The sequence below is a fragment of the Platalea leucorodia genome, assembly GCF_965183815.1.
Source record: "Platalea leucorodia genome assembly, chromosome: 4".
Classification (NCBI taxonomy): Eukaryota; Metazoa; Chordata; class Aves; order Pelecaniformes; family Threskiornithidae; genus Platalea; species Platalea leucorodia.
The window spans coordinates 80,906,342-80,978,430 of NC_138826.1; the positions used below are offsets into that span (position 1 = coordinate 80,906,342).

At 37.7% G+C, this 72,089-nt stretch overlaps 1 protein-coding gene across 1 annotated transcript; it reads left to right on the forward strand.

Moving 5' to 3' along the window:
- Window positions 1–17,304: 17,304 nt before the first annotated feature.
- Window positions 17,305–43,923, forward strand: RASSF9 (Ras association domain family member 9; the record flags this gene model as incomplete). Its single annotated transcript, XM_082309741.1, has 2 exons — window positions 17,305–17,366; window positions 42,648–43,923. Exons 1-2 carry the CDS (start codon window positions 17,320–17,322, stop codon window positions 43,921–43,923), a joined length of 1,323 nt encoding a protein of 440 aa, XP_082165867.1. The 5' UTR covers window positions 17,305–17,319.
- Window positions 43,924–72,089: the final 28,166 nt, after the last annotated feature.

The window sequence follows — 72,089 nt, forward strand, 5'->3', positions numbered from 1 at the left end:
AGGGCAAAAAACAAGGAGAGAACCGCACACCGGTGACCGGCAGGGGTGTGACACCGGGCAGGGAGAGGGGTGTTAAACCGGGGATGGGCAGGGGTGTGTGACATCGGGCATGGGCAGGGGTATAACCCTGAGCATGGGTGTTACATCGGGCACGGGTAGCGGAGGGGGGGGGGGAAGAGAAGTCTGTGTGAGAGAGAGCGCGATGGAGAAAGATAACGGGAAAGTCACTTGATAAAGATTTTTCATAGATGCGCAAAAAATTCTAATACCCGACACGGCGAGACTTCCTATTACTTCTGAAGAGTGCATGCCATAAGCTACGGTTTCACAAGAGAGTAAGCGCTCCTAAGAGACATTTCTCGTAAGATGTACTTTTCCCGGTTGATTTTTACAATAGATATCTTTCCTCAACGACCAGCAAAGAACAGGCTCCGTGAACAGCATCCAGAGCTCAAGACCCAGTGAAACACGCCGGGCACCCGAGGCGGGAGGCAGCGCGGCGGCGGTGGGGGCGCGGAGCGGGCGCGCTGTGCCCCGGGAGGGGCGCGGTGGCAGCGGGGGGCGCGGGGACCCCGTCTCCTCATCGCACGCCCTGCCCTCCCTGCGGGCAGGGGAGCCGGTGCCCGTCCCGGGCTCTTCTGCCTTCTAGATCTCAGCTCCTGAGACGTAAAACCCACGGAAATTACCCGAAGTGGAGGTAGGGCAGGGTAATCTTTAACGTATGAGTATATAGATGTAAAGCTGAAGACTCGCAGCAGCCTCCATCGCGCTGCTGCTTTTACTGTGATTTTTTCTCAGATACAGACAAATGCTTCATCTGTTGAATGCAGATACTACAATGAGGAACATTTTGATCTCTGTGAATACATTTAAGGACAGATACACATGCCACATATAGCAGGAACGCACTCCGTGAATGGTAGGTTCTGCCAGCGTGGATGTTCTCTTCACTGCAGAAAGTTTCCTTTAAAATGCAAAGAGCAGTGACGGGTGCTGCTTTTCTCCCGTACCCTCTGTGCCTATCTTTGCGACTGAATAGATGCTGCAGAAACAGAAAACACGAATTTTCAAAATCCTGCCACAGGGAACACCTGGTGAGAAAAGTTTAATTAACTGAATTCCTTCTTCCCTGAATCAACTTTTGCAGCACAACAAAATTTAAATTTGAATGTTGTTTTGGTTTATGGTAAAACAAATAGACACAGAAATAAAGTTGAGTGCATTCCGGTGGTATTAGATGTTTCAAGAACATGGGTTTTTGCATACAGTTGGAAACACATCTTTCTGTCCTACTAAGAGAGAATTTAAAAACAAACACTCAAACAAACAAAACCCTCAAAACACGTTTATTGCATTGTATGGGCTGTGCTAGTCTGCCAGAAATTTTCAGCTATGGCTCATCTGCCCTAGCACAGAGGTTAGATTAGATAGCCACTCACACTCCCCTCTAGTCCTATTTTCTATTATTTCCATGATGTAGAAAGACCAATCTGCTGCCGATTTTGCTCTGTGGGTGTTCTGCAGTTCAGAAAGCTCTATGAATGAGAATCATATTTCATAGATATTTTCTAGTGCCTACTCTCTGTCACAGATTTCTTCAATAGTGTAATTGCCCATATTCTTATGTAACTGGAATTTATAAGAATGAAGTTTTATTTTTTCCTCAGGAAGAGAGTAATTGCCATTTTTCCTGCCATTAAAATCTGTGATCACCTGATTGTTGCCTCTTTTTTTTAATGCTGACATACTAATTATTAGTGATTTCAAGAGGATGCTATGTATGGTATGTTATGGGCCATAATCCTTTTTGTCATTGCTCTGTTTTCACCTTTTTTTTTCTGGAAAATAACAAGGCAGAAACTTCAGTGTTGAATATTTTCTTTGCTTTCTTATCACGTTGAATGTTCTTGACATACTGTCTTCAAGTCCCCTGGATCAGGCACAACTGAGCTTGGACAATTATATTTTTTCTCAGTAGAACTGAACTGTCCTCTGTTTCTCAGATGCTCCTTTACTTACTTTTTCTACCTCTTTTCTACATTTGTATCTTCTACTGCTCCATTAAGAATTGCATACTAGGAATTTTAACCCTTTCAATAATTAATTCCCTAAATCACCTTGACTTCCTCAAGTCATCTTCATACCACATTTCTCTTAACGAGAAATGTGCTCCAGAGAAGCTTTTATAAGAAAAAAAAAAAAAAAAAAACAAACACCTCTTTGCAGATCAGTTTCTCTCTTTCTCCTCCTCTTTCTTTTTAAATGTTCCTCAGCTAAAGAAAACATTTATAACTATTCATTACTGTCAGTCAGCTTGGGAAACTCAGTTTATCTTTACTTGCCCTCAACATGTGATTTAAACAGCCTGTCCAGGCCTATAAATCAGCTCCATTCACAACTGTGAGCCATCTGAAGGTAATGAAACAATCAGGCAAATGGCAGATTCATGAAAGAACAGATACATGAACCTCTATTTACTTTGTCACTGGAACATAAAACTACCATCATAATATATGGACGACACCAAACACAAAAGATGTAATCACCAAACAGAAAGAGAAAACCATTCTGCTAATGATCCTGCAGTAGAAGGTACTGGAGACTGCAACAAGGAACAGTCGATGTTCCAGTTAGTTAGCAGTCTTATGCCTTGGGAACAGAAATAAACACAGTGAGAATGAATGGAAGGCAATTCAAGCTGATCAATCTTGTCATTAAATATATTAATGTCTGAGAATTGTTTTGTGGATTTTTTTATTTTTTTATGTTTTTTAGCCAAACCTTGTGGTAGTTATAGGAGTAATGGACACTAGAAGAGGAATCATTCTGGAGGTGGTCAGCAAGACAAAATTTCATACAGCAAACTGGCTCAAGATATTCACTCACAATCTCAAATTTGAATTTAGTTGTGGCAATTAAGCTGCTTTGCCCCTACAACAGTTTGGCTATCAGCAGTTTAGGTTAACATGCTGGGTAGAAAACTGGTGACTCAAATTAATTTCTATCAAGTCAGCTCATGGGACAATAAGCTCAAGCAAAGCAGCAGGACAGACAAGGAAGGGTATTCAAAGCACATTTAAAGCACAGTCAGACACTGCAACTGAATTTCGCAGGCATTGTGAGTTCTCAGCATCTCTTTCTCTGAGCTTAAAATACGTCTAGGTTTTTTATTCTGTTTGGTAAGGACAGCGATGCTCAAAAAATGATGGTGTATTCAACTGCTGAAAATCCTGGAGATCACCTGTGCTGCAGAGGATATCAGAAAAAAATTCAAAAGCGAAAAAGAGATGATGCTTAACACAGTGGATCATTCCTAAGTAAGTAAAACATTAAGCAACCCCTCTGCTTCAAATCTAGTCTCCTTTAGCCATCCTATGACTCAGTTTTTTAGATTTGTGAAGTTGTGCACTTTACAGAAACCTTGAGGAGTCAACTGAATAATATTCAAGAACTTACTGCTGTAGAAAAAAACACATAAGCAACCACATTATTATCTGAATCAGAATTTTTTCTTAATATGCAGCAAATCTATGCCACATTTTGTAAGGAGCTGCAAATCAGCAGAAACTGCTTGGACATCTAATGAGCTATTTCTTTATGCTTTCAAGTTCCAGAGTCAGAAACTGTGAAAGTGGCATTCTGTGTAGCCTCTACACATGAGGTCTACATGCATGGCAGAGCTTTTTTCCTTGATGCTTTGACGTCTCAAACAGCAACAACATCTCAGTACCCCAGGGGATCACAATTCTCAAATCCCAGAAAATTTTAAAGTATCATCTCAACAGAATGATCTAAAGTGTCATTTCTTCTTTTGAATTCAATTTTTTTTCTCCATTAAAGCACAGCCATTACATTTTCAGGACTTTGAGATTCTCTAACCCATCTCATGAAAAAACAGATTCTATATTTTCATTACTATAAAGCAAATACAGCATGTATGCATCTACACATCTACAGTTAAAAGTACTAAAAATGTGAACCTTTTGGTCATATATATATGTAACTGTTTGGAAATTGTTTAAGAAAAGTCATTTTGGATAAAAAAGGCTGTAAGAAAACAATCTTCCCTCCTACTCCTAATTTCAATTTCCTTTTTTTTGCTTTTACTGGAATCCTCCTATCTGAGAAAGCAAATAGTGCAGTTAGAAGTGCCACCACAGTGTGTCATGGGAGTTATGCTTTGGGCACCTCCTCCTTACTTTCACCTCTCAGCAATGCATTCCCAGGCCAGACTGCATCTTTCTCATTTCTCTGATTACACATTTTCTCCGAATACCTAAGTTAATAAATTTTTCATTTCTCTCCAGTGAGCTATGAATATTTTAATTCAAGTTTCAGGATATAATATATACAATGGACATGGGTGAAAAGCTTGATACAACTTTGTTGAAGTCTGCATATTCATGTAATCCCCTGTTCATCAGAGTGATCATGCTTTGAAAGTCTGTGTTAAACAGATGAAATAGTTACAAGGTGCAAATTTATTGTTTTAATAGTGTTACAGTTGGACTGATCAGATAACAATGATTATCCACAATTCCTGAAAGAGCAAAATGAAATTGATCTGAATTCAGAGGGGTGACTCTCTTTTTCCCATGACACTCAGTTTTTGTCTGCAATAATTCTTCAGTTTTCCCTGGAACATGGTAACTGAAGACATACAGTATGCACGGTTATATTACACTGGTTTAGTTATGTCACATAAGTAGGAACTGGACTCCACACTGTGAAACTCTTGAAATCATTCTATTTTGTCTTTCCTGCCACCTTCACAAATTTCTTAAGTAATCATGCTGTTTCCTTGTACCCAAGAGACAATTTCACTTTAACTAGTCACTTAGAATCACACAGCCATGAAAAGATTTTGAGTTAAAAATACTGAGGAATATTTCCTCTGTGCACAGTAGAGAGGCAACATGTTAATATTACTGTAAATCAGTGAGATTATGCTGAGACCTTCATCTTGGCCAGATACGCGTTCTTCGCCAGGAGTCCTTAAGAGGCTTCCTGACAACCAGTAACCTCTTCTTTTTTGTTTTTTGTTTTTTTGTTTTTTGTTTTTTTTTTTTTTTTTTTTTGTTTTGTTTTTTTGTTTTTTGTTTTTTTTTTCCATAAAAGGGAGCCTCAAGAGTCATGGACAGTCTTCCACAGTTCTTCTACTGCAACGTAAGAGAAGACTAAGAATCACTGCCTCATTTCATAGAGTGTTTCCCTCATTCAAGTTGTTAGTTATTTTTCCTTCTTCAGAAAATTTCATTAATCAGGGCAGAAGCACTAGTTTTAAATTTATTCTTCAAATACAAAGTGCTTGGTTTGACCATTTATGAGTAGACCATTTAAAAATCATTGCTAAATCTGATTGTTTTTGATTTAGAAGTAATCCTCAGAAGCAAAATATGAATTCAAAGAGCTGTGGTTTCAGTGCTGTGCCAGCATGCACATTCCAAGTATACACCCCTTCTGCAGCTTCCAGCCTTTTTACCTATGAGGGATGGAAAGCATCTATGTAATTTGCACATCTGTGAACTGAAATTTGCATGCATAGCATTTAAGAAATTCCTCGGAGACTGAAAAGCAGACATCCCAATAAAGACAGACAAAGTGGTAATAAGAATACATGTTATAACAGCAAACACAGGCAACCAATCGTTTACAACATAAGCAAAAACATAACTGACAAAGAAAGAAAGCACCCTTTCTGAAAAATAAAATAAGGCTTTGCATCTGAAGAATATTTTGCATTTGCATAGCACCTTTCAATTTCAGTGCTTTACAAACATTAATTAACTATAGCCATGTCTAAACTAGAATACAGCTTATAAATATACACTGCTCTGGAAAAAAAAATGTTTGTCATCTGAGGCAGCCTATACCAGCCTTGTTTTTACTGGTAAGGCTTATCACAGGGAATGCTGAAGAGCTGCAATCTTTCTCTCTATCCCTTATCAAAACCATCCAGAGCAGTTCTTTCTCCTGGACAGGTGTCATGACAGTAATTCCACATCTGTGATCGCCATCCATATCATAATGGCATCAAGCCTTGGTTTACTCACTCCTCTCTCTCTCCCCCTTCTTCCTCCCAACAGAAATATGTTAGACTGGCAAGAGAACAGTTGTGCTGTTATAACTGCAGGTAAGCTAGGGGATTCAGCAAGCACAGAGCGCTCACACCCCAGATTAACACGGTGATGTCAGCCGTGCCTTGTGCTGTAGACATGATCTCAGCTTCAAACCTCCCCCCTGGTACATTGATTTGTGCTGCTGGAGCCATATTTAATTGAGACCCAGAGGGGACTGTTTTCTAATCACTTGATGATGTAGCCCCAATCCTGCAAACACCTCCATACATGCCTAATTTTAAGAAGATGAGTAGCATGACTCAAATGCTAAAACTTAAGCTTGTCTGTATCTGTAAATTTCATGTACCCACACTGAGGAACATGAATTGTTGATTTAAACAGTGAGGCCTGGATTGCAACTCTTGATTTTAGTGAGATACCTATGGAATACTTTGGGCATCAACTGAAAAGATGTCAGCAGTCAAAGATTACAAGTAGGTTTGAAGAGCATTACATATACCTGGTGGTGCCCTGTAACATTTCACATTGTTGATTTAGGTAAAACTGAAACTTTTGAAAATCAGGAATAAATATTTAGGGCAAAGAGACAAACTTCAGTTTTTTCCTCCTTTGCTCCTCATTGTCCCCAGTCTCTCCTGGATGAACAAATGCTCCAGCTGTATTCACTGGTAACTGGTGAGACAGCTTGATATTCACTGTTGGGGCTAACAAGTAAAGGATAGATGTATTGCATAGATGCATAGATTGCATAGATAAATTGCATAGATGTAGCTGCAATGGTCTCACTCCATATCTTTATGAGCAAGGTAAAGCATCAGAAGTGAACCTCTCTGACCCTATTTCAATTAACATCACCAATAGGAAAAGGTTTGTTTACACAGACGAGGTCCCTCTGCTGTGCAAACAGCCAGCTGAGGTCTTAATGGAGAAAGAATAATGTTAGATAGCATCCCTATAGAGCTAAGGGGTGTTAGAAGGTGTGAAGGGGTTCAAAAACTTAGCAGGTTTGACATGTTATCTATTGCAGGCTTACACAGGTACAGCAAGTATAGGTAGCTCCTACACCTTCCTAAAGCCACAGAAGAAGGATGTGCATCACAGACCAATGCCTCAGTTAAAGTGGCAGATGCATTTGATTAACCCTTTTTATGGGTTTTCAGATATTCGTCTTACTGACCTTAGTAGAGAACACAGGACAACACCGACCAACTTTACCACTCTCCAAAGTTTCTCAGAAACATAAATATTAGAGGTAGGGAGTTGGCTATTATTTACACACTTGTTTATAACAGGTAGTTCAGATATAATGCTGACCTCATCAGATAGCCTGTGCTGGGTGATCCTGTACATTTTCTTTTCGCGGAACAGGGCTTGCACTTGTGTTTTGAAATGCTTACAGTGTGCAGACACCAGCACCATCATAACATAGCCTACAGCCCTTGTACCAGGGTCAGATTCAATATGTGTTTCTAACAGTAATTTTTACTATGGAGGAGAGAAGAGGACACTTTTCTGCCATGTATAACAACCATTCCATCTCCCCCCCGCCACCACACACTGCTGCTAGATGTCATTCATATTTGCAGTACCGAACCTGTGCTTTTGCATATATAATTCAATGGCAGCAGTTTCTTGCCAGATCATACCCTTTGTGGTTACGTAGCTAATTGTATACCAGTCTTGGTCATAGATTTATGCACCCTATCAACTAGATCTTTTTTGAGCAAGGCCTTCAAGCCATCACAGAGGCCTGCACAGTCAGTCATAGTCACAGTCAGGGACTGACCGTCTTCCCCCAAATGCTACATCTTCTAGCACAAGGTAGCTAGGCTTAAATAGTAAAAGTATCCGTACATATTAAAATCAGTGGGAGTTAATTATCTAAACAACTTTGTGGATTTGGACTGAGGCAATGCTAAGTCAAAAGCCTCTATACCTTTTTATTAGATAACTATATTTCCTTTATACTGCTTCAGGAATTAGGATACTAGCAGCCAGCGGGATGGGGAAGAAACCAGTGGAGTACATTCCTTTTATCCTCTAGAGTTTAAGTGCCTGGGCCTCCGGCAATTTTCTTGCTGACATAATAATTAACAAATTAGCTGGGAAAAAATATATACTTGACCAAGAGGCACAAAAGAGTTTCACAGGAGCAATCGTTTACAAGAAGGCAAGTCTCCTCCATTGTGAGGAATTATACCCCAGTTCAATACATGATGACATCTTCAGGAGAAGATGTGCGTCTTGGCATACGTATCTCTGCTATGTAAACTGTCTCATCCTGCTGCTTCTTTTTTGTCTGTCATATGCAAGCATGTATCCCACATGGCTTTCCGCCCTTTGAATACCTTCCTGATATTAGCTGGTCTGGAATGCCGTCTCTGGCATCTCTGTCAGAAACATTCAGGCATGTAAAATCCTCCTAAACCTTTTGCTAGAGACCCGTATTCCTTATTGGAACTAATGCTAAATCTGTGAAAGAGCAAATGTGTCTTAGATTTCTGAAGGACTCAGATAGTTTTGATTGTATTATTATATTTGAAATAGACAAAGAAACTAGAAAATACAATATAAAATATTCTGCCCCATATGGAGAGTAAGCTCAATACAGCTTTATCTTTTTTTTTTTTTATTATTATTATTTTTGTGTCTTAAATTGGTCTTATTTGAATTGCTATATTCTGAAGTTAACACCAGGTTTATTCTTAAGCTAATGTTCTGTGCAATAAATCTGCTTTCCAGCTAGGATGAAAGTAAATTCTTTTGGATATGAATTACCGAACAATCTCAAGAGGTTTTCTTTTTTTCTTCTAAAGGAGACAAAACACTTGTGATTCACTGTCCCAGAGATCAGTCTTTCCTAACAAATTTGCAGTTGTTCATTTGTGTGAGAAGCCCTTGATCAAACAAAACTCCCACTGGCTTCAATGCAAAAGCTTCAAAAAAGCACACAGAAATGTGAATTTAATTGTCTCCAGGTATTACATCATATGCAGATTCCTACCCTGCTGATATTTTTTTTAATAAGAAATGGAGTGAGAGAAAGATTTAGAAACTGCTTCAGCCTAGAATTTTCATATGTTGTGTGTTAGAAGATTTCTTATTCTTCATGATGCCCTAATTTCCTTTAAAAGTAATTCATGAACTGGCAGTGTGCCAGTATAAGATTATGCAACAGCAGCTTTCTGCCACTGTGGAATTATCTGTGATACTCTCCGTGTTCCCCTAGATGAGATGACATGGGGGTAGGGGAGGTGTAAACATTTGTTACTGTCCTTCACGAAAATAGGCTGCAGGGATGGAGTTATTCTGCTGTTTAGGTAGGGTTTGAGTATTTTCCATGCATGGCTGGAATCTAACAAGGGGAGGGGGCTTGTATCTTAATGTGTGTCTGGCCCACATGTGAGCTGACATCTGGAGAAGATATCACTCTCTCTGTGCAGGAAGACGAGAACAGGCATGCTGGAAGCATACATCAGGAAAACAGTATCAAGGATTTTAATGTAAAGTTGAAAAGTGATAGGCTTAATGGGTGCAGGTACTGACAGGATCTCAGGGACTGGCATTAAAGAAGAACATGAGAATTCCCTCTGTAATGACTGGAGTAGTGCACACCTCCAGCGGGCATTTGTTTCAGATGTTTGTCTCTAAAAGATGTTCTCATTCAGCAGACAAGAGCACACTCAGAGGCTTGCTTCTTTCTGAAAATGATTTTCACTTGCAAAGGTCAGTTCTTCTAAATAATGTAAAATCTACTTAAATCACCTAAAAATTAGTTCCTCTTTTGAAATATGAAATAATGACCCAAAGTTAAATAATGTACCAATTGATCCAGCTCAGTTGAGCAAGAGGCTTCTGAAATACAGCCACAAGAAAAATAAAATATTACCGCTGTATATGTGTGTATTTGAGGAATCAAACCTGGCCATGAGCATGTCAACAGTTTATCTTTAATTCCAGTGAAAATGCATCACTTTGTTAAGAAGCAATTTTAAATACAACATTCAAAAAAAGAGGTGAACTTTGTACATAGGGCATGAAGACTCCGTACCTCGGAGGCTGTCTGGTGGATGCATGGTTCTTGTCCTTCTTAAAGCTTACATGATTAAAATTTGGGTAGGAAGAGGAGGAACAATAATATTATTCTCCAGTTTGTGGTTTGAAACCATTTAGTCTCCTACTGTGTCAACCAAGATCTTGGGAGAGTCCTAACTAAATGTAAACCTCATAAAACCATGAAATATGAAATGAATGGGACATTATCATTGCAGACCAAGGCATACAATTAATATTCCCTTTTTTAATCACATAGTGGAGGGCAAAGCATATCATCATTAATGGAGGTTTAAAGTCAGGGGGACTGTTCTGAGAATATTTCCATAGATTTTTCCTGTATTCCTTTACTTTCTGTGTGTTTAAAAGTCTTCAAATCATTGAAAATAATACTGTCAATTGCTTATCTACAAATTCTATGCTCATCTTTTCTCATTTAGTGCTGCAAGAACTGTCACTGCTTATCCTTGGATGTAGGCAGTAGAAGCAGCTTTTTTCAGAGCATGGGAGTAGGTTTTAGTACATCATGCAAATTTAGCATATGTCTTTTGAAAGAAAAAATTGCTATATTGAAAAAGTTTCATTAAAGATATTTAGAACCCTGTATTATATTTATATCAAGAAAGTATTTTTGTCATATTTTTAAATAAGGAAAATTATTTTCTTTGTGTCTCTTCTCTCCAACTTCTAAACCCCTCCAGTAATAGGAAGTTTCTTTGGTGTACCTGGTGTGTTTCCAATGTGCCTTTCGTAATGGATGCAGTTTGAGCTAGGGCTCCTGGAGGTGCACTCAGATCAGTTTTAGGTTTTGCGATAAATCCTCTACACAAATTATTGGTGACCCAGGCATGGCAGCTTGGGACAAAGAGGTTCATCTAAACTGCTCTCTTTGACTTAGATGCCACAATAGTCACAGCTGCTACTAAGTCAGGCACTTACACCAAAGAATATAACCACAAAATACTATTGCAGCACACTGCAAAAAACTGTTATGAAAAGTGATTATATTATATGTTTCATAAGATGATTAACAAAAAAAAAGTAAAAGAGGGTATTAGATAGATCATTTAACCCTGTCTGTCGTTTCCATGATTACTGTTCAAATCTGTAGGAGCTGAGAATTTAGTTCATGTCCCTTAACACATTTTAATCAAAATTGCAGAGTGAAGAAAAAGGATCTGCTAGGGAGCTGGAGAAAAGACACAAGGAGAGGAGCAATTGTCATGATACATGCAATCATTAACAGAAGAGCGGCTCTACTAGATCGCACTAAATGCCTTGCTGGCATCATGTCCTGTCTCTGATAGTAGGCACTAGCAGATGTTTAGGGAAGAGTATCAAAGCAAGGCAAATATGAGGTAGTCTTTTACTCCCAGCATCAGGAAATCAGCAATTCAAGGATTTTCAGAGCTGAAAGCTTATTTGCACCATTATATTTAATAGTCCCTGCAACAGACAGAAGGATGTTCTTTCATATACCTTGATGCTCACTTAATTTGCTTCAGCCTCTTTATTGCAGAGTCTTCAAGTACCTAACTGACAAACATTCACACCATTACAGAAAGAGTGGGAACACATAAAGGAGGAGAGTGTTATAAATGGAGAAAATGGTAAATTCAGTCACAGGACATCATCTCAGTACCTAAAGAAAGCAAGGAGAGAAAGATTTGGGGCTGGATGAAGAATGTGCTGACAGGGACAGTCATGCACAGACAAAGAATTTGACTCCACATCTGAGGAGTTGCTCCCTGCCTTGAGATATATGCTTAGGAGTACTCAGGGCTTGTAAAATATAAAAAATAGTTCTGTATCTGCAATATTGAATAAAAATCTGCTTACAGGGGGACAAGCTGCCTGTTTTGTTTACTGCTGTATTAAAACATAGGAAAATCCTTAAATGGAAGTCCTCTACAGAGATCACAGGAGCTGAGGTGATGCTACATCTGGACCCAATCTGCAAGTCAAAAGTAACCTGTGAGGTTTATTGTACTTAGGGCTATGCCAGTAGCTAGTGAGCTGTAGGGGAAGGAAGGAAAAAGAAAAAAAGGACTGGGAAACATCTGGACTGAGGCGATAAAGACCCAAGAATCCAGTGATTTTTGTGACCTCTATTGGCCATATGGTCCATGGTTTTGCCTAATCTCTTTTTTGACTCATACTTTTGTTCTCTCTGACATTTGCAGTCAGAAGGCAGTTCTGTCATTTACTTGTAATATATTTTTTGTGTTTAACTTTGCTGTCTGATTATTTCTTTCAGCGGGCCTTTGTACTTTTACTGTGAGAAATAACTGTTTCCTATTTATTTTCTCCATGATATAGATTATTACAGTCCTCTTTTCTAATAATCAGATATTCACCTTTCTTCAGTTTCAAGAGTCTTATCTCTCTACTTAATTTCTCCTCATATATTAACCTATTCTGTATATTAAAACTCTCTTGCTGCCATTTGCTGCCCTCCCCCTCCATCCTTTTTCAGATGGGGTACTTGGGGTATTCAAAATGTAGGTTCAGAATGAATGTTTACAGTGGCATACTGAGCTTTTCCACATCATTCTGTATTCCTTTCTCATTAATCGTTAACTCTCTTTTTTTGTTTGGTTGGTTTTGGTTTTACCAGTATAGAACATTGATCTAAGGCTTTGAGTGAACTGCCCCAAATAAATTATGTTTCTGAGATATGGCAGTTCATTCAAAGGTTTGTTTAGATTTTCTTCTCAGTATATTACTCTGCACTCATCAACATGACCTTCACCTGCCAGTTTATCATCAGCCACCAGTCATCTGAATCCCTTTTGCATATCATCTCAAGTGAATAAGTTGAGCAGCACAAATCCACAGCCTCTCTGAAGATGGATCACCCAGTTTCCTGCCTTTTAACCAGTTAGTTATAATCCCAGCACTGACCTTTCCCTCTTACTCTATTGGACCATTTACTCTAGTGTCTTGTATTCATATACCTAGTTGCACTTAAAGCAGACATAAATATTTATGATGGTTTAAAATTAGGGAGCCAAGGTATCAGAAGCAGCCTATGCACAGTAATCTAGAGCAAGGAATGGGCAATTTATCCTGTTCCTAAGGCAGCTTTTGCTGCCTCCATTGAGCTGCTCGTTGCTGCAGCCAGAATGAAGTTACACAATGTGGCTCAGCCAATCCAGCTGCTCGGGGCTGCTCAGACACGACGTCTTCCTCCCACATCTCTGTGCCCACACTCTTGGCCACATGGTCCTGTTTCTGTCCTCACATGCCAGTCCTGCCAATTTTCTGACACCTCAATAAGCCAATTTAACTAGTCACCGCAACAAAAAGCTGCTTATTCACTTTCCTGTGTCAAGTCAGGTTCCCATCCATTTGAAAAGTTGAATGGTATGACCACAAGCCTGTTGACAACCAGACCTGTCACAAGGAAAGGATCTGGAATCTGTGGCCAGTGGGAGAGGAATGAGACCTCCCCACTTTTAAGGACAGCAAGCCATTAGATTAGATGAAGTTATTTCATGTAAACCCACTCTTAGAATAGGTTTCATTGAGCTGCCAAGCTGCCCTACCACACAGCCAAAGGAGGAGTTCTTGCTCCCTCCCCCTATTTCCAAGTCCTCCTTTCACTTTGCTTCCTCTCTTTCGTTCTCTTAGTCCTGCTTATAGTTCAACTCCTCCCTTGCATCAGCTCTGGAAATCACACTGTCTGACTGATCTTGTCTGGTCCTGAGGTCAGCCAACTCACCAATCAGTCCAAAACAGAAGGAACAAACTTTTGTTGCTGGTTTGGAATTTGAATGAGTTACATCAGCTTACCAGGAGATCAGATGAGATCCCAGAGACTGTGTAAGACAGACACTGGAACCAAGTGGTGGGTAAGAGAGGTAAGAAAGGGAAGGAGAGAGCAATAGCACACCCGCTCCTTGTTGCATGTAGGAAGTTCATTTGAAACTATACCCATAGACTGATACAGTTAAAGCTGGGGTTTAAAGCTGGGTTAAAGCTGGGGTTTAAAGCATTGCTATGTTGCAGTATTTTTGCCAAAGAAATATTTACAACGCTCAGTATGAGCTGCTTTGGAAGATGGCAAATTAAACATTTCAGTTTATTAACCTTAAGCTTTCTGATCAAGCACCCAAGATTTGCATCCAGATTTCAGTAAGCTTACCCAGGTGGCAAGTGATACTCTAGTGTTTACAATTCCCTTCTCCTTTAAATATTAGAGTGAATTGTTGACACGTCTTTCTGATGATCTCAAGCTCAGTACATACATATTTTATGGAGTGTTTTCAAAAAATGAATCCTGCAAACTGAACTATCTGCTATTCATTCATTACTTCTCCTAGGGGGAAGATACTATGTCAGAGAACAATTTGGCTGATCTTAACAGCTCACGGGTGAAAAATGGGATGTTACCAGCTATTTGCCTTTTAGATTTTTGCATGAAGAAAGCATGACTAGAAGGTGATCATGCTCAAGACTTGCGAGGTGGTTGCTTTTCACGTGCACGTGGCATGCTGGGAAGTGCCAGGGCCCTGGTCTGGAATGTTGGCCCAATATTCCTGGAAGATCAGAGCTGGAGTTTAAAGAAAACTAAAGACATGTACATACAAATACAAATAGTTTGAGGCACTTTGGAAGTTTGAGGGCAAGCTAACTGAACTGTTGTGTCAACACTGCCTATGAAATTAACCTGTCCCTCTGAAATGTTTTGCTCCTATTTCTACTCTATTCAGAGACCAGTTTATGTGCTGAGGAACGGAAATTCATGTCCCTTCTGTTACTAAGAGAAATATGCATGTATTTTTATGTATTTTTATGTTTTTGTGTATGTATTTGTATAAACTCAGTAAGTCTTTTTGCCCCCTATGATACTTTCATTTGGGCTCTACAGATGAATTGAATACTGAGTGAAACAGCATGTGTTCACTGCTTTATGGTATACTAAATGGCCTTTTGTCTGGCTTTTAGTAAAGAGCAATGTTCCTCGTTCTTAGGATTCTCTCTTTTATTACTTCATAAGACTTTATCATACACCCACTTACTTTCTTCCTGCTTTTGGTTAGCCTAATTGTGAAAGTGCACAGACTGAAAGCCTTCTCTTCTCCCTCAGCTGTGGGGAAAATGTCTGCTTATTATGCTGGAGTCTTTCCTACAATTCTTTGCATAGCTACATGAATGTAACAAACATTTTGATCTACTTGCATAGAGGGACCTAGTTCCCACATTACATATCTTTGGTTGAAGATTATTTTGCATTTGCTAGTATATACATGGTATTTTAATATTTGAATAAATTCAAATTGTGAGATGACTATTCAGAAGTAATAAAACCAGCTACAAATATCATCAAGTTCCCGTTTATTTTCATAATGAAGAGAAAAGTGAATATTATTCTGTAGATAAAGCTATTTCATTTTACCTCTGCCAATAAAAATAATTATTTGAATATTAATTATTCTCTAGGAAATTCTACACTGATTTGATTTTTATGCCAAATACGCCTTGAACATCTCTTAGGGACTGAAAAATTTTCCCGGTCCTTTAGCTATAAGAAAATACCCTCTTCGTGGCATATACAATCTGATTCAAAGCAAAAGGAAAGTCTTCTACGGATTTAATGTGTTTGGGCTTATGTTTGTAATGCCAAAATCAGACTACGTAAAATCTACCGTGGCAGCAGGATAAGAAATCTGAAAATTGTTTTGCTTCAGCTTCCCTATTTTTGTGTTATTTGGATGATTACCCAAATAAGGCTTTTAAGAGGCTCTGGTCCCTCTCTTTGTAGTTACAGCTCAGAGAATTTGGAGGCGTGGGACTGAACTGAAAATATGTGGGGTATTCCCAGAGCTGCCAGTAATAGGTAACCCATGTAATGGGCCATTGCTTTGTTTTTTTCAGGCTGCTGTGACTATCTTGACTAAGGGAGGAAAGGGGAATTTTAGAAAAAGAGAAAGCCTTTTTTCAGATAAGCCCTTATTCTGGTAGGTTCCTATTTAATCATCCCCGCTGGTTAATAAAACAATTCCCTATTGTGCTGCACCTCTGGGCAGCCACATAAAGAATTTGCCTTGTAATATGTGAAAAACAAGGGGGAAAAAAAGAAAAAAAAGGAGTGATTTACATCTAATATATACCTGTTAAATTAACTGCAGAAAGCAGAGGGCTAGCGTGGGCTAGGGCTGTGCTGGGGACTTCCCACCTGCTATCCAGGCCTGGGACCTTCACCCACCAGCATCAGGCTTTGGGGTGCAATCAGTCCACTTTTCCTTGCTCTGGAGGAGGGGTGAGGGAAAAAAAAAAAAAAAAAAAAAGTTTTTCTCCTTTTGAAGCTTTAAAAAGTTTTCCCTTCTGAAGCTTTACTCCCGATCTCTCGTTCCCAGGGGACTGCAGCGAACAGGAACTGTAGTGTGCGTTCATTTCCCTTCTGGCGAAGCCAGCTTAAAATAATAACAAAAAGGTCCTGCGACATCGCAGTACGAACTGAGCCTTTCGTGTTCCTGCCTCACTTGTTCTCTGCTAGGCCACGCTTAAGAGGTTTTCCGAGGTGCTATTAGTCTGCGAAGGCTTTCATGCAAATAGCTCGTTCATTTAAAAATCCAGGGAGAGCAGAGGGGCCACAGCGGTCTGACTTTTTCCCTTCATCTTCCCATTACTTGTCCAACACTTTGTAAAGAGGTATTGAAAAGGCAGGTTGTTATGCACTGAGAACTGGTGTGGCAACTGTTGCTTCTCCTTCATTAACGCTAGTGTTTAGCTGAACGACTTGACCTGAAGTGGCTGGAGCCTCCCGGGGAAAGTTTTCCGTCCTTTTGTTGTGTGTTTTTACAGAGTTCCCCACCGGAGCAAAAGCCCTTCTTTCCCATTTGTTGGCTGGTGCCCTGAGGCTGACGAGGCTGAAAGTTTAGCAAGTTCTGTGCATAACTTCACATCACAAGAGCAAGTGCGTGTTTCCCTCCCTCCTTTCTTTTTCCTGCTCCTAAACGCCTCCTTCAAGTTTGCAGCTGGGCAGGACTCCAAAGGTGCAGCAGCAACAGCAGCAACAAGCCGGAGTTCAAAGTTAGCAGTAAATTGCACAACTTCCAGCTCATCGCTACGCTCGGTGACTATTAACAAGCTGGAAGGCGCTCAGGGAAAAAATAGGGGAGAAGGGAACACCCTCGAATTGTTTGGGGATCGCTGATGTTATGCTTCTGCCGCTGGGATCATGGCTCCCTTTGGAAGGAATTTATTAAAAACCCGGCATAAAAACAGGTAAAGTGCGTGGGTACGTGGAGGAAAAGGGAGGGCGATACGGGATGGATTTCTTTTATGCTTTTTTTTTGGTTCTGGGGGAAGGATGTGTTGCTCCGGACCCATGCCGCTCCCGGGAGCTGTAACTTCGGGGCTCACCTGCGAGTGGGAGTGGGGCCGGAGGGAGCGGGTCGGCGTGTGCGGAGGGAAGGGGCGCTCCCCCGCCCCATCCCCCGCTCTGGACCTGTCTCTCCCCTCTTCGCTCTGGCTCTTTTGACTCCGGGGCAATATTTTCAGCGAGGGGAAGATAGCTCTTCCTGACTTTGAACCTCCCCCGTCTAAACCAAGGCGAAGCTTGGAAGTCCCCCGTGTTAACGAGGTGAGACTCGGCCGGGGTTGGGAGGGGGGGCTGGCGGCCCCGCCGTGCGGGTCCTGCCTGCTGGGAAAAACCTCCCCGAGTTTCTCAGGGAAGGGCTGCGGCGGCGGGACGAGGGTCGGGCTCCGGGCCCCTCGCCGTCCGCTTTCTCCCCGTTTCCCTGGGAGGGAGAGCCGCAGCCTGCAACCCCTTAGCATCAACTCCGTCCCTTAACTCGTCTGCTGGCTCTAAGCCTGGGAGGTGGGAGAGCATCGATCGTCCAGCGTGGGCAGGGGGGATACTTTTTTTGGTTAGCCTTTAGTCTGAGCTGGACTTGACTGCCTGTTTTTTTGCCTAGAAAAATGTTGAGGGTGGCAGCTATGGTCCCTGGGTTGGCTCCTGCGAAGTTTCTTTATGGGGACTTTGCCCCTCACGTTGTGCGTGCTTCCACATGCCACGCACACCAACTGTAAAAAGAAGAAAAAGAGTTATGTAATAATTTTAAGTGCTAGGATGGCACTCGATTTTTTAAGAGTAAATGTGCTTGGAGTGGAGTAAATTTGCTTGGACCCTATGGAATTTACAGTGGCCGAACCCATCTAGCTAAGACTGAACAGAAACAGATCACTGAAATTTTGGCTTAGCAAGAAACTCGAAAATCACTTAGAATCTCTTCCTCACTTTGACTGGTGCTCACACTGAAACTTAGTTCATATTTAAGAGTATGCAAGGGAAAATCTTCTCCAGAAGGAATATAATTGGACCCTAAAAAGTCCTGAAAAAATGTCCTGATTTTTTTCCAGGTTTGGCTTTCGGTTTTCCCATTGATGCACTGAACGTTATTCTGAGGGGGTTGTATTTGTTGGGAGCTTAGCATATAGTATGGAATATAAATCAGAAAGACTGTGGCAGTCAAGGTTTAAACAATAGGATCCTATTTTAGAATTATTAATACTGTAGGTTACTGATTAAACAGTATATTTTGCTAATGTGTCTGGAAACGGAAAAACTTTGATGCACTTCTCATGTGGCCATTTTGTGTTCAGAAGATCTGGAAAGGTGGACATGAACTTTTACATTAAATTGCTTTTACATAGAGCTGTATATTTATTACTATTAAAATAGAAGTTTTGCTACTGCCATCAATTACCTGAGTAATTGTGTTAAATCACAAAGAACAGTTCCACTCCATTCAACGGTGAAACTGTTTCTCTTTTGGACATTTAAAATACCTTCATTGCACTAATTGCATCAATTTCACTGTGTTTGCTGATGTGACATTTTATTCCTCAGGAAAAGAAAGTCATAATCCAGAGCTTTAAATAGCCAATAAAAATTAAAATACCAAAGGAACCATTAGTGTGAACATCTAGCACTTTCTTCTCATTTCACCCATCCCATCCTCCCCTCCCAAAAAAAGAAATTAATGCCCGTAATGGTAGAGAAGTGTTGTGGCAATAAGAAGGGGCTGAAAGTTTTGTGACTACAGAGATGGGGGGGGCGGGTGTCAAGAACAAAGCAAACTGCATAATTCTTAAGACATGTTATTACCTATTCAAATATTTACATTTCTGTATATTTAACATCAGCTTTTGATACTGAATTTTGAGAACTAAACTTTGCTTATGCAGTTAGTAAAAGGGACTTGTAGTACGATTGAAGAGCTATGTAATAATTCCTTTTTTCATTATAATTATATCTTTGTGAACTGATTCGAAACCTTGAAAAGGAAGTCAAGTGAGCTTAAAGACCTTGACTGTGTTTAGAGCAGTAGCTGGGGAGTCAGAACTTGCGGTTCATTACCTTGTCTTAGTTTGCCTACCTGTAAAGAAGGACCAAAAAGGGACATACATGTATGTCTATATTTAATCTGCTGCTTTGTTTATTAGGTCTAGTGCTTCTCTTTGAGAAACTCAGTTTTTGTAAAAGAAAAATTGTTGAGGAAAGGTGGAGTACAGGAGGAGCAACAACTCTCCTTCCTTCTCTTCCCATTTTGCGTTTCCACTGAAAGTATTTAATGACCATTAACTACATGCAAATATAACTCTTGAGAGTTATAAGATAAGCAAATGAGGAATAAAATCTGTGTTTACAGGAGGAGGACATAAAGCTAAGTCAAGGCAACAAAGGTAGTTGGAAGAAGAGCCAGAAGGAAAATGAAGGCGTTATAGTCATTTGCTCAGATAAGAAGATGACACCTCTGTAATTAGTGCTTGTCTGGCAGCATTGCCCAGAGATCCCAGATCAGGGCCCTGTTTCATAGTAGACTCTTCACATCCAGATCATAAAATGCCAGTCTCTACCCCTAAGACCTCAGAGTTTAAACAAAGAGGTTACTCTAACTGTATCTGTGTGTATGAGGTATTTGAGCAAGAGGTGGGGGATATTGGCTGTGATGCCATGAGCCTTCAGAGAAAGAAACTGAGATTAGACCTCAGGAAGACAAAACCTGTGCTGAACTGTTTCTAGTATTTGAAAGATTTTCAGTCGGTATTACTCTCTTGGGCTGTTGAAGTTTCACTCATGCAGAGAAACAGCACAAGGCCTAGGTAACCATTAGATCACTGTAAGCCCTGATTTGATGTCAGAGGAGCAGCCGCTAGAAATGTGGCCCCAACATATTTTTCTTGGCCAGGAAGAGAATGAGTGATACCTTGATAGCTTTTCCAGGAGTTATGAGGAGTTTTTCTACTATTCTTTGATGTCCTGTGACATCCAAAAATAATCATAGTCCCCAGAGCGTGTATGTGCTTGTCAACATGTCCCTTGGAGAACAATACATTCAAAAGGTAGCAAGGCCATGCCCCACCTACCTACAAATCCAAATGTGCTCAGCAGGCACAGGCTGTACCCTCTAAGGCAGCAAAGAAATAGGGACAGTTTCCTGCAGGACTAAGCCTCCGTAACATGAATAAACTCAAGGAGGGTTATTTTTGTGCAAATCTCTGAAAGATGCTATTCTCTAGGAGTGTGAGGAATGCTCAGCTGACATCACACTTTGGAAGTGTGGTGATGTGAGGAAATGCTCAGCCCAAGATGGAGTAAAAGAAAGAGCATTGAGTTCTTTGCAGATAAGGTCTAGTATTGATCTAACACATTGAACTGCACAGAGACAAAAGAGCTCCCTATCCAAATATGAGCAACAAATACAAAGCATATATACTCGCAGTGTTTATGTATCAGGGTTTCACGTTGTATATGATTTCCTGGTTGCTAAGTAGAACAGGAATCTATGCCCCATTGATTTTCTGTAAGATTAGGACTTCTCTGCTCTGGGATGCTAGATTTGGTCACTTCTGAGAATGGGTCTTGAGGTTTATTTAAATACTTCAGGCATTACCCACCATCTCAAGGATATCTGGATCTATCATTGTCTTAGCTGCCTAGTGATCTCACACCAAGAAAGCTGTCTCCATTGCTATTTCTCTTTTATTGAGGCCACATCCTTGAGTGTTTCACATAAACCTTACCCAAACTTGAAGCTCTACTGTTCCATGCAAGTTGTAGCCAGGGAAGTAGCAGTCTGAAAGGGAGAGGGTACAGAGAATCCGTCTTCTTCATAGAATGTGAAGACATCCTTGACACTGCTTGATGCTTGTCCTTGATGCTGTAGGGATGTCCTGTTAGGCACAAATAGCTTGAGAAATATTTTTTGCCAGTGTAGTTCAGACTGGTCCTAAGTTTACCACAACCATTTGTATGCTCTGTTGACATACAACACATCTGAACCCATGTTTCTCTTTGATGATGAAACAGCTGTGTTAAAAATCTGTTATTATATAAATGTATTTATTTCTTTTCCTTTTCCTTCCTTTTACTGTCCATGTCTCAGTGCCACAGCAGTTAGTATAGTGTTTCTGTATAGGAGGCAAAGATCTACTTTGCGTACTCTTTATGTCTGCCTCTCTTTAGTCAATTCATCTCTGGTTCACAGGTAGAAAGAAAGACCATATATATATCAATTAATTTGTGTGGATATAGAGGGAGTTCTTCCTGTCCTGACAGTCAGAGGCCCCTCCCCAGTGAGAGAAACATTCAATTATTCTCTCAGGTTTTATATTACAAGCACAGGTTAATGAATTAGATTAGAGACTTCATCTATCTGATACTGACCTAGCATTACCATGTTCCCTCCCTTCTTCCCTCCCTCCAGTAGTTTCTCATCATACCTAGTTAGCACAGTGATTTGAGTGTTACTCTGAACATCTCTACTGCTCTACGATTGAGTACACTGCTGTGCATTTTAAGCCTTGGTGAAGCAAAACTGAAAATACTCAGCATTTAGGTTTGGGCTGGAAAAGCTCTTGGAGATCAGCTGCTTATCTGAATGAACTGTGTATGACCCACACTGTTAAGTCTCATGGGATCATGTGAGAGGTCTAATACTTCTCCTCTTGGATGAGCATACTTGGAGAACAGTCTATGTGAAGCTATAAAGGTGCTTTTTGATTCAAGACTACCAGGCAGTTGGTACGTATGTTGGAGGGGATGGATAAAAGGTTATTTAGAATCAGTGGTACTAAATCTGTGTTAAATTTTTAGATTGAAAAGATGGTGCTTGTTTGGTAATGGAGGGACACATTCTTCTTATTTTTACTTCTCCTTGAACATGAGATGTATTAGTGAATTATCAAAGAAGAAGTTCCTTTTTGAGCCCGTGTTCATACATTATAATTTATTTTCTGGTCTGGCTTGTCAGCTTTGTCTCAGGGGTCAAAATGGTTGCATACATTTTCTAATAATCTTTGTACATATTTGTTCACTTCACTTTCAGGAAGAGCTTTTCGTCTAGCAAAACACTAACCTTATTTCTAAAGAGTTAATTATCTACTATTCCAGGAGGGCAGACAGCAATTTCATTCCAAAGGAGTAAATAAAATGAGTAATAGATGTGTGTAATACTACACCATCTAAGGAAAGAGCATTACTTAGGTTAAGTTGAAGCTAATCTGAAACACTAGTATAATGTAGAGTCAGGCTGAGAAGATACACTTCAGACAACGAAACATATTTTTAGTAATACAGAAGAAAAATCTTGCTGGTCAGTGTTGATTCCTATTTTACTGATGAAAAATTGGCATTTTACGTGCAGAGGAAAGACTCAGACATGTTGCTAAATGTGTAATGATTTCAGTAGAGAGAAGTAAGTTTTCAGAGATTTTTTTTTAATTCAAATAACTTTAATGAAAATTAGTGATAATCACAGAGTAGTACCTCTTGATTGACCTGCATTTACGCTTAGAAAAATCTTATTTTTTTGTTTTGTTTGTTTTATATGATGAATAATAACAACTTAAAATTATGATCTTAAACATTATTATTTGCAAGCATTAACATCACACATGCTGTACAAGCCTTAATTAGCTCGTCTAATTTCTGTATTTAGTATGTAGGTAAATCCTTATTAATGGTGACAGAAAGGATGATGCAACATAAAGTTTTTGTTTAAGACCACACACTAAGTGAAGCCTAGAACTGAATATTGGACATGTTGGTACCCAGTTGTGTCCATAGGTAACTGAGCTATTATTGTCACTTCTGTTGTTTCTCTTACGTGTTATGATACTCTCTCTCCTGTCTTATTCTGCAGTGTTACTGTGCTAGCAATTCCCCAAGTATCATACAAGATACAACAGATAAGAGTTAAATGGTTTCAGGATGAACAGAAAGAAAGAGTGACCAACCAAATGGAATTAGAGGGGAAAATAGATGACCAAATTTGGTAGCGTAACAAACGCCAGAACCTTCCTCTACAGAATGTAGGTACTAAACAAATACAGTTCAGTGTAATCTTCAGGTAGGTAAGATACTATATTACAGACAAATGTCATGCAGAGTTCTCTGAAAATTTCTATCAGATCAGTTTGTGTCTGGTCTTCTTTAATCAACTATTTCATGCCTATGTTTCCCATTAGAAAAAATTACTAAGAACTGCTGAGTGCAGTGTAGTTTTCATGCAAATTCTGGTGATGGCATTTTATCTTCCAGGGCTGTAAACTTTCCATGGACCTGCAAAATTCTTGCAATACAAAATGAGATTTTTTCATAGATCATTTCTCATGCATATGTGTTATGCATAAATATAAAAGCCAAGAGCTAATTAGTGATTTTGGAAGTTGCATTTTCGGGAGAGCCTTTCTCCAAAAGAAAAATTTTGAGCACCTTTCTGGAACTTCCCTCAAATGGGCACCCACTAGTCGCTTTTTCCTGTCTTGACCTATCCAGAAATGCATTTAAGGTGCACGTGTTGTAGTAGTGATAACGATACCAACATGTTCGTGACCTCAGACAACTGATAAGCGTACTTAGTTTTCCTTAGTTGTAATTTGGGTGATAATATTTACATGCCTCAGGAACATAAGTAGGACATGACTAGACAGTGTAAAATCTGTAGAAGTACAGAGTGTGAAAGCCAGTTAGGGAGAGAGGCATGAATAAAATCTGGGAGTTCCTTGTTTCTAATTCTTGTACGGTTCACTAGAGCTGGCTGCCACCAGGAGTAATGAGAATACGCTGCAGATTGTTTAGATTTGATGTCACATGATTCACTGAGGAATTTTCAACGATCTAAAATTTTTCATAATGTTAAAAATGGCTTGTGAGGAGGGTTGTAGCATCACAGAAAGGAAATAAATAAAAAAATGCCATGTGTATCTTAACTGATTTTGAGGTGGTTTTGTGAGGTGAACACGAGGAAAGAAAGTTAACTTTTGAAACCAAAAATCAGAAAGGAAGGTTTTCACTGGCAATGATAATAAAGTTCTCATGTAATTATATTTTTAATGCTATGAAACCTAAGTCCTGATATCATGTGGACTGGAATAAAAGACCCTAAACTTGAAAGAAATTTTTCCAGTGCAAGTTTGGTACACCTCTCAAATGCACTTTATTTAAAGATATGTTTCCCTTTCACCAGCTTTTTCCTATTTCACTGTCACTCCTGTCTGCCTGACTACATGTTTGCCTCTGTCAATTTGAACCATTTCATTTGTAGTTTAGATGGTTGCTAGACATACATTTTTTGAGCATTAGTATTAGAAGAAGCCAGGCTACCAACTTATTTCTTATGTTGTAATCTTGGAGGTTATGTAAACCTCTGTTTTCCTGGCTTGGGGTTGGTTTTTTGGTTGGTTTTTGTTGTTTTTTTTTTTTTTTCCACATCCATTAGTCAGCTGCAGAGTAATGATAGGAGGAAAATATATTTATACAGAGGGTAGGTATTTGCTGTGAATGAAATACATAAATATAATTTGTCTATTTTGAGGGTCAAAACCATCAATCTGATTAATTTGTTTTCTTTATTGTCCATCCCTATCTGTTCTCATTCATTAATGTAAAGAATTCTGAGTTATGAATTTCCCATCATAATGGAAAATATAATCAGCTCTCTCGATAAGCACAAGATATTTATTTTCTCCTCCATTTAATAATACAAAACTAACAAAGCATAAAATAAACAAACAAAAGCATACAATTCTCATGTTTGGGGACAAAATCAGGTTTATAAAAATGTAATAATCTATTAGACCAAGTTTTGTTTTGGTCAGGTATAAATATGTTTACCTTACTTTAACTTCTAAGGATGCATGACCTCAGTGGAATAATGTAGTTGAGTGAAGACTACTAATTTTTAGGAGAGCCTGCCCTTGGGTCTTGAACCTGCAATTTGCTCTGTGTTAATAGATTCCTTCATCCATGTGGAACACCTTACTTTGCTTTTCCCAACTTCCTCCAAATTCAAAAGGATTATTTCTACAGAGGGTAGTTTCCACTGTGAAAGCACTTTTAAACTACAAAAATTTTCAGAGCAACAGTTGGGGCACTGTTTTGATTACATAAAGTATGCCTCATTTGTCATAGGAAGTTATCAGATTCTGCTCACTAATCAAAGAGTGGCTTAATGATATTTATAAATGCGGGATCATACGCCGATTTTCAGCTGCTCTTGTTTCTGTTGGCTTCATAATTGGTAAATTGATGTTCTGAAATGTTGTTTCACTTGGACATTACCTGTTGACAGAGTTCCTCTGTACTGATTGCTAAGGCACTAAGTGTACTTGTTGAACTTGATTATTGCCTGTATCTCTTGGGGCCACTTTGGTTTTAGTATCCTGTTTTACAGAAAAGCTCTGTACAAATCCAGTTTTCTGACAAAAATTTAGGATTGGTATTGACTTTACTGCACTTTCCCAGACTTCTCGTACGTTAAGGTCTAGGTAGATAACTGATCATGTTTGTTTACCCATGAAGGCCGCTACGGGTGTCAGACAAAGATCTGAGTTATTTTTGGAACTGCAGTTGTGGATGGTCACAGTACTTACTTTTACTGGCAGTCATACTGTTCATAAGATTCAGGTACATGGTAAAACACAAAAGTCGAGCTTCATCTTACTCAACTTGAGCCATTGAAAATTTAGGTATCTAGTCATCTAGGTACTCTTTGTAGTTAATGGATACATCTAAACACTTCCAGAGGGCAATTCATTCAGCTTTAGACAGGCTTTCAGTATGGGATTAGTCACCCTTTTGGAGGTGCCTATCTTATGCCACTGATTACAGAGTAAGGTCAGAAAATTATCTTTGACTACACATCTACATTTTAAATACCTGAAGGTACATGACATGAGCTCCACCCCAATCACTTTCAAAGGGAAGGTCTTCATGGAGCATGCTCAGACTTTGTAGAGCACCTAATTAACCATCTTTCGTACTATTCATTTTAGAAATTAAAAGGGAATATTGAATGGAGAGGGGAATTACAGGTGGATAATGTATGATTTAAGGGAGAACCATCCTAATAGTATGGATGCCTTCCCTGTCCCTGCCACAAAATTTCTACGTGGTGTTGGGCAAGTCACATAAACCACAGTTTACAAAAGTGGTTACTCACTGCATGTTCCTCATTTGCTAATTCAGTGTACTGTAATCTGTTTTGCACAAGGGCTGAGCAAAGAAAGTTTATGGATGTCCTGCTTTGGACATCTCTATAGATATCAATTCAGTTAACCGGAGTGGGAACTTAAACAAGTGGATAGCTTTGGCCTAAATCTTTTTGAGCTTTGTTTTGTAAAAGGGAGTTCTCTCCCTACTAGAGTATGTGGAGGTAAATTCAGTAATGTGTCAGCTTGTGAAACAATTGAATATCTGGTGATAAAAGGCATATAGCAAAAAATTAAATTAAAAAATGTGTCTTCTATAAAGGGTAGTACCATACATAGGAGAGAAGATATAAATGAACACATACTGTACAAATGTAAGTAATAAGGGCTAGATTTATGAAGGAGACTTTGTTACCTAAATGTCATTGTAGTCACCCAAGACAGGCTTTAAGAACTTCCGATGTTCACAAAATTATGATTAAATCCTGAGGTACTAACATTTTGACTGGTAGCACTCCCCAACCACCTATACTCCCATCATGTCTTACACCAGTTCTCAAAACCCTGCGGTTATGTGCCTCCCTCACACCTTACCAAAATTAAGAAAAAGGCAGTCTTTCAGCTTTTTCAATCATGAGGTCTCATCTAATAACCCTGTTCAGAGCATGTGCAACAACACACAAAGTGCAGCCAGGCGCCCCGGTGGCCAGAACAACCCTGTGAGATGCCTGCCCTGGCATCCTCAACATGTATTTGTCAGGAAAGTCCTGTCAAGCTATTATAAACTGAAATTCTCTCAGTATTTCCTGTTGAAGCTGTTCCATTTTGTGCTGGCTCATATGAGTTACAGTAGCCCAGAGAAAGACAAGGATTTGTGTTGAAGGCTTCAGTGGCAAAAAGGCATCAGGCTTTTGGTTGCTGTTCTAATTAATATTGTATTTTTTTATGCAGTGAACATCTGAATGTAGTCTAACATTACCTAAGTCCTGCCCTTTTGTTCATGTTTCTGACTACTTTAGGTCAGTTCTTGCTGAACTTGCTGGTATCAGCAAATCCCATCGTTAGGAGTTCAACTCTTCCGTGGCACTTTTTGTGGAAGTTGAGGTGTCCAAGAGGGGATTATGAATTTCAGCAGTGGGGAAGATACCTGAAAGTTGTAACACTGAGCATCTGCAATGCCTCAGTACCTTCTGTGGTTCTGGCAAAACTGAGTATCGTCTTTTGTATCATTCAAGTGAGGCAGGGGTCTGATGTAAGGGAGAGAATGCACCTTGCTATGGATACGCTGAATAAAATTCATTTTCTTTGAACTAAGTAGTATGGAAAACTTTAACACCAATGCTTAAAAATTTTGAGTGCTTGACTGCAACTTACACATATTTCTTTCTGCTAAAGGGTTTATGCATGGTAGGCATATATTCAGTATATAAATGCATATATGACAGTTTGTGTTGTATGTGATCATGTAATGCATATGTGTAGCACGTAAGATATGGTGTCACATATCTTATTACAGATCTAACCTGTCATCTACATCTAACATACAATAAAATATATGACAAACCCCAGATCATCATATATATAAACAATATGTGCAGAAATAGCCACTTTGTAAATTGCATAGATGTGCATCTACATATTACAAAACTGGGTGCATACAAGGGTTCCTTAAAAGTCAGAAGTGACAAACAGAATGTGAACATGTCACAGAAGAATGCTAAATATGTATATTTCTGTAAACATCACAGAGTTGTTCACATGGCAGAAGGAAGAATGCTTTCATTCAGCTGTCACTGCGGTATCCATTCAGCTTATGACGTGCCTTATTAGAAGTAAACTGCCTTTTTATCCTCCCTGAGCTATGAAGTCATCTGAATTGCTTGTATGTTGAAAGGATCCCCACCTGCAAAGACATTTGGATATGTGAAATAAAGAAACATTGGATTAATTTCAATGTTGACTCAGTCTGACTTTCTGTGAACTAAAGACAAGTACCTTGCAGTGTCTTTCTTGTGTCACAGCCTTCTTAGAATAATCACTATCCTGCCATAGAAGCACCTCACAAAACTAGCCCCATTATTTCTTGGGCCTGCCTTGATCTTTGGCCACAGACACCTGGCCTCATTTGGCTTCAGCTGTGCTCACTGCAGGTTTTTGGCCCACACCTGCTCTTACTGTTCATCACAAATCCTTTGCCAGGGGTTACCATCTTTTCAGCTGCAACAAATTTTTGAATGATTTCTTCGAAAACTGTTCAGTTGCATTCACGTGGGTTATCTCAGACAGTTTAACAAGGCCTTTATCTTTATGGTCTAATTCATCATGACTCATGTGGTTTGGAGAACAGTCAGACAAGCAGCTCAGCTCCAGTGGGAAGGTTGTGATGGACAACTGACATGGCTATGAGCCTCTTCAGGTGGCCCCAGCTGGAAATTCATTATCTGTACTCAATAGCTCTTTTCTAGAACAGTTTTTGGCCCTAAGTCATGTTCATTCAAATATTTTAGGATTCACATGGCTTTTTATCTGAATCGTGGAATGTCTTTCCTCTGCAGTCAGTTTCTTTCATCTTCTCACAGCTAAAAATTGTGTGTGTATGCTACTGGACGCTATTCTCTGTATCTCTCTCTTGCCTACACTTTCTTCTTTACATGAATCCAGTGAATTTCCCATTACTCTTGATCATTATGATCCAGCATTAACCTTGCTTCCAGACAGCAATTCCTCCCTTCTTGCCTCCCCTATCTCTATTGCTCAACTGGCTAGAACTAGTTTTGCAAGCTCTTGTGCCCTCTTTAGCATATCTGTTACTAGGGCAGAGTGCAGTTGGTAAGGTTAACAATTTATTTCATTTGCTCAGTAGCTTCTTCAGAGAGGATGTGGTGATATTTCAGAGACCCTATCAGCCTGTGCCTGACTAACTACATATTGAAGCATTCATTGATAAGCAATTTTAGAAAATTACTTGAAAGCATAAGCTGCACAAATCTCTCAGATTGTCAATGGACACTAAAATGCTTCAGGTTTCTTTTTTTAAAATTTATGTCCACTCTTCTTGTTAGCATAATTATGTATCTAGTACTCAATTTAGCTCTTCAGGGTGAAGATTTATATAAGAGTCCACTTCATCATCTCATCTTTTTTTCCTTCCAGCTCTTCAAATATTGCAAGTAATGGAGCACATTTGTTAGTGAATTATCTTTCAGAAAGTTTGAGGGAGAAATTTGAGAAAAAAAAAAAGAATTGATTGTAAATGAGTTCTTGATAGAACCCTTTCTCAGGTGACATCTTCAATATAATTTAATGAAAGCAAATGAAAAGGGGAAGATCATACAGTATAATTTCAAAGTGGGGTGGTTCACTCACTGCAAAATTTATTGCAATAAATACAGAAGAAAATTAAAGCCCATCCGGCCTTTCTCACTCCTGGCAAACTGTAAAGAGATACTCAAACTAGTTTTTATGATATACAAAAAAAGCTATTTTGAAAGATCATTAGATGTCAAAAAGTTAAGAAAGCATGATGTTTGATGAGATAGCTGAACAGATCTAAAGGCATGCTGTTGCACAAAGGGCAGTCCTAAGCCCCCTTTCCAGGCTCCTGACCACTTTCTGCCATTTCCTTTGCACTGGTACTATTCTCACGTGACACCATAGAACCCAACTCAGGGAGCACTACTAAAAAAAAAAAAAAAAAAAAAAAAAAAAGTTTTTCCTTTTTTTTCCTTTTTTTCCTCCCCCCTCCTTTCCCCTCCTTTCCCCTCCTTTCCCCCTCCTTTCCCCCCTCCTTTCCCCCCTTCTTTTTCCTTCTTTTTCCTTCTTTTTCCTTTTTTTTTCCTTTTTTCTTTTCTTTTTTCAGGGTTAGTTTGCTACCAGTTTAACAAGCTGGAAACCCTTTGGTTAAACTAACAGAGCTGGCACAAGCAAGGAGATAGGAATGTCAGGTAGACATCAGATTGATTGCCTAAACTACTTCATGAAATCTTAAGTCATACAGTTGCTAACCTATAAGACTAGATTTAGCCATAAAAATAGTATTTAGGATAATCACTTTCCTAAGACAGTTATCTTGTAAATACTTTTGTATATTTTGGGGATGGATATGGGGAGTGTCGGGGTGTTTAAAAACCAGAAGATAAAAATACTGATTCCTACAATGTTCCTTTTCAGAATCATGAAGTACAGGGTCCAAACTCTGAAATTCACTTCAGGCTGCTGCTAGAGCAGCCACAGAAGTAGTTAGAGTAGGTGGCCATCAGGAAAAGTCTATAAGAAAAAGAAGAGATGCTTTGCTGAGTTCAACTTGGGGAATTGGTGAAAAGAAACCAAGTCCATCTGGACTTTCTTTGCTTTCATTGTGAATGAGGTTAGCATCTGCCTCACACGGTGCCACCAGGAGTAGAGAAGAGGTACACCGAACTGTTTGAGCCATGCACTGTGTATAAGGGTTCATAAGAAGGTAACCATACCAGCCTCCTTTAGCCCAGGGAGTATTGGAAAGGTGGTATGAAATCTTATTATTTCCTTGTCTTTATCTTGTTCCTTTATTCAACTTCCCTTATTATCCTTAGTCTCCATATAGTGTGCTTTGTTCATGTTTTGGCAGTCCAGACCCAACCTCAGAATGTTTTGTTTATTTCTTCACTGGGCAAGATGTCAACAAACCCAGTGGAGAGAAATAGTATATGTTTGCCTTTCAACAAAAGCTGAACTGAATTTCGTGGAACAACAACAATAACAAAAATCACGCTTTCAACCATTGGAATTCCCCTTGCTTCTTTGATCTCAAAAGCTCATAAACAACCAGAGTGCTTCTAAAAGACACTTGTAAAAACTCTAATGGGAGAAGTTAGATGAACCAAATTTCTGTTAGCTGTAATAGCAGCTCTGACTTTGTCATTTAGAAGCCTATGTTCTAAATGAGCCATAAATGATTCTGCTTCCTTTGTATTATTGAAAGTGATGGAATTTTAGATACATTCTGTACATTATTAATAGGACCTCCAAAAAGCTTGTATAGTTTAACCAGTGCTTAAATATGCATAGGCACTTAAATAGACACAGGAACAATATAGAGAATTATATTTTTGCAATGTAGCAAAATTCTTGTGGTAGGTAAAAAATACCAGTGGCGTCTTCATTTGTCAACTAGTGAGAACTATCCACTGCCCAAAATCAAGATGTAGCATTTGCCGTATTGATATTCCTAAACTTTTCGTGTTGCTTACTAACACTGAGGAATTTGAAAATGCCCATCTTCCCATTCCCCCCATCATGGTCTAAAGAATTATTACCACTGAATATGTCAGTGTTTGTTTTGGCTCTGGAGTTTTTCCTGGATCTTCCATTCCTGTATCACAGCTGCTTCCTCAGTAACAGTTGCAATATACACATCAAAATATGTTTTCCCAATAAAGCAAATTGTTAATGTTATTGTTGCTCATCTTGGAAAATATTTTGGTGGACAGCTAGCTCTCCTCTGTTCTCAAACCTCAACTGTGTCAGGCCACCACACATACAGAACTGATACGATGAATATGTTACCTGTCATGGCATTTTCTGTACACAGCACACTTGCTGCTGTTACTCACGGCAATTAGAAACATTTTTTTGACTAATATCCACTTACCAACCTTATGACTTTGAATATACAATGGAGAAATGATGATTTGTCTGACAGGAAGGCAGATTTAAAGCGTAGATGTAATTTATAGAGAATGTGTACCCTTAGGGGGAGAGGAATAATTTCAGAGGTAAGACAGGAGAAAAGGGCAGGGGCAGATGCAGTCTTCATCTGAATGGAGACTACAGCCTTTGCACTTGCTTGTAGGTTAAGTGATTGGGAGCATAAACATGGTATAGGGCAGAGCTAATAAGTGAAGGGGAGGACTTAGAAGCCTTTTGGTCACCTCTGCTGAAAATCTGCACTTGAACTTTGCAAATGAGATTTTGCAAAACAGTATCGGTCACTGGAGCAATGACAGAGGGTTATGTCATTATTAAACAGGGGGGCAGGAGGGTGTTCATGATAATCCACCATAACTATCACTCTTATCCAGTGAGCAAGGTGTATAATTCCTCTTACAATGTCTTTTGTTTTGTTTTGGTTTGGTTTTTTTTTCAATTAGTGCAACATTCTGAGTTAGTGTAATTTCTTGGCTTATTTTCTATGTAGTATAAACTCTGCTATGCATCTACTTATTAGATGATAGAATTATTACTGTCAGTCCTTGTTGGTTCTTCTTTTTGACTGCTTTTATTTTTCTGTATCTGCTTTAAGTAGTGTCAGGGTTTTTTTCCCCTTTTTATTTTTCTTAAATATTGGCCCCCATTCAGGCACCTGTGTCCAAGAAGTGCAATTATTAGAATGAAGCACATGATTTCCCATGGATTTTTACTGAAGTCTGACTTTTCAAGTTAGCAAGAACTCTGGTGTGAATTACTTATTTGCAATAAAATAATTATCTTACAGAACTTCTTACAGAACTTCTTTTTTAAATCCTTCATACTTTTCATGTTATTTATTCTATAACAGAACAGTACTATCCCATTCCAATTCACAATTATTTAACTGAAATTTGTCATAGAGCACTAATACACTGTAAAATGATTGGATGAACAGAAATTTTCACCAAGATCACTGCTGAATTATAATGTATGCAATTTTGTACAGTAGCTAACTGAGGTGATGGCATTCCTCTGCAGAAAGTATTAAGGAACTAGTTATAGTTTTAAGTGCACAAATGATAATTGATACAGGACATAATTTGCAACAGCTGTTGCTAATTAACATGTTTCTTAAAGGCTTCCTGACAGTATGTGAATCTTGCTGAGTTAAAAATCTATGCATTTAAAAAGGAATTACAAAATGAACATAAACTTATACTAGGAGAAATGCATTGTACGTAGCTAGTTAAAATAGCCTTTGTTTAAATTGTTTTCTTGTTTTAAATATCTGAAATATTTCAGTTAGAACATCCAGACTACCGTGTATATGTGTATGTTTGAAAAATGTCACATGAATATCTAGATACCTAATTTTCTTTTCTTTTTAATAAATACCTATGCACATTTCTGTAAAGGAGGAAGCTTTATCATAAAGCAACATTAAATGGATACAGAAACAGATGGTAGAGGGAAATTTATTTCTTTTGAAATAATTATTTTGCTTTCACAAGTTCTATGGTGTTCTTTACAAGTCTTCCTGCAGTATTGGGACTACTCCAATTATCTATATCAAAGGGGTTTTATATTATTATTATTATTATTATTATTATTATTATTATTATTATAGTTAAAATACCAGCTTTGCCTTGCCATGATAGTTTTTGGCTGGACACTGCCCTGAGTTTCATGTGATGCAGAAGGGAAGAAGGACCAAGTTTCTGATGCATCATGTATGGAATTTTTCTCTCTTACATGATATGGACTTTTACTGTGCCCCCATTAATATTGTTTTTTAGGGATAAGTGAAGGGGAATGGGAATGCAGTTAGTTAATAGGCTGTCTTGAATCCCTAAGGCTTTAGAGTAATTCCAGCTTCATTGGGTGGTGAGAGAGTAGATGATACTTCCTCATTGCTGCCCTTAGGAAACTCAGAAGCATGTTATCTACTTAGGCAGGAGGCACACTGAGTATAAGATTTGGCCTTTATTGCTTTCTGAATAACTTTATAGAAGGTGACAGTTGAGAAAAAAGGTGGATTAGATGTAGATAGTCTGAATAAACTTAGTGTGAACTTCTAATATGATCCATTTGTGCCTGAAAGGTTGAAATACTTCTGACCTCAGCTTTCATATGGGCTGTGTATTCTTTATAGCTTTAATGTTTAAACTCACTGTCAAAAATCCATTTGGATCAAATTAAGTTAGAGTTTCTTCCAAGCAAAGGCTGCAACACATGGCACCAATACGTCTACTTTTTTGCAAATTTCACAGATAAAAATCCCACAGAGCCAAAATATATTTTGATCTTTTCTTTCAGATTGATCTTTCACTGTCTCATATATGCTTTTATGTATATATATATATATATATGGTAACATGCTGAGATTGTGAAAAATAAATAATAAAAGCAATATTATATTATAATTTCTAAATGGAATGTAGCAACTGATACTAGCCTTTATATACCCTGACGTGAATATCACTGGTATCAGAAGCTCTCAAATGACATGGAGCATGTGTCCTATGCTACAAATTCAGGTTGTTTGTATCAAGTAGGTATCCCTGTAATATTGGCCTCTCTTTAGTTCCAACAAGTAAATATAATTAAAAGCCATCATATTTCTTTGGTAGGTAATTATGGCTCAGATCTGAGACACAGAGATAACAAGGTTATTAGCAAGTGCTTAAACAAGGCATGTATTCTCTGGGCCCTTGCACATGAAGGAAACATTTATAAGTGCAGAACAAAGAGAAGACCATAGCAGAAATACATACTTGCCAAAATCCAAGTGAGCAGATTTGCACGCCCCAGCAGCGTGCTTAAAGACCATCCCCTTGAAAACACCAGATCATTAAATGCTTTTGTGGCAGATGTGTCTTGTTTTCCCAGGATGTTTTATGTCATCATGTCACACCGTTTTCAAAAGAGAGCAAATGTCTCAGCAACTGGGCATGCTTGCCTGGGACATTGTTCCCCACTGTGCAGCATGGCAGGTAGCAGATGAGGCACTGAAGGTCCTGGTGAGGAGCTGGGAGTGTGCAGCTTGAGAAAGGGAGAGCCTGCTGAGAGGTGCGGGGAGCACAGACCCTGCCTGGATCTGCCTAAAAGTTTCATGTTTCTCAGTGGATTCCAGGAGAGCACTGAGATGGCAGACACCGAAGCTCTAGGCAAGGACTTCACTGCAAGGATGCAGCAGGCAGCAGGAGGGTTGTCTCTTAAAGCCTTTTTTTCTTCTGTTCTGTCCCTTAGTTGCTTTTGGTTTCTCCACTGAAGAAGTGAATTGTTCTGGCTGGTATTTTGACATAATGTAGAGGTTTGTTTCTTAGAAGTTTAGAAGCATTTTGGTCTTACTATGGGGAGGTCATAACAACAGCATACCTACCTGAGGGCTCTGGTCAACTGAGGACCCCATCACGGCAGCCGATCAATCATAAACCACAATTATCTTCTGATTTGCTGCAGATTAGACTGTATGTTCAAATGTGCTATTGAGAGGGTTTATGCTGTCAATAGGAGGCTATTTATAAATTATTGTTCTGTTGCTTTTTTTGCATTGCAAATGACAGTTGTGTTGTGTGGCTTTCGGGGGCTTATGTATGCTGAAATGTATTTATGCAAGCACAGCATCAAAAATAAAAAAATAGATGAAGAGAACAAAAGCTCTCAAAAGTACAAAATTTGATTAATTTTCTACACTAAAATTGGATAAATTAGTTATATTATCTGCTAGCATAATACTAGAAGCAATCCTTCTGACATAAAGGATAATTAATTACAGATTATGTGCCACTTGCAGATGCATTGATAAAAGAAAAAAAAAGGTGACATTATTACACTAAGAAGTACAAGAATATTCCAACCCACAAATATTTGTACTCTCTAACAGATGCAGCTTTATGACACCTGATTAACAATAATTTAATTCATATATAATAAGTCAAAGCTCTTCCACCTCTGAAAATTAAGATTATAAGATATGATTTCCCCAATAAACTGGTGAAAAAATGTCTAAGCTATTTCACACAAATGGCTTTCCAACATAACCTCTTTGGTGTCAAATTTATAAATTCTTAAGTTGCATACATTTTCAAGCAAAGGATTAATGTATTGTTTTGTGTGCCATTTATTTTCACCAGCAGATTTTTTATTCTGTATAAATGATTTGAATGACTGGGAGGAAACAATTAATAAAGTTTTTGATCATGAACATAACCTCAAGTTTTTAATCCCTTTCCTAACACAAAAACTTTCATGGTCATGTTAACTTAAAATTGGTTCAGTTGGTTATGCTGACTTAAAATTAGTAAAGCATTAAATGATAGTGCTAGCAAGGGTTTCACAAAAATGTCTTGGCAGTGAAATTTCTAGCCATTATCTAGGTATTTTTGAGTTACTCAGTTTGATTGGTTCCTTGGGGACAGTACATCAAGAAATACGGAAATGTTGAGAATGGAATTCCATTTTATTTTTCTGTGAAAGTCTACAAAGAATTTATTACAGTGAAGGGAGAGAAGAGTTTTATTTGTGTTGTTTTCTCTACAGAGACAAAATATTCTTTTAATATCAATGATATTTCAGAAACACTATATTAATCTGCTAACAATATGATATGTAAGTGATCTAGTCCCAACAGAATGTTTGCTGAACTTAGTAAAAGAAAAACAAGCATCTTGTAGACATGTTGATGAAATTCTAAAAAGTAGGGGGATCTCTTTATTTGATTGGCATGATTGGTTGTAAAACTGTATGTTGCATATTTAGGAAGAGCGTTAAAATTTTTAGGAAGGCAGAGAATTATGTGTGTGATATGTATGTTTTTGTGCTGGACATCCCTTAAAGTTAGTGAATATCAAAAGTGCTGCTTCCAGCATTTAAGCTATCTCATATTTTGACTTTGTGCAACATAAGTACGTGTTTTTGTTTTGTCTATACATTGCTGGAATGTATTACCTTTCTTCCCCTAGGCCTGAATAATAAATTAATTAAGTGTATATCTGACATACAACAATCAGCTTGTGCTGACACAATCAAGCCTTTGTGTGAGGTCTATAACATGATTAGAATGTTTTTTTGGGTCATGAAGTAAAGCAAAGAGTAGAAGTCATAAAACTAGCAATCAAAACAAACAAACAAACAAAAGAGATTGAAAGTGTACTTTTGACCATTCTTAAGCTTAAATTCTCATTGGTTTCTGAGGAACAAGTGACTTTGCAAAAAAAGATAGATCTGTATTTTCTCATAATCACCAAGGCTTTAAAATCATAGATGGATAAACAGAACATTCCAGTGATCAACTCAAAGAAACAAAATTCAAGCCAGAACTGAAAGCTCCGCCTGTTTACTGCAACAGCAATAAACTTTTGAAAAAATGAAGTTGCCTAGCTAGTTTTGAATAAGTTAGTACTGAAATTCTTTTTCAAGAAAGTCATTTAAACTGGATAAACACCTTAGCTATTAGAGACTCATTAACCGATAGGTTATTAAAAAATGACAGTTCTTTTGCTTTTTTTACAAAGCTGCAAGATGTCAAGGCCAAAGAATCAGTAAATATAAGAAGCTTACCTCTTCATTAAAATGACCATGTAAAAGCAGATCTTTTTACTGTATATTGTTATTTTTAGTATTACATCTCGGGGAAAAAAATCACTATCAATGACCTAACATTTATTCATAATGAGGAGTTACAAACTGGATTACAACTTCCTTAATATTGAAATGACTTAATGAATTTCCTTATAAATGATAGTAATAAATTGAACAACAAATGGAATATTGATCATCTAAACTAAGGTATGAAGTCATAACATGTAGGTCACATGTTTAGTTATCTTTATTAAATCTACTGCTGTCTGAACCATTCCTGTTACATTTCTCTCAGACAATAAACCAGAATCTGATTGGATTATTCTCACCTCTATTTAGCTACCTGAAAATGAGCTATTTAGTTTAGGCTGTGGTGACTTCCTCCTTGGAGGTCCACTCTCCTTCCATGACAAGGAGGAACTTTCGCAGGGATCCATCTTGGGGCCAGTGCTCTTCAATATCTTCATAAATGACTTGGATGCAGGTCTTGAAGGTTTGTTATCAAAGTTTGCCGATGACACAAAATTGGGAGGAGCCACTGACACTCTTGAGGGCAGAGAGGCCCTGCAGAGACATCTAGACAAATTAGAGAGCTGGGCAATCACCAACTGTATGAAGTTACCAAGGGCAAGTGCCGGATTTTGCACCTGGGACATGGCAACCCTGGGTGTACATACAGACTGGGGAACGAGAGGCTGGAGACCAGCCCCATGGAGATGGATCTGGAGGTTCTGGTTGACAGCAAGTTGAACATGAGCCAAGAGTGCGCCCTGGCAGCCAGAAGGGCCAACCGTGTCCTGGGGTGCATCAAGCACTGTATTGCCAGCTGGTCAAGGGAGGTGATTGCCCTGCTCTACTCTGCACTGGTGCGGCCTCATCTTGAGTACTGTGTGCAGTTTTGGGCACCACAGTACAAAAAGGATATGAAGCTACTAGACTGTGTCCAGAGGAGAGCCACAAAGATCGTGAAGGGTTTAGAGAGGAAGCTGTACGAGGAGCGGCTGAAGTCACTGGGTCTGTTCAGCCTGGAGAAGAGGAGACTGAGGGGAGAACTCATTGCAGTCTACAGCTTCCTCACAGGGGGAAGGAGGAGGGGCAGGCGCTGATCTCTTCTCCCTGAAGACCAATGATAGGACCCAGGGGAATGGCAGGAAGATATGCCAGGGGAGGTTTAGGTTGAACATTAGGAAAAGGTTCTTCACCCAGGGGGTGGTGGAGCACTGGAACAGGCTGCCTCAGGAGGTAGTCATGGTGTCAAGCCTGGCAACATTTAAGAAGCATTTGGACAATGCCCTCAGACATATGGTGTGATTTTTGGGGTTGTCCTATGCAGGGACAGGGGTTGGAGTCGATGATCCATGTGGGTGTCTTCCAACTCAGGGCATTCTATGATTCTATGATAGTGAATTTATACTGAAATCTTAACTTCCAGATGCCTAAGTGAGATGAATTCCACTTCATATATGCAGAATCTGCTCTCTGCTTTCTATGAGGAAAGCACAGCTTAATGAAAAATGGTTCCTAGTATTAACATCTTCTTGCATCCTGAAAGCAAGTCTTTAATAATTGTTGTGATTGACACGCTGAAGCTTCATTTTTGTTTGGCACTACCTGAATTAACTATGATTAAAGAATTATACAATAAATTTTACTTAAAAAGTGTATGGTAGGCCACATCAGTTTACTATTCTATAGTGGTAGATAATAAAGAACACTTTTGATTTTTTAGATGATATTAGAATTCCATGGCACTGTGAGATTATAAATGACTTGCTAATTCTTTTTGATTAAAAAGGAAGATCAAAAATTTATTGAGGCTACTGAATAAAAATGAAGATAATATATATTGTGACAAACACATGGAAAAAATAATGAAAGAATTTCCACTTTACAGTTCTGTTTTGATCTAAGAATTACAGCGATGTTCAGAATTTCTTTTTTTTCTTCTCCTCTTTTCTGTGAAAGGTGACAATATAATTACAAGGTGTATGTTACGTATGCTATACATACATATATATATGTGGATATCTTTTAATGTATAAGCTACTTGAGTTCTTTGTGTACCTTCATGTGCATACATTATCCATTCCTGAAGTGCTACTACTATTTTCAGACTTAAGTATGTTAAATATGCTATAGAGAAGGTAAAGAAAAATCCTTCCCAAAAAGCTCAATGTAAAGTCTGGGCAGACAGGTGCATTGTAACTGAAAAAATAACAGGGGGTGATAAACAGTTAGAAAATGACTGAAAATGGTAATTTTAAAATGTTATTTTATACCCATATTGTTCGCACAGATCCTGTAGAGATTGCTTTACAATAAGCAATGTGTTTCCATCAGAAGCTTGCCTAACTCCTACTGAAGTCAGTGGGAAGTGAATGTAAAAAATGGATATAGCAAATGTATTTATCAGTACCATAGTACCATGGGGTATCTATGGGGTTTCCAAATTTATCTGAAGATTTACTAATATCACAGAAAAAAACTGTCTTCATAGGAAAGCTTTATAAGGGCCAGGAAGAAAAGAGGCAGTAAGCTTCTGCTTAACTCACATAATCTGTTACACGCTAAAAATATTGGCCTAGGAGACAATATGGCAATCAACCAAAAACAAGAATGACAAAAAAAATAGGAGAAGTTTCAGTGTGCAAACAAACTTCATAAGACTCCCAGAAGAATGCTAAAAGACTGAGATAACATGTATTCCCTGAAATGTATTTATTGATTATGAAAAACAACAACAGGAAAGATACAGTCTGAATTTACTGCCTCAAAGTCCCAATCTAGTATTTCTTGTTTAATTTTTATTTTTCTGTAAGTACTTTTATAAGTTGAAATTCAATAACTGGTAATATACTTTTATTTCTAGCTCAATTATTTATGTATCAATAGTGAACATTGTTTGAGATACTGTCCTTTTTTATAATTCATTTTGCATAATTTTATGCTTAACTTATAATGTAACTGTAGTTTATCATTTTTTCTTTTTATATCTGTAGTGTAAAATAAATACTGAGTTATTTGAGTCACAGCTGACGTTACAATTGTCTATTTATGTAAGTTTCATTTAACTATCAGTCTATCAACAGACAGAAATATTTCTATAGCATCCTGTATTCTGTAAACCTAAAAAACCTTACAGATACTGACTTTTTAGCATGTGACATATTTAACAGTAATGCCATTCAATATGATATTGTCTTTCATTCCCTCCCCCATTTAAACTTGAATATTTCTGTTTCTTTGTGCCATTTTGGCATTTTCTGTGTCTGTAACATAAGCTTTCCTATTTTGAGTACTCTATTAAAACGTTATTAATCTTCTGAACACCAGTTTTAAAAAATAATTACTGTAAAATGCTGGACTGTAAGAGGGAGCTATTGAAGTGGGAAAATGATGTCATTATTCAGAGTAATCTACTAAAACACAAATTTTACAGAGGAATGTTCCAAGACCTAGAGCAATGTAGTTGGACAGAGCTCTCCTGTGCGATGATACTAATAAGCTCATTCTTGTAAGTTTTGCTAGTATTCATTTGCAGTCACCCATCATTTGAGGATTATTGCCTCCTGGTCAAAGTGGCATCTAGAGCGGAGTCAATCATAGTTCAATTTACTGGATTGCAGTTTGTCTCTTGAGTTGTGTAGTAATTAAGAAAAAGAAACAAGTTGGATTGCTTTAATAATCATAAGGTGTAACACTAATTAAGCCAAGTAAAACTCCATTTCTACTACATCTCAAAAGACTAGAAAAGTACTGCGAATAAGTAGTCCCAGATAGAAACAAATGTGTTATTGTGCCCTTAGATTATTGTCCGAATTGTCATTTTCATTTTCAAGCTTTCTCTGTCAGACTGGGTTAAATCTCATTCATTCAAATGAACTGGAAGTGATACCAGAAAATCCGAAGAAATGCATTTTTCCTCATGGAATTTATTGGTTTATCATTTTAGACAGGAGGCAAAATCACCAGGTCTGGGCAAGCAGCAAATTATGCATGTGGAGGCTGGATGACAGGAATGTTCTGGACAGGTTCCACAAGGCCACTCTGCCAATGTAGGCCCATGGCAGTCCAGGGCTACTCAAATGGAGACAAACTTGAGGGTTAACTGTAAAGTGAACTTCTACATTTGGTCAGCTGAATCATTCTCTAGGCTCCACTGATTGTATTGATTAGACAGCTACAGTAGCCATAATGGCATCTTAGACACCTGAAGTTAGGTATCTCAATGTATAAAGAGGTACCAGCTGCTAATGTCAGGTTAATACCACATTCATTGGAATTCATTAATAAATAAATAAAAACTTAAACTTTTTACATTTTCTGGCATTTCTGTAACATTACAAAGGTTATAAAATACGGGTCTATATAAGTATTCTCTTGCAGTTCGTATTCTCTCACAACTCGCTGGAATTCAGGCTATTTGGTACTTCATGAAAAGCAACAAATTTCTTGAGACTTGTTAATGAAAAATCACAGTGGAAAACAATGGTGTTTGTGCTTATGTGGGTGCAGGTGTGGCAAAAGAGCTATAGATTTCTCCTGTCATCAAGTTCTTTTAACTTAGATGGTGTTCAAACATCTTAGTCCGTCTATGTTCAGTGCATATTTGGAGGCATGATTCTTCCCTTTAGAAGCCTTGGTGATATTAAGAGCTTACAAATGTTTTTGCAATGTCTTTAATTTAAACAAGTATATTGCCTTATAAAATAATATGGGAATTTTTCAACGTGGTAGTCATATCAGAGTTATAGCTATTATTCATACAGTCTGTGCCATTGATATGTAATTAATATTTGGTCTCTTCTTGCTTTTCAGGTCTCCCAGCAAGGACATGGCTTCAAATGAAAGAGAGATTGTTGTTTGGGTTTGCCAGGAAGAGAAAATTGTATGTGGCTTGACAAAGCGCACAACTTGCTCAGAAGTGATTCAAGCACTGCTTGAGGAACATCAGGCAACATTTGGAGAAAAAAAGGTCCTTTTTGGAAAACCTAGTGATTACTGCATTGTAGAAAAATGGAGAGGCTCGGAGCGAGTACTTCCACCCTTGACAAAGATTCTGAGACTTTGGAAGGCTTGGGGAGAAGAGCAGTCTAATTTGCACTTTGTGTTGGTAAAGTCAGATGCTTTCCTCTCATTTCCATTGTGGAAGACAGCTGAAGCTAAGGTAGTACAAAATGTAGAAAAACAGTGGGAGCTCAGTCCAGCAAATTATATGAAGATGTTGCCAATAGACAAGCAAAAGAAAATTGTCAGGAAGACTTTCCGGAAACTGGCCAAGCTTAAACAGGACAGCGTTCAGCAAGAAAGAGATAATATGGAGACACTGATTCACCTAATCATTTCTCAAGATCATACCATTCATCAACAAGTCCTTAGAATGAAGGAACTAGATATGGAAATTGAAAAATGTGAAGCGAAGTTCCATCTAGATCGTGTGGCTAATGATGGAGAAAATTATGTGCAGGACTCCTATTTAATGATCTATCCAAGTGAGGCTGAGCAGCAAGAGAGTAGGCCAGATGATCAAAAAGAGATGCATGACTATTTGAGCAAAAGTGAGGGAATTTTACAGGTTGAAGAGAGACTGAAACATCACAAACAATTAATAGAGAAGCTGTGTGCTGAAATTGAAAGAGAGGTACACGGTATATGCACAGAAAAAAATGGAGATGATGTTCGCACAGAAGGAGCTGCTAATGCTGAACTGGAAAACTCAAATTTGGAAAGTGTAAAATATGAACTAGAAAAAAGTATGAAAGATGGTCTGAGAATCAACTCATACTTGAGCTGCGTTCAGAAAGAACTTACATACAGGGACTCACTGCTTCAAAAGAAGGAAAAAGAATATGAACTTCTTACAGAAGAATTTAATTTACTACATGTTAAAGACAACAGTGAAACTAGGCTTCCGTCAAATGAAGAGCCATCCAAGGGCAGTGGCATCTCCAGTAACAGCATTGCTGTTCCTGACTTTGTTCATAGAGTGACTAATCTGGACATAAATGATACAGACTCTGACACTGGAATCAGCTCTACACACAGTCAGGACTCTGAAATAACTTCAGGGGACATGGTACTGTTGTCAACATAGTTGAAAACAGTCGTGCATTTATGAAAAGTCATATTTTGGAGGATATTTATAAGAATTAGTAAACCTTGTTGTCTTGAGATTTCAGCCCTTCAAGATGTTAAAACTGTGGCACTGCTTTAGCCAAGTAAACAGTGTCTAGTTATGTGCTTCATAGTATACTTGTGCTTAAATGCATGGGCAGTCTCATGGGTTAACTGCTAATAGGTGCAAGGTTGCTGGCTTTGCTAAATCAGGACAGACTGTTTAGACCTTATAATAGTGATACTCAGTGAAACAGGAGCATTCTGACTGGCTTGGACCAAAAGTCTGGAGATTTGATATCCCCTAATCTTTGGGTCCACTTCTGTATCTCTCTAACTTTTTAGGAATGTGAATTAGAGATTAGACCAAACTAGACAGCGAGCTTGATTTTCTGCTCTGTTACATTAGCTTTATTCAGCTGGAGTTTCCCTGCCATGAAGCTACTGTAAAGGAATATGTAATCGAGCATTTAATCTGTTGAAAAATAGTTTTTATGATATTGTAGGACAAAAAAAATGCAATTGCATTTATGCTGTATATTTAAATTTAGTTTTGAGTTATCAGGATGATATTTTCAAAAACACCTAAGTAAGTCCCATTTTAAAAATTACCTTACACACATAGGTTTTTAATTTCCATTTCCATTTCTCTTTCAGCAGCATTTAACTGCTTTTAAGATCCTTAAAACCCCTACTTATCTGCTGTTACCCTGTAGTTGCCCCAGCGATGCTTAAGTCCACATAGTTTCTGCCAGCGGGCATGTCAGAACTGCCCACGTCCTGCTTGCGCGAGATGCTCAAATCCCAAGCTCACACCTAACCCCAGGGGCATTTTCAGCAAGGCTTTCTCCTGCCTATCTCACCAGTCGGATCCAGTGTCTTAGGCCTACTCAGATCATGACTACCAAATAAAGCATAACAGAAGGGACAGGCAGGAACCAGACATTTTTGGCTCCGGCTAGACACTGTTTCCCAATAGCCAGGTAGTTACCATTTTCACATAGCAGGTAGGTTGTCAAATCCCGTCTCGTGCTGTTTTGGAGCAGGGATATGGACCTGTAAATCCTACTTCCTCAGTGAGGACTTTGGAATACAGCTAAAGCTGATCCACTTTATATAGCTAATTAACTATTGGGCCCCAGGAAAAAAAGAAGGAATGCAAAACATGAGAATTTTACAACTATGTGGTTAAGTCAAATGATTTCACTTAGGATGTAGTAATTGATCTCAAATCCTTCTCCAGCACGTTGCTGTGAAACCAAAGAGAACATGCATAACTGAGGTGTTCTCAGTTACTGAACAAGACTTCTAACTCTGAGTTAGAGACTCTGCTAACAGAGAGTACATGAGTAATTTCTGGGTTGCCATGTTTATATTTTGCAGATTGATCTGTTTAACGCTTTTGATTAAATGAATTAAACAGAGAAATAGTTACAGTGTTTCTAAATAAAGTTTAGCTCTAGCAAAATCCAAACATCCTGGAATTAAAAGCCTACTAAGTAAATGAACGGACAGTACCTAGAAGGTATAAATATAAAATAACTTCAGATACACTGCTTTCCCTTTCTGTATTTTTCTTCTCTTAAATATCTGTCAACCATCTGTTTTCTAAAATGACCAAAGTGCTAGGACTACTGATTAGCACATATTTGATGTAGAAAAAAAAAAGAAAAGAAAAAAAATTATTTTCTAAAAAGGCAATTTTTGTGGGTTTTTTTTAAGTTTTTTTTAATCCTGGATATTATAAATAGTTTCTGTTCCAGGAAAGTGTGCTAGTTGCCTTAATATGTTTTGTGTTGTGTTTTTGTCATACAATGTTTTTTGAATGCTTCAATAATAATATGTAATATTTAGACTCAGCTCCTGATGGAAACACAAGTATGTATCAAATATATTATCTTATCTTTGTAATAATTTATTAACGCAACTCAGCATCTTTTGAACTCTGTGGTATCACTCTGACAAGTAGTAAGCACAGAGCTCTGAATGTTGAGAGTAGGCTAATGTAGTCTGTGAGTTCTTGTGAATTTAGCTATCAGTTATTTCTAATGAGTCGGTTTTTATATAAATACTTAGGGGATAAAGAATTCAAACAGAATAATATTCACAGCTATGCAGGCTAGTACAAGACCGGTGGGGGAACTAATTTCCACTCATACTCTATCAGATTTATTTCACTCATAGGAACTTGTACTGGTTCTCAGAACTGGTCTTTATCCATACTACATGTTTGATTGTACATCCCCTGCAGTGTGTAGATCTTAAGAGTATTACTGTGTTTTAAGAAGAAAATAGGAAAAATAGGTTGGGAGAGAGTATTTCTTAAAAAATAAAATAATATAAAAAAATCCAGTGTTTTGAAGCTTATATTTGAAGCTTATACTTTGATATCTCAAACAAACTGGTTTCTTTCAGAATTTAGATGAATGTACAAGATGATTAAAGACTCTGTGTGCTTTTTGCTGTTTATCTGTCTCTACACTTTTCATATACTTGTTCAATCTGTTTTTAGGATGCTGAAAGTATACTTTATGAACCTTTATACTCCTTACTTAAGCATTCTTCCTTTGTCTCAACTATCTATGATTTTTTTATTAACTCCCATAAGGAAATGCACAATCAAACACTTTGGCTCATTTCCTGTCTTTCTCTTAAGCCGGTTCCCTTTCCATCTTCACATTTTTGTTTTATTTTATAAAATTTTCCATGGAGTATGTTATACTTACTGACAAAAAGGAAGATCAAAGAAGTCCTGCACAAGAGGAGAGAAAAATTCTACCCAGGGAGTGGAAATGTGAAAAGTCAAAGTGAAATGAAAGGAAATTCCGTCCATTACACTCATCTGTACAAGGGGTTTTTGACAGAAAGACAGTTATTTCTTCAGAGTGAGAGGAATATCGTGGTGAGTAGGCGCCAGACTCAGCTTGTATCATGACTGTTTTGGGGAGGGATAGGTTAGTCCCTGATATGAATCTAGGCAGAGATTTTCAGTGACTGTCATCCAGGCTAACAGTACTGAAATAAATGGACTTGCCTAATACAAAGTTCTTTGGATCCTACATACTTAAATGGTTTCACATATATATTTATAACCAATATAACTCCAGCAATTTCCAGGGAATACAGTGTATACCCCAATCTCATGTTTCTGCCTGACTTTATTATATAGTTTTACAAATTTGACGAAAGGAGATGAGTCAATTTAATTACCTGCTCTAGTTCCTTGATGACTCTTTCAAATATAAAACATAATTATCATTTGGTTATATATAAATTTACAGTATTTACGATCCATTTATGTTCTTAAAAATTACTGTGTAATTACAGGATTATTGCTTTTTTTTTTTCCTTGCAAAACTGAGCAGTCCCCAAGAACTTTTATCACTTCAAACTTACATATTATATATTTGCCTTCAGATTGTGCATTCAGGGGTTGTTCTACTGTCTGTCTTGTGCTCCATACGTACATACTTATTGCTAACACAGGCTATTCGATTATATGGTACTGACAGATTGACATTCACGAGAGACGAGAGCCCCAACTTGAAGCTTTAGGCTGCTAGGATTAATAGGCTTTACATTTCTCTTCATGACCAGAATCACCATTTGTTAGTTTCAGCCTATTTCCAACGGTGTAAAGACATAAATAGATGTAATGTAACAAATCTTTATTACAAAAGCATATAATTTCTATTTCTGATAGCCTAATTGTGTTCATCTCTTTGGACAAAGATTTAGATCCATGCACCTAATTCAGCAAAGTACTGATATATCTAACTATAAGCAAATAATAATTTGAATGATTTTGTGTGTGATGCATATTATATCCTCTTTAATAATATGTAGGCATTCCTTGCTAAATTTTTAGTATTCTTGTGACTGTTCATTCTGATAAAAAAAAAAAAAACAACAAACACAACAACTTTTTATTTTCCATTTTCATCTCATGAAACACTGTTTTTGTAATAAAATATCTTTGGTAACGACAAACATTTTCATTAACAGTGCAAGTGGAACATGCACTTAAGAACAGAAGTCTCTAATCCACAGGGCTTTTTTCTAAACCTACCTTAGACCATCTCTTCTTGTCTTGCCAGTTTAGTTAGCTTGACCATAAATGACTGTTTCCTTACAACAGTAGCATGCTCATAATGATTACATACATAATATTTTTCTTTTCCTAGAGCTGTGGTGTTTATCCTTCTGGGTATTTTACTACAGCATTTAAAAGACAAGTAGGTTATTTGGCATTTTATAACTTCTGAAAATAAGCTGCTGTTTACTGTCTTTCTCAGGGCTCCATCTGACAACATAAACATACTTCAGAACATATACGACTACATTTCCAGTGTCCATAATATAATCACTTTTTCCATAAAGTAAAACCATTATTTTTTCCTGAAATGTGTTTAAACAAGTTTAGGGTTTTTTTTATTATTATATTGCCTTTGTGATACAGTGTTTTGTAAAATGTAATAGTCTCATTCCAAAGTTTGTTGCTGTTTTTTTAATTTAACAAGCACCTCAGAATATATTATACTTAGTCAAAATCTCATAGTCCTTTCTCAAACAAAACTATTCATGACTGAAATTATTTTCTTCCAAAGACAGGACTGCTGGGATATAAAATACAGACATCAAGATTTTCTTTCTAATACTTAACAGATTCTAATATTTAGTTAATATCCCTTACATCAAACATAGCTTTTCAGATGGATGATTACAGACTGATTTCTTGGAATCAGATTTGTGGCTGCCTTGCATCTCCAATAGATCAAGTCCAACTGGAATCCAGCCACTAATTTCAATAGGACCTGTTCATAATGTTTTACAAGCCTTCAGGTTTAATTCAGGAAATATTCCCAAATAAGACCCTATAGTTATGTTTGGGCAGTATTTCGCTTTTCCTGAATCATGAATTAAGTGCTTACATTTTATGCTACATTCATTTTTCAGGTGTAAAAAAAAAAAAAAAAAAAAAAAAAAGAAAACCCCAAACTTCAAATCTGACCAAAATTCATTCCAGTTTTCTATCTTATTCACCTGGAATTTGAGGGTTTTCGCATCAATGATTCATTCAAAAACCAAATGATCATTCCATTTTCAAAAATATTTACACTAAGAACTGTTGACTCTGTTAGCTTTGTCAGCTGAATCCCACATAAGGGTGGGAAAATTTAGTCTTTGTGCATGTAAACGCAGGTTTTTGCTTATGCAATGACTATATGCATATTTTGCTTGACTAGCCTGTTGGTTGAGATTTTAGTTCACCCCAATATTTGAAAACTTAACTTGTGATGTTTAATCCACTCACTGACATCTATTTTTCAGGAAATAATAATTCTTTCTGGGGACAGAGGAATTATTTTGTTAAGAATAATACAGGGATCATCTTGCTAGCATCCAGTTAAGGTAAAGTAAAAAGCCCAGCTGGTACAAAAAGTTCACTGTCAGCTAGAAGTTCAATTTAATTGTATGAAGTATCAAGATTGGATAGATCATATAATATTAAGTATGGAGAAAGTCATGCAGTTACTTGCTATGATAAAAAAATTGTGTTGTTCCACAATGCAAAGCATTAGAGGAATATGCAAGATACAAAAGTATCTGAGCGCTTTACCAGTGCATTCCTGAGAATACTACATGCCAGCACCTCTGTTACAGATTATAGAGGGAAAGGGAGAGTTATTTGCACGAGGAAGTAGCTGTTAATTCCTTTCTATCTGTGTTCAGAGTTTTTGCTAGACATAGAGAAGGACCTTTTGATTTAGAGAGCTTTTGTCATTCATTACCTAGAAGTAGTGTGGACTTCTTTTTCATTAGACTATAGCGACAGAAAAATATACAGTGTTCATGGTAATTTTAATTATTTTGCAGACTGTGTGAATGTAAAGCTTATTTGACCATTTTCACCAATTCTGATTTGACTCAGCTCCATACTTCACGTAAATAATTACCAGTCTTACGTATTTGCAGCTCCATGCAACTTCCATTACGTTCATAGCTGCACTTTTTTGAGTTATTCAAACTCAAATGTTTGGTCAGATCGAATTTAATTTAGAAATTCTTCTAACATCAAATATTGTGCTCTTTTATTTTATGCTCATTCCTATTTCGCTTCAGATCAGCTGTATTTCAAGTTCTTATTTCTGAGTGCATGTATTTGTTTTAAGCTGCAGATTAAGTAGCTACTGCTTCATATTTTATTTTGCTATAATATAAAATAGATATACCTACTTTCTTGAGGAAGGAGGTTACTGTTTAAATCTCAGTTCACCAAGTTGATTAGCCTCTTAATAGTTTGCATATAGTAAATTGCCCTTTTGCTCTTCTTTATGTATGAAAAAAATTTAAGTGGATCAGAAGATGCTTTTATGTAACATAGGAATGTCTTGATTAAAATATTTCCTACATTATTTATAGTTGCACTGAATTCTGACAGCAGAAGAGTTATACAAAAAAAATTCTGAACTGGTATTTATTTTCTGGTATTTTCATGTCAAACAGGGCCAGGTCAATCATAAACCCAGGACTGTATTGCACAGTCACACATTTGTAGAATAATAGATTAGCAATACATGGATTAGCTAATGTTCACTAAACTCTTCTAGTATGCTTAAAGCTGAGAGCTTGAAATAGTTGTTATGAAACTGTTACTTATGATGACCCCAAGAGGCATAGTCTTCCTCTTAACATTTACCATTTTCAGGGTTGCTTATTTTTGCCATCTGGATGATTATTTTACTATGCAAACAATTTTGTTCTGTAAATTTGAACCGTCCCTTTTTTTGGGAAGGACTTTGTATTAACAAGCAGATCTTTAGCTGTTTTTCATTTCTCTTTTTTGCAAAAGCAGAATGATATAAACAAATTTTAGCTCAAGTGTTTTGAAAAAAAATTGTACTATTCCTTTCTGTACAGATTAGTCACTATCGTACCATTGCTGGTCTCAGTGTTCTTTTTCAAGACATATTTCATGTATTTGGTTTTGATGTCTAAAATTACAGGCTGAGAGTGTTTGTAGTTAAGTCAATATTTGAGCTATGCAACATAGGCATTTAGAGAAAGGCCAAGTCCTGTGGTTGTGTAACTGTTTCATTGCTGTAAAATTCCACAAGATTCAGGAAAGAGGAATTGTTTATATATGACTATGGAGTAGAGGCAGAGCCATCTCACAGCATCTGCTGCAACACAAGTGTTCTACAACTTTATCTTGGTGAAGATGGCAAGAGAATGCTTTATTAACTGTAATTTCCTGATAAGCTAATTTCTTGAATTTTGTGATTATGTGGGACTCTGCTTTCACTAGGAGAGGGGAGGGAAATAAACTTCCTCTTCTAGCTTCGCAGATGACTGCCTGAAAAATGAATGAGTGATATAGTAGTTCAAATTTATGCTATAAGTAAGTTCAGTGGAATAAAACAAGGAAAGAATACTCCCATCTGTTTTCTATAAGTAGATTAATATCCTTATATTTCTCCATAAAAGTACAACAGTTTCTTGTGATTCCCAGTTAATTTTCCACTGTCTTATAGCATTCTCTACATGACTTCCTTTGTCTTTTTTAAACAGTGTGGGTTTTTTTATACTCTACTGGATTAACTAATCTTTTATGTTGCTAAGTAATAATCTTACAGTTTGTATCTATGCTTTGTTAATTAACATTGGATTTTCCTTCTTTTTAGACTATGACTCTCCCTAAATAGTATTTTTTTTGACCCATAATCAGTGCACGCAGTTTTAGATACTTCAGTTTGTTAGTGCAGCTACTACACCATTGAGATATAGACTTTTTATCAGTACTTTTAAAAATGTGTTTATAAGGCAAATACATGATTTTGCCAATTACAGTATAGATTGACACTAAGAATGGAAAATCACCAACACATAAAGAGCATAAGGAAAGTCTATCTGTAGGATTTCACTCTGGGAGAGGTTGGGGTTTTTGTTCTTTTTTTTTTACGGTTAAAAAGAGTATGGAAATACTCTGGGAATGGGCTTCTTATGACTTATGCATTTGCATATATCTTCCTCCAATTTCAAGTTTCCCTGTTACAGCACTAGTATTTCTGGCATTCACTGTGCTGACACTCTCCTACTCCATTATCCCATGTGCCTGATGCAGTCAGGCAGGCTTAAATATGACCAGTTGCATCTGGTAGTTGCAGTTCCAGCATGATTTATGCAGAAGTTGGTAAATTTATGCTTGGCAGATGCTTGGCTCACAAGGCTGATAATTCTGAGTCTCACAACTGAATTGTGCTACCATAGTTTTTCTCCCAGCACATAATCTTATATGAGTAAAAAGCACCATCATCATACAATCTACTATCTGTTACATCTCATGACATACCAGATAATTCCTGCCTCCTCTTTTCTGTGGCCTGGGACAGCTTTTGTGAGGCCTGAGAGAGGAATGAATTTAAGCGTGGTTTAGCATGAAATAGGATAAAAGTAAAGTAATGGTTGAACTGGAGCCAACCATAATGTAAAACCCTTAAAACGTAGTTATAAAAGGCCAGCAGAGCAAGGACATATGCACAGATAAAAAGTAGAATATGTTGTCCCTTGCTGTGGGTGTGACAAACTCTCAGGCCATACCCACCCGTATCATATGGCAGCCCCGTATTTGTTTCTAGTTCAAAATGAAAATTAGAAACAACTGTTCTGCAGTGATAGTAATCATCCATTGCCAAGGAAGAAGGAAATTCATCATCTCCAGGATTCCTTAAATTGAGACAGGATGTTTTTATGCTCTAGTAAACCGCAAGTTATTGGGCTTGACAGTATTCACTTACATTTTAGGGGAAGATGATATGTTCCACTACAAGAATTATTGGTGAAATTTTATGGCCTGTGTTAGGCAAAGATCAAACCAGATGATCTTTATGTCTTAAAATTTGCCCTTAAAATTTACAGCTGCTCAGAAGCATAACCTTGTCAGAAAATGATGAAGGGAAAGAGAAGGGCTGAAGCACTGGTCTAAAATGTTTTCCTTATAATAAAGCACCACTGTTTCCAGAATGGGCAAATCTGCTTTTTCTGGAATTATTATGTCCCTAGACTTGGTTGTAGTCACAGCCTAACTGAAAATTTTGTACAGAAAAAAAAAAAGCAAGCTGCAAGTTCTCTACTACTTTCTCTTCTGGCAGTTGAAAGAAGTATTGCCTACACTTCCATTGTGTACATCTCTCATGTCAAGCCATGTAGAGATTTACCTGCCCATACAATGACTAAGTAGACAAAGAAATAGTGTCTTCTTACATGTGAGAAACTAGGCTCAGAATGACTGAGTCACTCAAAGTTGTGAAGCTTCTGTCGGAGACAGGGAATAAATAAAATTAGGCGTGGATCTATCATGCTACTAATGCTAAAACTTTCCCTCCTATCTAGTTTCTGCCATCCGGTCTCACATCATGGAGTTCTTTACTAGAGGAAAAGAAGCAGAAAGGTCCTAAGGAACTAGACTGACAAAGTGCTGGTTTTGGCTGGGATAGAGTTAATTTTCTTCACAGTAGCTAGTATCGGGCTATGATTTGGATTTGTGCTGAAAACAGTGTTGATAATATAGGGATGGTTTAGTTATTGCTGAGCAGTGCTTACACAGAGTCAAGGCCTTTCCTGCTTCTCACACCACACCACCAGCAAGTAGGCTGGGGGTGCACAAGAAGCTGGGAGGCAACCCAGCCAGGACAGCTGACCCCAACTGACCAAAGGGCTATTCCATACCATATGACATCATGCTCAGCATATAAAGCCGGGGGAAGAAGAAGGAAGTGGGGGATGTTCGGAGTGATGGCGTTTGTCTTCCCAAGTAACTATTACACGTGATGGAGCCCTGCTTTCCTGGAGATGGCTGAACACCTGCCTGCTGATGGGAAGTACTGAATTAATTCTTTGTTTTGCTTTGCTTGCATGCGCAGCTTTTGCTTTACCTATTAAACTGTCCCTACCTCAACCCACAAGTTTTCTCACTGTTATTCTTCCGATTCTCTCCCCTGTCCCACCGGAGGGGAGTGAGCGAGTGGCTGTGTGGTGCTTAGTTGCCAGCTGGGATTAAAACATGATGCTCTGGCACACAGTAAATCTTTCCTTTTTCCCGCTGAAACTGTAATACTACTACAGGGCTCAAAGACTAGGAATACTTTGGGTGCAACACCTGATAACAGGTGAAAAGAAGATGGGGAGAATGCATGAATGCAAAGGGAAAATAATTTGCCGTATAAAAAAAAAAAGAGGCAAAGCACTTTCTGACTCTTCTTTAACAGTGAAAAAGATGGAGAAGGGAAATACCATAGCCCAAAGGTATTAATTCTGTCTTCTGCTTTAGCTTTTAGCTGCATGCCACATCCTTCTTAGGATGAATTGTAAATTTCCAAACCACTTCAACTTTAGTTCTTAATTTTCCATTCACTATTTCAGTCTAAGGTTGGGACAGTTCTGCTGCATGTAAGCGTATGAAGTAAAATTCTAAAAATTAGTCTTCATCTTGTTTTATTAGGGTTAAAGTATGAGATGGTTTAGTTTATTTAAACTTTCTGTCATGTAATCACAGTCAAGATGCTTTAACCTATTGCTATAAAACTATAGCTGCAAAGATGATTTCTGCATTTTTTTTTCTTTGTATATTCACTGTAAATCATCAAGCACACAAACAGAAGTGCTGTAATAATGTTAGGCTTGCATTGCCAGTTACATAGCTTAGTAAATTCTCAGAAGTTGTTTGTAAGATTGAGGAATAAGAGGTACATTACATGTACTTGGAACAAATGTCAAAAACATGAGAACACAGTGTTCTAGGGGTTGGTATTGACATATACCCTTTTAAATCACAGACTATTGATCTGCTCTCTTGAGCTCACACAAAAAAAGAAACCTTGTGCCAGCATGGGAAAGAGTTTTTCATCTTTTTCAGAATGTTTCCAGAAGTTACACACAATGGACCCTTCAGATGACCCCACCCCAGAAAACTGTAGAAAAAAAATGTTCTTCCATCCCTTCTCCTTTTCCTTCCAGCTTTCTCTACATCACAAGCTGGTCATGGCTGGAAAGATATCTAAGGTATATTTCAGAAGAATACCATCTGAGAACTGATCCCTGATAAGAAAAGTGACAGATCAGAACACTTAAGAGATAAGATATCTAACCTAATGGCTGTGTATGGTCAAAAACTTGAAAAAGTGATAAAGGATGAGAAATCTGGGGTGTTTGATAACCTCACTTCACTAAAGCATGAAATTTGAACACCCCCAAAATAATGCTTTAAGATACCTCATGGGACTATGGGCAATGCATGTTAGTCAATAAAAGGAACAGATTGAGAAGGATCAATCTCTCTTTCAATACTTTTAACAAAAATATTCTGTCCTACATGGTATTTCTCACTCATGGCCTGGTAAGTATTTTACGAAAGTTATTTCACCAGTAGTGATCTGACCGAAATTTGTTTAGTATCAATACCTGATCTCACTTTCTTGGTCTTCTCTACTGATACTTCTAATATCTGTATTGAAAGAAAAAGCCTTTAGTTAAAAGAGGCAAAGTGAAGCAAAACAAACCAAAAGCTTTTCCATGAAAATATCACTTCCTTGAACTCAAGAAACAGGAGTTAGCAGAGTCTACCCGTCTTTAAATTATTGTGGAACTTCACTGGGATAGCAGGTTTTAGTAAACACTTCCTGATGTACAACTTGTGTTTATGCCTGTGCACTGAACCACAATTCATCATGTATTGTTCAGGGTCCAACAGATGAAGTATTCAATACAATAGCAGTTCATTATTAGAAATTTTCAGTATAATTGCATGTACACTGATTGACAAAAGTAAGATAAATCATCTCATTTAACGTGTGAGATCACACTAAGTAGAAATGGTCCTGTGCATTCTTCAGCTTTAGTTTCAGCAAAGGCATCAGCTAATAAAATTCATATGGTCCTATATGAGACATCATCTAATTGCTGCACTCCATCTGTTGTAATGGGAATTGGACAATTTACTATATAACAAAGTTGATAGACTATTGGTACAAATGTGCTTTTTTGATAGCAGCCTCTGAAAAGTAATTTTTCAAATAGCCTTTTATTAAATAAAGTTATTTGAAAACAGCCTGCTTCACTGCAGAACTGTGTGGATCTCTGAATATACACACCCATGCTGAGCAGCAAATTACATGTGAAAGCATAAGAACATCTGCAATTTAAGCTCAATTTATTCCTTAAAGGAATAGCTATTTCATATGGAGTTGCATGACTTTCCTCGCTAGTAAGTTAAATACCCCTTTCCTCACCTAACTTGGCAAATGATACAATATTCTTGGGAACAGACAAGTAGAGACCAAAAGAAGAACTGGAATTGCTGTTTTGATAGTCTCTCAAAACCTAGATGTACTTGGAAACTGTACCATGAGGCCTGCAAAAGCCATGAGGCATTGAAAAAAAGGAAGAATTGCTCAAGGGTTGTCAAGATGGAAATAGTGATCTGACTTCACAAAACCGGCAGGGAACTTGGTACACTTAGTTCTCAAATAAGCCGACCTGAATCTTCAGCAAGGATTATGCTGCATCTTAAAGCAATTTCAGGGCTGATACAGCAAATACAGTCATGATGGATGCTATAGGATGCTACAAACATCAAGAAGCAATTTCTCTGTTATTCTGTGTGAAAGCATCATGTGTTTGTGCAGGATGCAATACAATGCTCTCCCAGTTTAGGATCCTAGTAGTCCAGAACAAGTAATTTCTGAAATTGTGTCATTCTCAGGCCTATGCTATGGACTTCTTGCTACAAATGGAAAACTCTGGTAACTTTTTCCTTTTCTCTTTTTTTTTTTTTTTTTTTTTTAAATAATGCGTTCCTTGTATTTGCATAGACTGTTGTTTTTCTTAATAAATGTCAGAAAATTTGCATGTGACTTAGAAGTGTAAAATTTTGCAGGAACATTGACAGTGAAATCATTCATAGCAAAGTATTGCTGCCAGGCAAAAGAATTAAGGAGCATAAGGTATTTTATAAATACATCAAAGGGAGGAAGTGCTAGAGAGAAAACTGATCCCAGAATAACTATTCAAAACTAGTTATGGCAATGCAGATTTCTAAGAAAAAACATTTCACAAGAGAGAGAAGTAAAAATGGTAAGATACTGAAAAATACTCACTCTTAGTTTGAAGTCTGCCTAACCTCTGCAGTTGCTACTCACTTTAGATATACTCATCTCATCTAGTAGAAGGAAATTGTTGATAACAAGGTACTGTGCAAAGGTTTATGTTACAAAATTTGGATCAGTTATAATCCAGACATCCAGCAGAGTAGGCCTCTGTTGGACTCTTTGGTTGGAAGTGGATTTCAAACTGCAAAGAAGAAATGGGAAGGAGAGACGAGGGAAGGTACACCAGTAGTGAAATTCCCTCCATATTCTCCTGCCAGCATTAGGATGTGGGAGAGGAAGTGAGAATAAATATGTTGCACATAGATTTATTTCTTTAAAAATGGACTCCCTCAGCTCACAAGAGGCTGGGAAACTGTGAGCGAGGCTTCTGTGTAATGTGGCTGGCAGTGCCCCTGGTTCAGAGGAAGAAGAGTCACTTTCTTGTCCAGTTTCTAGGGCTCAAGTTGGCATTTCTCCATGCATGGAGTCTTATACCTGCACCATGGCTGATCGTGGGCCTGAGGAAAGCTGTGCATTGAGTATTGATTAAGTATGGAATAAAACAACCATCAGCTTTACAGCAGAACATTGCTTCCTCATGCCGAAGGCGCTATTGCACAAACATTTTCAGTGTTTACCAACAGTAATTTTCCAAAAAACAATAGCAGGGTTTTTTGCCAAGTGTGCAGAGTTATGCAACAGCCTCTTTATTATATTTGTGGAACTGCTTAGTTTCACACTGCAAAGGACATGCTGTGTGTATGAGTTAGGAATAGCATGTAGGATTCACTTTGAATTTTCTGCCATATGATACATCATCTGGGGCATAGTTAGGAGTTTTCTGCTGTGGCAACAAATGACATAGGGTCTGCCATCACTACCAAATATAATAGAATCTCATGGCTTTTGTTATCACCACAGGATCACGTCTTGAAACATTTTCAAAGCAAAAGCAAGAGACAAAGCGACTAGTGTTAGAATCATTGCCACTTGTGACTGTGGCTTGCCTCTATTAAGCAGTGACTCTAGGGGATATGTTTTGAAAACTTTCCTTCTCATATACTATCTGAACAGAAAAGCCACATTGTTCAAGTGCCTGCTAAGAGAGCTGAGCTCTTTTGTAGATATGTACTGGGGAAGCCATTTGACCCCCAGGAGCGCGGGGATGGATTCATGAGCATGGTTTTAGATGGGCAAAAGTTATATGTAGGTGTACATTGGGGAGGGGGAATGAGAAAAAAAAGTTAAAAATCAGAATGCCTGAATTTTAATATAAAACGCAGCAGCAATTTCATTACATCTGACCATTTCAGTAATAGCTTTTAGGAAAGCATAACTCTAATGCTTCTAATGATTTTCATCTTAAGGTCTTACAACGCCTTATGAAATATATCAGTATTACTATTTCCAAGGTAAATCAAGGCAGAAGAAGAAAATTGAGTTGGCTAAGATCACTTAGACAGTCAGTCAGTGGTAGAGTTGGGATTTTTAATGATCAGTCCTAGAACAGTCCTCTGTCCATTATATTCTACCAGTTCCCATTTAGGTGAACAAAAAGATCCACAGTAACAGTTATTGTTGGGACCAGAGGTTTTTAACTCTGCCTTCTTTCTGGAAGATTATTGCCTTCTAATCCAGAGACACAGTTAACAGCAAACAGAAAAACAATAGTTTTTCTGGGATTTGCGGGATTATATAAATTAAAAAAATGTTTGTAAAGAAACCCAGGTTTTCAAACATAAAAGTTTCTTTTTTTTTAAAGTAAAATTATTTTATGAATTTTTAGCAACTAACTTATGTTAATTGATAATTTATAGGATTGGCATGAGAAACAAAATAAATACAGCGTTGCCTTTTCCCTGTGTCAACATGCAAGTACTTTATATGGAAAAAGATTTGTAACTTTAAAAGTGCTATTTCCTTTTGTATAATTGAAACAGTTCTTAAATCATTAACATTTGGGGTATTTAAATAGCTTCCTATTTTTTTTTTCATATTTGTGTTATTTCTGTATGCAGATTACAGAGGCACAGCTTTTATTTTAAAATATACTATCTAAGAAAACGACTTTAAAAACATATAATTTAACTGCAATATCAAGTACTCAAATGTCAGGGTTAGTTTCCTTTCACAGAATGAATTCACTTCCTCTGACTTCATGCATTATAATATGCAGAGACCAATCACATTAATATATGATATTTTTCAGCAGGACCCTCCTTTATGCAGTGCAGGAAAAGTTGTTATCACATAATGGACCACTGTTTCAGGTATTATTATCTCCTTGTTCCTTGTGTGGCCTTCTGCTCTATGCATTGTACACTATTCAGACATTAAGACGACTTATTAATTCCCTCCTGGATTTCACTGTAGGAGGCATCCATGGAATCAAAGACACAAAAGATTCACAGAGACTCACAAATTTCTTGTTATAAGCCTCTCTCAGAAGAGGAGAAGCTGAAGCAGAAAGAGCTTAAGGTCAAACATTTCCATTAATATTGCGTGTTTAACAAGAGTTCTTCAGCACTTGACTCATAGCATTAATGTACAGCCCTCAATGACAGGTACGAGTTCAAAGTCCCGACTTCCATTGATTTCATCTACATTTCATTGTGTCTTCAGGATGTGCCTCAGTTAGACATCAGGTTCTCAGTGGAACTCAGTTCTCTTAAGTGGTCCAGGCGGAGGGGCAGAAGAGCAATGCAGCTACAGCACTGTAACCGTGGCATGTGATGCATACCACAAGGTCTAGGGTCTAGGTGGGATGGTACTGTTTGTCAGGGAGAGACTAGACCTATCAGCCTTCTTCCTATGGAATCTGTCTGTTTAGGAGTCAAGGAACACAAAATCAGTATTTGTCCTTGAAACCTCTGTTTCACCATCATGTCAGAACCCCAGATATGCTGATCTTTCAGCCAACTGCTTAGACCTTTTGCTTATGGTGAGCGCCACAAGGTTTTTAAAGTAAAAAAGAAAACCCAACCCTAACCAAATACTCAAAGCAACCCCAACACATCTCTAGGTATTTTAGGATTAGATATTACAATGCAAATATTTTAAAAAAATAAAATAGAAATAGAAACAGAATAGAAATAAAAAAGCCCCACTTGCTTTGTCCACTGTGTCCCTGAAGACAGGTCCTGGCTTGATGTCATCAATTGTGCAACAAATGACACAGTTCTTGCTGGTCCTTAGGTACTTTCTCTTTCCATTGTCTTAGAGGCATGTCTGTCCCTTCTCTGATCTTCATAGTGGTTTGTGCTCCCAGTTTTTTGGTGTCGTTCCCCTTCTGTCTTGTTCTGCTCTTCTCTGCAGTCTCTGGGAAACTTTTCTCCTTGTCCATGACCTAAGGAGCAACCTCTTATCTTCCTGAGGAGTTGACCTGACCGTCTCACTCTATGATAGGGAAGATAATATGCAAGTTGGAAGCAAATAAATCAGACACACTTTTCTTCACAGTCATGTAGGAACTTCTAGGAATAATCTAGGTTACAATTCAAAATGTCAGTTCTCTCTTTTTTTCCTGAGGTTTCCTGTTTAGTTCACAAATGGTCATCTTTGTTTGTTTTATTGTTGGTCTCTCTTTAATATATAATTCCTGTTCCTCACCAGAAAAAGTTTAGTTAGCAGCAGGAATCACATGGTCACAAGCGGACAATTTCTTAGATCTGACTCTAAATCTGATATTTCACAGGTGAAATAACGCTCTTTTTATCAGGGAAGTCAGGAGGCAGGTGAAAATTTTTTGAAGAAACGGGGAAAAATTAAGTTCTGTGACGTGGTTTCATGTTGACACCAGTATGGGTCATTGAAGTTGGAGTATTTATAAGCCTCATTTAAACCAATGGAATAAAAGAGAGGATTCAAGCTTATCAAAGCTAATGAAGTCAAAACTTTTGTCCTCTGCATGAACAAGATGTAGAGGAGAATGAGCAATTTTGCTAGTGGCTTTTATGGCTATTTGCCCACAGGAGGAATGAACAATGAGATTACAGAGCTCAGGGCTCTGCTCCAAGTTCCAGAGAAGATGGTGCTGCAACAGCACAGGCTGTTCCAACATTATAGCCCATCCTCATGTTCCAGCTTCTCTAACCTAATGCCTGTTTCCCAGTTTTGCATCTTTCCCACTCATGGTTTCTTGTACCAGTCATATTGCTCTGTCCATGATATTTTATTTCCAGCTCCTCAGGCTTGTCCTTTTCTAACATATATTTCTTGATTCTCTCTCTTAGCTTTTCCTTGTAGTCCTAGATTACTTCTGCCACTGCCAGTCCAAGTTTCCTCTTCCAGACATTCCCAGTCCCACTCACATTCCTTGGTTTCCCTGCCCCAGTCTTCTTGCCTAGTCAGTCTTAGCTCTTGAAAAGAGCTGAATTGTTTTGTTTGGATTTTTCCAGAATAACTCAGCCTGAGGCAGCTATGAAGCATATGGAATTTCAGCCTAAATGGTTAAAGTCTGGCAAAGTTTTATGCAACATAAAAGAAGGTCTTTAATAATAAGCAGTGCTACTAGCCAAATCTGTATAAATCCTAATCTGGTTCCCTTTGAAGTCAATGGTAAAAGTCCCATTGGGACCATTACTGTTAAAACTTTGTAATGCAGTAAGCAAGTAACTACATGCTTAAAGTACTTTTGTGGGTTGGACAACAATTAAAAATGAGAATGTACCTCTAGTTACTGTGAACAAGAATATATTATTTGCATTTACTACTTTCACTTCTATTTTATGAATGTATCCAATGAATTCTGTGAAATTCCTCTTTGAAATTTCTCATTGAATAATGTGGTCACATGTGCTGGACTTCCAAACCCATGGAAAATGAAGAAAATTGATAGACTGATGTTTCTGTGTGTAACACTAAATGGCCTTCCACTACACTTTAAAAAGTACTGTTCTTTGTTGTGGCTGTATTGGGTAGCAGCATTTCAGTTTGTAAGCATTTTGAGCATGTGTTCAAAGTAGCATGGGAGAGAGGAACATGATCTTTTGCCTTTGTTTTAATTTGTTATTCCAAAGAACATGAAGGACTCTTTCATGCTTTTTCTATGGAGTACAATGCTTTTGAAATTCTCATGCAGGGCAGGTTACAGTCTAGTAGCCTTTGGCAATATGGCCAGGATACAAGACCTCACAGAAAAAAAACAAATGTGAAGAAAATAATTGATGAGGCTGGGAAAAAAAAGGCAGTGGCAACATGTTGTAAGGTTGTGACACACAGGTGGTTCAGAGTTCAAAAAAATGAAGGCAGAGCTGTGTAGGTCTCATGGATTATGTAGATGCAGAGTCTCATTTGAGGAGAAACCCCTCAAACCCTACAATCCTCTGTACACATCCTATTTCCCAAACTGTAACTCAGAGGCCATAGACAATAACACTCAAAATTTCCCCCTTTTTAATACAGTGATGAGATCTCCAGCTGTGCTATCTATGGAGTTTGTGCTGTATTACCTAGAAAATCATCCTGTGAGCCACATCACTTTAGGCTGTTTTGGAACCTCTTCGTTTTGCTTCTATCACATTTACCTCAGATACAATTTTTTGATGTTTGTAAGTTAACATGCCATAATCAAGGTCATCATGAGATATAAATTATGTGGGCATGGAAACAGTATAAACAGTATCTAACAACTATTTTTTTTCCCCCCAATAGGAAATTCCGTTTCTCTGATGCTCTTAGGGAATAACAAACTGCTTTTATTTTGTATTCCAAATTCCATAGTGACTCTTCTGAGTATCGTAATTTACAAGAATAAGTAATTTTCTTTACTACTCACTGCTGACCTCTTCCAGGTAGGTCTTGAAGTTTGAATTGTTTGTGATCTGACTTTTGCACTGGAAAACTCATTAGCAAGGTTAGTCTTATTCATATTGGTGTAATTAAAATCAGAATGGGGTCCAAAGCTTTTGCTGCTTGTTGTAGTGTTCCAGTTTCTCATTAATCAGAACACAATCCTCTCCAGAGCTCTCCTCAATACAATATTGGTTCATTTCTTTCTGCCAAATGAAATTGTTTCCAGGTTAAGTTGACCTAATTATATTAGACAAACTGTTAATTAATTTTCTTGTTCCAGTTTCTCAGGTATCAGGGTACAAATTGAATTACTATCTACCTTCTATAAACTGACCAGCTGATTTCTGACATTTTCAAATATTTTTTTAATGTATGTAAATTTCCTTGTTGCATTTTTAATGGACTGTTTTCTCTGTTCTGTTTTTCATTGCCAGTACTTTCATATTCCCACAAACAGTTGCTCTCTTGTTCTGTAATAGGCTTCAGATTATTTTCCTAGCTGTGTAGTAGCTGTCCTCATAAGATGTCTGGTCCAAAGTTACACAATGTACAGGGCTGTTATTCTCCTCTTTGGAAAGGCCCTATTGAAATTCAAAAGTGCTCACTTTCAACATTGTTCCCAACAGTGCTACCACTGTTTAGACAGCAGTAGGTTTTTGGGAAGATTTTGCAGTCATCATTTGCTTCTGTGATAGAATTAAATGCAATGGTTCAAAAAAAACCCAGAGCCATGCCAGTTCATTTCTATAAGCTGATCCTCCCTCCTCTCTCCACCCATTTATTTTGCCCTGAAGCTTTTTCTCAGCCATCATAATCTTCTCATATTGCTATGATTCTGCATGTATCTTTTCCTGCATAGCAAGAGGCCTGTTTTTCTTATGCTTTTATGTTGCAGGGCTAACATTGCCTTCTGATTAAGTGATTCATAATGGAAACAGATATTGCTCTTCACTGCAGTATAGCATACAGGGGAAACATAAATGCTTCTTACATCTTTTATAGAAAGCCTGTCCAAGTAACAGATAAAGCCGAACGATTAATTCTCATGGCAATTGTAAGTGGGACATCCTTAAAGATATCATATCATACAATATTATACAATTATACAACACAACAATGAGGAAACATCATTAATATCAAAACACAGTAACATAAATGCATGAAAACATATAGGAATGTATCTCACATGCTAGTGACCCACTAATTTTCAGGACATTTATTGCAGTGCCGTTAGGCAGAGAATATGTGATCTGTCATAGATACTGCAGAGGCATCTTCCCTTTGGCCTGGTATACATAAATATTACTATAGGACTGCTCTAGCATCCAATGAAGCCAACCAGGGTTCTGAATGCTCTTCTCTAGAAGCAAAAGCAGGCCCAGCATGGCACATGTAGAATTTTTAAAAGGTAGAAGCTAATATAAATCCTCTAGTAAATTACTACATACAGCAAAGCCTATTAAAAATACAGAGTATTTATTGCTTGTGAGGACAGGAAACTTGAGGGAATTTACATCTCAGAGTAGTCACGCAACTGAGACTTTTAAGGCATTAGTGAAACAAAAAAAATTTTCAAGTGTTTATAGCCCAGATCCTGAAAGGTATTTAGGGATTTAAACTGATGGAAGTTAGATCCTGAAATATTATTCAGGCTAACTACTAGGTGTTTACATACCCAACTGCCTTAAGTTTCAATACAGGTGCAAGTACCTCTAAGAGGCAAGGCCTACAGGATTGTAAGACAGATCTCCTACATTTCCAAGGAGGTTTTCTAATTGGTAGCTGTCTATATAAAATAAGGTACATGCAGACTCATCAGACAGGCAGACCTATGAAAAGCAGGCTGAGAGTGATCATGTCGTTTGGAAGCTCCAAGTTTTAGTAGGATATCACTAGTGTATGCAAAGATGAGTGCTGGAAACATTAAAGTAACTGTCATTCTAGTAAAAACGGAAATATCTGCATAATGTTACTTTTTTTCTCTGTGGGAAGTTGATACACATTTAGATTTTAATGTATGTTTGAGCATTTTCCTTATTAGAGATGATTTCTGGTGGGGAAAAAAAAAAAAACACCAAAACACCACAGGAAAAAACAAAAGCCCCAAATCCTAAACTGTCTGTTATCTGAGCTTTAAAAATAATTAAAAATTTAAAAATAATTTTTAAGTTTAAATTTGCAAATTGGGTAACCACTTTAATGATATAACTTTGAAAATGTACCACATAGAGAGAGAGATGCAAAATTCATTTTGGACCTTCTTGGATCTTGGTTATCTCTCAGGAATAAAAAGGAATAGAAATTGAAAAATAAGTATATAACAAAACCAGAAACATTGTAAGAGTTGAAAAGGTACCATGGGCAGAAAACCAAGGCAAGGAAAAAAGAAGCAAGTTTAAAATTCTTCAGTAAGAAAAGGTGAAGAGTTTACAGATGTATTCTGTCCTCAGAGACTGAGTTTTTTCTGTCTGTGGAGCCCTTGTACTGCTGTCTATTGTAGCCTTTATTCAGCTCATTTACCTGGTAGGCCTGTTTTTTTTAAAATGTTCTATAAGCCATAGAGTTCCCTAAGTCATTGGGATGTCAGATAAAAAAAATAAAAGCTTCTGATCCTCTTGTTTAATTAAAAAAAAGTTGGCAATAAAACCCTGCTAGTTTGAATCAATTATTTATTGCATGTCAATATACATAGCATTTCACCAGTCCTGGGTGTTATATTCTGCTGTTACAGTGCGATGTCTGAAGTTAAAAGAGTTGAAAGGGAGAGGAATATATTAAATGAAAATGTCATGAATGTAAATATACTAACAGAAAAGAGAGAACTGCAAAAAAGAAAAAGCTGAAGTAGAAAGAAATCTATTACAAGGTGAAAATGGACTTCCAGATGAAATGAATTCTAGCTAAGTTATTTAAAATAAAACTGAAAATGGCAATATGTATTTAAATGATTCAATAGCTGTTTCAACCACTGGCCAAATGAATCCATAGTCTACCAGTTATTTTTCTTAATATACATATGTCTTAAAATTCCCCTTACAGTTCATTATTTAACAGTAGGGTTAAAGTGATGTTAAATATCATTGTTTAACAGTAGGGTTTGATATGAATAATTATATTGTTTGTATACAGTATTTCTTATTTGAAGTCATAGAAGTTTTGTGGTACCTTAAAGTATACAATGTCAACTTAAAACCAGTGCCATGTGATTTTTTTTTTTGAGTTATCTTTATCACAAATTTAAGTTCTGATTGCAGTAACTAAAACAGAAAGAAAAAAAATCCTTTTTAAAATTGTGGTTTTAGCTGTGTTAAATGAAAGAATTCCTGGAAAGTCAGTAGATTATATTCAGAGAACTCTGGCAGTGTTTCACCCTTCCTGTGTCATTGTTGTATAAACGACTAATGCTGGGTTGCAATATATTAATTGTCTGTACAAATACGGAGAAAATAACAGAATAACAGCCAATACTTCATCATCTAGAAGGTAGTATATATATAGCTTTTTTTTTTTTTTTTTTTTTTTTTTTGGATGAGGAGCTGGCATATGTGGCTATTTGGCTATTTCCACAGGACAGAGTGGCTGAGGTGCAGGCACCTTGGTGCTCTCTGGCTTTCCTCTTGTGTGAGCTGTAAAGTGACAGGGCTCAGAGAAGCTGCACAAAGCCAGGGAGCTGCGAGGTGCCAAGCGAGCCATGAGCTCTGCAGCCTTTGCAGATGCTACAACTTAAAGACTAACATTCCCAGGAGCCCCTGAGGAAATCTGCCAAAAATGACTGTTGGTAAAACTGTGTCCAACCTTAGTGACTCTCTGAAATATTTTGATCAGATCTCAACTGAGATACCAGGGAAAGAAGTTTTCTTTGATTAACAATGGCTGGATTTTACATAATCTACGACAGGAAACTCCATCCTTTATTTCAATATACATGTAAACAGAGCAGCAGTTGCTGTTATCTGCAGCTCATGAGGCTAACTTTTTAACAGTATTGTAATCCAAAATCTTCCAAACAAATCTTCAAACACACAGCAATAAGGAAAATAGTACTGTTAGAAAAGTATATTGTTCAAACAAAAGAAATCAACAAAGTTGGTGATTTCTGCCCTGTTTTACAATTATTTTAACCTCTACAAACATGAATAGTTAGAAATTATACTCAGTACACTAGCTTGTGTTTTAATTAATTTCATATTGAGAAGTATGTGGGTTTTAAGATATTTTCATATTACAAACTCTAGCTCTTCTATACACACAAATTCTTGGATAAGATTCTCCAAACCATAGAGCTCTAACACATTGCAATGTGGTTACATTTTACCAACAAGATTTATTGTTCTACTTACAAGGTCTTTTTCAAGTTTCAATGAAATATGAAGTAGAAAGAATCCTTTCTTGGTTCTACATTTTTAGTAAGTGATTTTGTTATTCTCCTTTGTTATCAACGTAACCTAAAATTATTTTGAATGGGAAAATGTAATGAAAAATACTTTCAAGAGATATTTTAATAGTAATGCGCTGTATCAAAAATATCTCCAAGTGAAATAACCAGGACAAAGAGTAGAGAACATGTAATATTTATTTTTAATAGTTATTAATGAAACACTCCTTTTGAAGTCCACACCACTAAGAAATGGCACAGAGGAGGTGACAACACAGTCAAAGATGAAAACTAGTAGGAACTAGACACATCAAAGCCTGATGAAATGGCCTACTAGTCAACATAGATGTTGGTGAGAAATTGCTTGGAGTCACTGAACGAGACAACATACGTGTAACACTGCAGCATAACATGAACAGCAATGGAAAGCATAAACCATCATTTTGTAAACTCAGTAAGCAAAAGAAACAAGAGAAGTTTTATTCTGCAATCTTTTGATTGCCAAAAAAAGAAGTAGCTTGGCTGTCACCCTCTACATACAAGTTATAATCTAGACTGGATTTAGATTGAAAGACACAAAGCACAGGGCATCTGGAGCATAACCAAAGGAAAAAAGTGCCTAGCATTAGCAAATAGGTTTCAGTTTGGGTTCCAGTTGCAAACTATTTTCATGGAAAAAATTCTCACATACATTTGAAGAGGCAGCTGTGTGGAAACTTAAAATACTTCGGGCAGGTCTTACTAATTATTTTAAAGTGAAAAGCCTTGCTAATTCCCTAATAGACGCACAGAAAAGCTATGTTACTGTCTAAGAATAGAGGAATTCTTCAGTTAGTGCTAAGAAGAATTGGATTAATGAGACTAATGGTCCATGGACACAAGATAATTTCTTGCTGCCAGAAGCCAGATTGGCTTCAATTTTAGCATTCATGCACTGGGTGATTCTGGCCCAAAGCCCAGCAAGCAGGTGGGGACCAGCTCCACCAGCCTCCCACCCCAGCAAGAGCCTTCAGCTCAAATTCTCTCTGCTACAGCACAGGGGTGTGCTTGAGAAAGCTGGGAGTTGTAAATATTCTCCAGTTTGACCTTGGTGAGCTCCGGAAGGTAAATGGATTATGGACAGTCAGTCAGTTTGACTTCAGATATGACAGTGAAGATGCAGTGACTTTGTCCTACTCCCAGCCATTCCTGAACAGCTTTCATGTGTCCTTACTCACAGTTCAGGTGCAGGAATGAATCATCCATCACTGGTGCCCCAAGGCTGTTCTCTGAAACTTTGCCAAGAGTGAATTTGCTCTGGTATCTCAGAATTTGTTCCTGTCACAGAGGCTGATTTAGGATTTAAATGAAGCCTGCAAGTTGACAGCAGTCCTTTTGCCTCTTGGCTTCTCTGGTCAAGAGCAAATTCACAAGCTGTACAAAGTCTGGCACAATGCTAAAATTTTTCTGGCTGTTGTTCCCTTCTATTGCGTTTCCATTTTCTAAAAATACCCTCTTATATGGAACCTCCCGCTCCCCAAATTATATTTAAAATTATCAGTCATAACTGTAATCATGTGTCAACAATACAATAGCTGTGGCATTACATAAATTATCAATCATTGCTCTTTTAAAAATGGTATCTGAACAAAATTAATCTTAATATTCTACTTTTTTCACTTTTTTAAAGTTATTTATCATCGTTCAGAATGGCAGGCATTATTTTATCAAGGTGTGATATTCCAAATTACCTACAAACTAATGACTAATTTTATTCCAGTAAATCTGCTGGTTTTATGGTTTAGATGCATTTTATGACCCTACCTGTCTAGTCCCCTTTAGATGATGAGTTGGCAGCCTGTCTGTTTTGCTGAAGACAGGACATATTCAGTCTGCTGTTGTATAGCATTAATGATCTGCCTGTCCATTCTAGGCAGAACGGAGAGTGCTGCTGCTCTTTTCCTGGATAGCGATCTGTCTTCTGTGTGACAGCAAAATGGTAATGGAAAAGAACAGAACAAAAAAAAAATTCTTGGGAGCCCATGGGGATTAACTAGGAGAATGCCATTTAAAAAAAAAAAAAAATCACCTATTTTATTGGATCTCCCAGGAGCTGTAACACTACTGAGCTCTGGGGCTAATGAAGTTCCCTTGTGAATCATGCTGTTTCAACTATGTGGGGCATATCTTGATTAGCATATGTTTCTTCTAAAAATACATTTTGAAACCCTCAGGACCTGCCATTTGTTTGCAAGCCATACTAGACTTCCAACCTCACATCATTGATTTTAGGACAAAAACTTTACTTTTAATCCTTGTGGAAGGAGGTCTAGCTTTGTCTGCAATTCCTATCTCCAGTGAAAGCTTAGAAAGGCCATTAGTCCCCTCCAGAACACAGCAAAAACAAGGAGCTTTCTCAATGTGAAAGTCAAACAGAAGACTATGAGCTAGCCTTGACTTTAGACACAGTCTAATTTGGAAATTCGTGGGGAACAGATATTTAACCAGAATTCTAAGATTTTTTTTTAAATGTATTTATTTTTTTAAACTCCAGTCCCTTTCTTTGACATCTAGGGTCCTGGCTGCAAGGACATAGGGGTTATAATGTCAGTTTTAGTCTAAAAACAGAGTGTCAGAAGGGATCACTGCCAGATCTTGTACTTACAGATTTGCTGTGTGTATTGTCTCTACCCCATTCCTATCTGTACACCAGACTCAAACGGAGAGCTAGGCATGCGCTGTACCTAACACAACATTCTCTCTTTGGGATTTCAAGGGATAAAGAACAGTCCTGAATTGTGGGCTCCATCCCTAATCATCCATGGAGTCTGTAGAGGCAGTGAAAGTGTGGCTACCTACACTTCTTTCCAGAAGTTCCTTCAGTGGGATTTCCACTGGTCCAGAACCACGATGTTCTGGCCACCGGTCACTCCTGGCATCAGGGGCCATTTGCAGGACAAGACAGTGTGGTTACTTGGGAGGTTCCTCAATGAAGGAAGCTCCCAGTGGTTGCTACCACTGAAAGATGTGTATGCTGCCATCAAACATATTACTTTTCCCTTTCCCAGCCTGACATGCTGCTGTTCTTCAGCCAAGTCACTGTGAGGCAAGAATGTAAACACAGAAGACATCCTCTCCTGACATGACTCATCTTCTTTTAGTCCTAAATCTAACCACCTTTCCACACTGTTTGGTGCATCTTCTTCATGCCCTGGAAACTGAAAAATTTCCTTTTCTTACACTGCAGGTAGATTAGTACTGCAGGACTTGCCTCAACTAAAATGGTGTTGAAACAATGTCTAACAACGTTTGTAGGTGTTTTTATTTTAACCGTATTTCTGCTCAGGTTTTTTGTTAAAAAAACATGTCTTTCGAAACATACTTCTCTTTGATCTGGATATATTTTACTAGCAAATTAGATTGGAAAATGATACAGAGGAGAGTATTACACAAAATTAATTAATGTATTACACTGTGGCCTTAATCTTGTAGCAGAACATGAAGTGAATTATAGTCTTTTTTTTTCTTTAATGATATATAAAGCATATACCATAGTTGTACCATCTCTGTCTTTCAAGTGGATGAACCATGATGGAAAAAGAAAGTCTAGCTTACTTATATTGTTTGTAAGCATTATATGATAAGCCTTCAGTGAGTTGGTTAATGTTTTCATTCACTTGCTAGTTTTAGGTGGGCAAACAGAAGGCCACTGGTAGCTGTTGTGCTGCTGCTGACCTTCCTTCAGGCTAGAAAACGCGTTCTCTGAGAGTTGATTTCTGTTTCAGACATACTTACTCCTATCTGCTGTTGGTAAACCCCGTTTGGCATCTTTTAATAAATCTCTAGTTCGGTTGTCATTTCTGTGGTTCTTCTTCCCGTCCATGTTCCTCTAGCCTTTAGTTTTAATGGAGATTACCATTTAATCAATTATTCCATACACAAATCAGACTCAAAGAACAATTCTCCAGAGGATCCAAGCTTTTTCTCTACATATGCAGATCTAGGAGTGCCTGAGATATAAGCAGCAATGATCCAAAACCATTTATGAGTCTGGGAAGGACAAACCTGCTACCTCTCAATGTCTTTGTGAACCAGCCCTCAGAATGTTTTGGTTAGTGAGGTGTTAGGAATTTTGAGATATTCTCCCAGAAGATGTAAGTGTCAAATCCATGAAGCCTTGCCCACCACAGTGGACTTGCATGTCTGTGCTAAGGGACAAATACAACTCTGTAATATTGCTAGTGGAAATGACTAGCTAACCTAAGACTCATGTCCTGCACAGATAAATGCAGGAGTAAATGTGCACCCTGAAAACCACTTTGGTTCTTTTCTTCAGTGAAGAGAATGGAAACTTTCAGCCAATCGAAATAATTTTCTACAATCATACAGAGAAAATGACATAGCCTCATCTGAAAAAGAGTGGTGGTGTTTCTAAGTAACCATCCTTCTAACTCTTATTATGAATCCTTTCTTCTTGCACATCATAAAGCATAAGTTGCTGTATAAGTGAAAATAGATGTGTTTCTGAAAATGCTTTAGGAAATTAAGAGCATCTTGATGGAAAGAATACTGCTGTCAGTATGACACAGAAAGTCACAAAAAATAATGGTGACATCATTAATGGCATTCATGTTCGCAGTTTTTGCTAGAAATTTGCACCATGTTTAGGCCTAGCATATGGACATAGTACACACAGAATTTTACTGTTTGTGGAAAATTCTAACTAGAAAAAATGCTACCAGCTGTGTGCAAGGTAGTGGAAATTCCACTTGCTGAGCTCATGCTCTCTTGCTGAGCCTTTAGTCTTCTGGGTGACTGAAGTAGTCTAGGTGAAGTTAAAAGCAACCTGATCCT